Genomic DNA, 72,089 nt, shown 5'->3' on the forward strand with positions numbered 1-72,089 from the left:
CATTATACGAAATAAATATATAAAAAATAAATGTATATATATATATATAAAAAAAAAAAAATAATAATAATAATAAATAAATAAATAAATAAATAAATAAATAAATAAATAAATAAATAAATTAATTAATTAATTAATTAATTAATTAATTAATTGTTTCTATCGAATGTCCGGTTGTTTTACGGGCGGAGTTTTGTCTCATGTACTTACCTTTATTGACCACTAGATGGAGACAGATCTATATATATTTTTTTAACCTACTCTACTGTGAATTACACGGAGGAACGAAGGAATTAAGGATATTTGAAATAATTGGAACAAAAGAAAAAGATCGATAGCAATAAGCAAAGGAAGAACGATGTATGTAAAACTGAGGTAAAACTGGTAAAATGGAAAAATAGAAAAAAAAAGGAGTAATGACGGAATGTTGTGTAAAAGAAAGTAACTGAATGTCCTGGTTGTTGAGCAAAGAAGAAATAATCCACAGAATTAACTCCTCTCATTCTCATCAGTTGGAATCCATTCGCTGCACCTGAAGATGTTCCCACATGGACAACCTGAACATACATGAGATTAGTGTGGATGGTAATCACCTGGTAACCATGACGATGGTCTAGAACCGTAACTGCCACGGCGCTTTGCACTCAGGTTTTCAGCAATGATGTAATTATAATCAATAAAAATTCAGGTTTCTACATGAATATGGGTTTCCTTTGGAGACTTTGCAGTCAGGTTTCTTTCTCATATCAGTTTAGTGAGTTTCACCACCATAAAATATTTTCTACTGAAGTGATTGTAGCCCTGAACCTTGAGATTGAAAGTAAGATCAGTATTAATCAGACGTCCCTCAGGTTTTGGTTTGTTGTGTTCCGGGAGCAAATCAAACATGACCGGCATTAAGACCCAGGAGATCAGCAGCTGGGAATTAAAGAGGTGAAAATTATTTTTTTAAATCATCAATCAGCAGGGAAAGAAAACATACTGAGAGATTTCTGTCTTTAATCCATCAGCATCGATAAGAAAGAAAGAAAGAGAGAAAGAGAGAAAGAAAGAAAGAAAATAAGAAAGAAAGAAAGAAAGAAAGAAAGAAAGAAAGAAAGAAAGAAATGAATGGATGGCTTGTTTCATTTCTTCTCCTCCTACACACTCATCAATGAATCTGTTTTTCCTCTTTATCACCGCCCCATGGAGCCTGATTACCTTCTGCACGTATTTGAGAAAAGTCTTGTATTGATTGGTGAGGTTTAATTATGAGTCGTGTTCTGTGGGGCTGTGCTCGGTCTCGGTCTCGGTCTCGATCTGTCTGTGTTTAACCAAATAATACCCTAAAACCTTCAGAACCACAGAGGAGAAACCTTCAGCAGCCGGAATGCTGGAGTTACTGATCCAGTGTTTCTTCACTTCATTTCAGCTCATAACAGAGGAAAAGTCCCAAATCATCACTCGTCCCTCTGTTCTCGTTAACAAGGATGTAACGAGCTGTTCAATTTCCTGTCTCTAATGAGGACAGAACAGGAGAACGTGTGTAAAAGGACACACGGGACACACACATTATTTCGGAAGCAGTATGTTAAAAATCATTGCTAAATAACCTCTGACTTTTTTATGGGCCGCGAACGACAGCTGCATGGATCATTGTGTCATTTTATCGGTGAGCAGCGAAGTGAAGTCATTCCGAAAGAGAGAGAGAGAGAGAGAGAGAGAGAGAGAGAGAGAGAGAGAGAATGAAGAATGGAAAACTGGAAATCAGTGCTTATCCAGGCACTCGCATGGTGTTTTTATAATGAAGCTGAGGGATATCAATATATATGAAATGTCTCTGCATTAAATATTTTAAAGAATTTAGCAAGAAAAAAGAAACAAGGTGAAATAGTGCCGATGTTATTTTAGTTGAACAATCTGGAATCAGTAATGAAACCATTCCAGGCTTCAAATCTGCATTCAGGGTTTATTATTACGCCTTTAAAAGCTCCACTGTAACCCGAATTGCTCTGAAGCAATCCTTGCTATAGGCTGCTGGTGAGGTTTTAGACGATAGTGTTGGGGTGCTCTGGGAATTGAAGGGATTGTCATCATATGTGTGCATGGATTTAGAGAATAGATTGTTATAATTTATGAATATAATTGGCCTGGGTGTTGAAGTGAAGGTTTTTTATAAACAGCTAAAATCAATCAACAGTTTCTGATTGGAGAATTTGACCCTCCTGTGGTATAATCTTCAATAAAGCCTATGTTGGTTTTCTTAGTTTTCTTTGGGCAGGACTGAATGTCTTTTCTAAAAATGCCACCATCTAACAAGTTGGCGTCACAAACAGGATACTAGCGAGCTGAGCCACCTGTTCTTCTTCTCTCCCACTGTGGAGTCTTTCACAACTCTCATGCCAATATACTGTATACACTAACCTGTGAAAACCTGTAGGAAAGATTACAAATAAAGCTGCAAGCAAATATTAAGAAAGACAATCATTATAGACAAACGTTTGTAGACACCTGGGCATAAGATTTGATGCCACTCTTCTAAGTACCACTGGATTTATTAGAGATTTGTAGAGATTCATTCAGCCACAAGGGTGAAGGTAAGGTCAGGTACTGATGGAGGTGAGGAGGCTTTAAAGCAGTCGTTCATGTAACCCGAATGCTGTGTGTAGCTCGTTATCCAACATGGTGCTCAGTGGTTTACATCTCGTTTGTGGTCAGCAGGTGACTAATAGCTTTTCACATCTGCTGCTTTGGAAAGAATTTTTTATTTTTTTCCCCAAAAGCTGATGCATGACATCCCTGTGAATAAATTGGAATAAATTGGGTACCTGGGTTAGATTTCCTGCACTTTTAAAATGTATGTACAAACACATGGAAAAAAAATTGAAAAAAGAAAAAATTCAAATGAAGCTTTTAATGCTTTTAGGAGGAGAAACTGGTGAGGAAATGATCCTGTAGCTCTCACCTTGCTCTGCAATACTGGGTACATTTATGAGTTTTACCTTTCGCACACAAAGACAATATATACAGATAGTCTCGTTTCATACTTTATTGTTTCCTGATCAATGATTGGTTGTTGAAACAATAAAAAAAAAACTTCTATGTTGCCATTTTAGGCTCAGACCAATATAAAGTATGTACATTTAATCCATTTGCGCTTGTTGAATAAATCATTTTGTAGCTGTGAGGTCTGTAAAATGGATATTTTTTTCTGTTTTCTAAAATCCTGATTTCAAGCTTTAAAATATATAATCCAATGGAATCCTATGGGTTTTTTTGCAGATTAAATTGCAGGGATTTTTAGAGGAAAGTAAAAAGGCTGCAAGTCATGTTCATGTAAATTTTACTTTTTTTTTTAAACATCTGGAGAACAAAATGGTTTAATGCCTCCGACCACTCTTTAGTCTTGTCTTTTTATTCCATGTATTTTGATTAATAAACCCTTGGTGTTTTTAGGGTTCCATATTCCTAGTTCAAGAGAAGGAATAATTTCATGCTACAGCACCCAAAGACATCGGATACAATCGTGTGCCTCTGACTTTGTGGTAACAGTTTGGGAAGAACCGCGTATGGCTGGAAAAGTCCCAATTCTTTTGGCCATATAGTATGTTCATATATATATATATATATATACAGTACAGACCAAAAGTTTGGACACACCTTCTCATTCAAAGAGTTTTCTTTATTTTCATGACTATGTAAATTGTAGAGTCACACTGAAGGCATCAAGGGCTATTTGACCAAGAAGGAGAGTGATGGGGTGCTGCGCCAGATGACCTGGCCTCCACAGTCACCGGACCTGAACCCAATCGAGATGGTTTAGGGGTGAGCTGGACCGCAGAGTGAAGGCAAACGGGCCAACAAGTGCCAAGCATCTCTTGGGGAACTCCTTCAAGACTGTTGGAAGACCATTTCAGGTGACTACCTCTTGAAGCTTATCAAGAGAATGCCAAGAGTGTGCAAAGCAGTAATCAAAGCAAAAGGTGGCTACTTTGAAGAACCTAGAATATGACATTTTTCAGTTGTTTCACACTTTTTTGTTATGTATATAATTCCATATATAATTCCACATGTGTTAATTCATAGTTTTGATGCCTTCAGTGTGAATCTACAATTTTCATAGTCATAAAAATAAAGAAAACTCTTTGAATGAGAAGGTGTGTCCAAACTTTTGGTCTGTACTGTGTATATATATATATATATGAACATACTTTATGGCCAAAAGAATTGGGACTTTTCCACATATTTATATATATATTTATACAGTAAATAATAAAAAAATAAAGACATATGAAGAAAACTTTACTCAAAATTAACGAAAAAGCTTTTTTAATGTTAATTGTTTCCAAGAAACATGTTTTTAATAACATAAATTTCTTTCTTTCTTTCTTTTCTTTTTTTTTTTTTTACCTGTAAATGATCAGTAAATGGAAGCAACAGTTGACAGAATTCACATTGTTTTATAATGAAAACACTTTTGGACTGAACTCTATCCTGAACACACTCATGCATTTTGAAGTAAAAAAAAAAAAAAAAAAAAAAAAATTCATGGTCTTACAATATATGTATGATGCAATAACAAATATTACAATATCCATTTTTTTTAATTGGACTACTAAAAAAGGCATTTCATCAGATTTACAGACAATTTGTACTTGATGACTCAAAATCTTTCAGTTGTATTATTATTATTATTATTATTATTATTATTATTATTATTATTATTATTATGTTTATTTTGCACTAGTTGAAGTGCAGAGCCCATAAACAGAGATCTCTGGTAAACAGAAAACAATGTGTACTCGACCATGCTTCTGAACGCTGGTTTAAAAAATACACCACATCAGACATGTGCATTTTGTTTCTCCCTGATTGGTGGCCTACGACACTCGGGCTACTACGATCTCAGGAAAAGAAAAATACATCAAAATACCCCTTTTATATTTTCATATCACAATATTTCATAGAAAACAACCATACATTATGTGACCACTCAACATGCAGCTGAAACAATCATGTGTTCCCATGCAAAGAAGGGCTTCCAGTAGCAGACGCTGTTTCTGAGTCTCTTTCCCAGAAGAAGAAACACGTATCTGAGGCTCGGCAGCTCTGTTGTCCTTCTTCTCTGGTGTTCTCGGGACGGAGCCGGTGGGCCGCTCGTGTTCCAGGATCGAAGCAGAAACATCTCTATGGGGATGGAGGAGTTTTGAGCGAGTTACATGATCCCGTCTGACTTCCTCCTCCAGAGCCCTGGTACTGAAGAGAGAGCAAAGCAATAAACTATTAATCGGTTGGCTGGTTAATATTCACGTATTTAATTGGGTAGATTATTGATTCGTTAATTGATTAATTTTTTATAAATTATTTGGATAATCAGTTGTTCAATTAATGTCAGACTGAGTCATTAATTAATTAATTTACTTATTTGATTAATTGTATAATTAAATAATTGGTTAAAAATATTATCTTTTAATTTGATTAATTGACAGATTGGTTTGTGAATCATTTCTAAGATTGATAGGTTTCAGATTAATTACATGACTGAGTGGTTTATTAATTAACTGTTGGTTTGGTTATTTATTTTATTCATTGTTTTTCTTTTATGAATGCTTTAAATGATTTAATTGGAAGATTGAGTGGTTTGTTCATTATTTTCAGAATGTTTTGTTATACATACAGGAAATTCTTACAATGTGACTGCAACAGCCTTTAATAAAAATTATAATGTTGAAAGGAAAAACACAAAAAAATGTGGAAAATGACTAAATGACAGTGGTGAGAGGAGTACACAGAGACGTCTGCTCCAGCGGGAGCCATCTTGGTAAGCACTTGATAATTATTTGGTCTGATTGGTTGGTATGAAGTCCACACAGGCGGATTTCTGTGATATGATAAATGCCTGGTAACTTTAACCATATCACTACCATAACCATGAATCAGAACCAGAATCATGACTATTCATTTAAGTTTAAGAAATCAATATTTTGAAATGAGTGTGTGACCTTTTTTGTCTCCTGCCATCCTGAAGCAAGATGATGTACAGTTATAACAGGTATTAGAGTTGTACCACAGATCACACTCATGCCCTTGTGCTCTCTCACAATCTGTTAACCATGAATTAATACGAATACAAATGCAGTGACACAGAGCTGTGTATTGGGAAAATAATATTAGGAAAAAGAATTTAGGAGACCATATCTGAAACACTGGTATATGAATTTACAGTTAGACATGTGCATGATAAGCTTGTTAAAAGAGAATTCGGAGCTTTGAAGTGGGTTAAACATGGGGTTAAATGTTTCAAGGTTTTTGAGCCGAGAGGAAAATCTGTGCATGAATAGCACAATGCACTCGCACCATCCAGCCTCCAGGACCGCAATAACCATCTGTGGTGCGAGAGAAATGATTTGTTCGACTTTCCCTGCAGGGATTCATTAACATGTAATACTTCAGTGTTTCTATCTCTCTCTCTCTCTCTCTATATATATATATGACCATGAGTTTAAGACAGAGCCATTTCAGTGGAAGAAAACTAGAGATGATGTTTTTGAATATCTCCTTCAGCAGGAGATGAATGAATCTTATAACTCAGACTCGAACAGCAGGGGATGAAAACTAAAAAAATAATAAATGAGCTCGCTTTAGCCTTCAATTCACAATCGTAATCCTCAAGAGTGGAAAATAAAGAACCCAGACATGAGCGTTAGTTATCTCATTATTTCTCTTTCTCAGGCTTTACATCTCTATAATTAAGGGATTGTTGATTGTCTCTCTGGTGAAACCCTTAAGGAAGCTATCCAGCTCTAGGGGTTTTGAGTCTGTTTGCTTAAACCCCTGGTGGGTTCTCCTTGTGATGCTATGTTTCTTTGAAACAAATACCATCAACCTCACGTCTGAGCTTCTATTAGTCCTTTCAACCACAGTGAAGAGCCACTCATTCAGGAATGTTTAGGATTTGAGGTCAGAGCTCGGTAAGATGAGATCGTCCACTCCAGTTTGTGCACAGTGGAATTGTCATGCTGGAACAGGTTCGGGTCTTCTTGCTCAAGTGAAGGGAAAATTGAATGCTACTGCATCAAAAAGACGTCATACACAATTGTCTGCCTTCAACAGTTTGATGAAGAACCACCTATGGCTGAGAAAGTCAGGTGTCCCAATACTTTTGTCCTTAAGTGTTCCAGAAAAAAAAACATTACCTCCATTAGAGGGTGCCAGCGAGCGATAGGTTTACGAGGATACGTCAACATCTCGTTCCAGTGATCCCTTCCCAGGCTCTCGCCATCGTTACCCACACGACACACACCTATGATCTCGTTGTGACCTACACTGTGAAGGGAGAAACACTCTTTACTATAGGTTTCCTGTAAGAACCAAAGATTGGCATTAAAATCTTAATTTAAATGATCATAGAAAATAGATCGAATCTATTTTAATTCTACAATGTAAAACAAAGTGTCAAATGAGGTACAGTTTTTTTTTTTTTTCACAAATCTGCAAAACAATACAATTTCTGAGCATATTACTGAACATGACAAAAAATATTTCAAATGTCAAAACACAGTAACGGATTATTATAATTAAGTGAGTTGAATTCTGGATTCTGATTGGTCAGAAGATGGTGCTGTATTTATTATATTAGTATTCATGTGCTTGTTCTAATATGTAATTATAAGGAAGGAGTCTTCAGGTTATAGCTTTAGGTTTTTGGGACAGACGAGTTTTGTGCTTTAGCTTTAAGACAAGCTGCTATTTTTGGCTTCAAGACCAAAAATAAGAAAGTTTGGTAAGAAAACTGATGTTATTTAGCTGCTATAATGTGAGTAATAACTGTGTCTTATTTTGTGAGATAGATATTGACAAGTTTGAGATCGAAATCGCATCATCTAGAACAATATGTGTGGTGTCTCACCGGTCATAATCCATCACAGCTATCAAAAGACTGATCTGATCGATGTTTTCTGGCGGGACGTCAAACACGATGGCCTCGTTATAAACAGGGTTCAGGGTGTTCCGCTTTGTGGAGGTCTTCCTCTTCTTTAATCTTCGCCCTTCACACATCAGGGAGACTTTCACGTAGGGGTCTGAGGAAAGAAAGGCAAGAAATTAGAGTCTGAGAAAGAAAAAAAAAGAAAGAAATACGTCATCATTACGAAATCAGTGATTAAGGTGCCGGATGTCAGATTGAAAGGTTGTGAGTTCAAATCCCGAATGCGCCTATACATTATTGTTTCCATAGCGACAGCTCATTTACAGAAGAGATGCTTCAAAGTGTAATTGTTGATATAGTGATGTTTTCTGTAAGGACACGTATTTATGGAAGGAGTCTCCAGTTTTATAGGTAAAAGGTTTTCCATCACTTCCAGGGCAGAGGAGTTAATGCTTTAATCCCTCGTCTGCTCCAATGTACACCTGTACGTCGCTCTGGATAAGGGCATCATCCAAATGTTTGGTTTAGAATTTGGTTTATATTACACATGTTGTATTATCCGTCTCCATACCCCTCTGTCCTCTACATCTGCCTCTTTCAAACCAACTACCTGCATGTCCTCCTTCACCACATCCATAAACCTCCTCCTGGCTTGTGTAACCCTAATGGCTAAGATATTTAATACATTTTCTTTGTGATTTAAAAAAAAAAAAAAAACGAATGAACGGAGCATTTGAACTTGTAGAGAAGGTTTTGAATAGGATGCGACCCCTCCTTTGTGCATGCATTCAAACCTGAAGCTCCGGTGATGTCCATGGCTTTCAGGTTGCGTGCTTTGATAACTGTGATGGTCAGACGGCCAGCAGTGGGCAGGTAGCAGAGCGAGAACATTAGATCCCCCAAATCCACATTGTCCTTGAAAAAAAATAAAGAAAAAATAATGATAGAAATATGGTTGCATTGTAGGGTCATTTAGGGTCAGCGGTAACCAGGTAATTAAAATTCAGTGCTAATGCGCTTATAGATGCAAACTCAGAGCAAGACCTTTAACCTGAAATCAATCACCGTCTGAAAATTATTCATTACATTACATAGCTCTTTGTGTGTGTGTGTGTGTGGGGGGGGGGGGGGGATAGTGGGGGTTTGGTTGTGCACAAAACTCACCAATTACTACTAAATTCATTCAACACAATGCCAAAAAACATCTTAGCTAAGCAAATATAATTACATATAATTAATATTAAACATAAGATTATCTAAAATATAAATTATAATTATTTAACATATTCCGATGTTTCTTTTTTTATTTTTTTTTGTTCTTATACACCTATTAACACACAATTAATGCAGCACACATTTCTAATGGACCATTTTCAATAAAAATATAAATAAAGAAATATAAAAGCGGACAAATTAAAACCTTAAACGCGACACAAATCTTTTCACAACATCCTTTCTTTACTCGGATATAAATAAATAAAGATAAACTCCAACAAAAAGTCATGTTTAATCACTAAACCTTTGTTTTTACTGATCTCAAATCAGCACCAAATCCTCCATGATGCACAAATCCGGCAATTAAAACCGTCCGTGTGGAAACATAGCAAATGTTCTGTTCGGTGTTCTGATGATTTACGTAAATAAAAACACCATAATTACTTTACAACATTTAGAAGAATATTTTGTCTTAATGCTCTATGTTGAGTTTGGTTTCACTAATAATAAACATTCATTTGCATAAAGCATCAATATTTGTCTATGAGCATGTTGATTAGAATATTAAAAACTTGAAAAGTTCACTCATGACAATCATGCGATTAATTGCGATTAAATATTTTAACCGATTAATCGCCCTTATATATACATACAGTGATGTAAAGTCTGAATATACAGAGTATTTTATTGTTTTTGAGGGACACGTGTTCCTTTTTTCGAATAAAGTCTTTGATCAAACAAATCTATAAATGTCCAGATGTTCCTCTGTATTTCACTGAAAAATCCTTCCTAAGGCTGAAGAACATCTTTACACACTCTCAGCAATCGGAAATTTTCCTAAAAGACTCTTGTAAAACTTGCCAAAGATGTTCTTCACCAGATGGAGATTTTTTTCTGACCTTGTGATCCAGTTCATCCCAGAGAACCCCAGAGAAGATTTAGGTGCAGTGACTGGGCAGATCATTCCATGGTAGATATCACTCCAGATGACTGTTTGCTCTCTAAATAACACTTACAGAACTTAGATTTATGTATTTTTACTACTACTACTAATATTAATAATAGCAACTAAATCAAAGATAATAAATAGCTCCTATCTCCTAAACTGTACCTCTGATTACCACACTGCACTGGCACTGGAGACTCCTTCATCAAAAGCCTTCCTGACCGATCAAAATTTAGAATTCATTACACCTTTAGATGGTCTGATGGTCTGCTGATCACGTGATATCATCCTGACTGGCAGTTAATAAAATAAAGCATTTAACTTCCTTCCCCCTGAACAAGAACAGAGGTCACACAGATGTGCTCCAGCTTTTCTAATGTGTGAGTTAATTTCTGTCTGTCTTTTCATCCCACAAAGATTTCCCCTGAGAAAGACGATCTCCAACTCAGCAGTATGAACCCGTTCATTCAAGCTATATTAATAAAATAAACCTCTACGGAATAATATGGTCACTGCAAATACGTATGTGTTAATTAAATGCTCTATAATACACCTAATACAGCTTCAGAGGCAATTCTTTTTATACTATATATATATATATATATATATATATATATATATATATATATATATATATACAAAAAGCCACAAAGAACAAAAATATCATCTTTAGAATGTTATCTACACTGTGAAGCATGGTGATGGTAGCATCATATTGTTTTTATAGGCAGGGTCTGGGAAATTTGTGTAAAAGTGTAAAAGGAGACTTTTGATAATTCTACCACACAGAATCAATGGTCAGGAAATATTCAGTATTGTGCGATATGGACAAATGCTTGTGGGTGTCAGCATAATATTGGTATTTGCTTCTTTTTGAACATTCCATTCAACATAGAATCCACATTTTCTGCTATAATAACCTCCACCCTTCGGGGAAGATGTTCCACTAGATTTTGTGGAGATTTGTGGAGATTTATTCAGTCCCTTTGTAAAGTCAGGTATTGATGTAGGTAAGGAGAGGAGGGCTTGGGTGCAGTCAGTGTTCACAATCATCCCAAAGGTGTGCAGTAAGATCTGGTCTTCAGGAGATCTTTCACTCCATCACATTTAAAGCAGATCTTTATGGAAAATTGTATGCCACTGCATTCATATACAACTGAATGCCTCCAACTTTATGCTAAACGTTTAGAGAAGAACCACCTAATTGTTCTTTAAATTGTTATTTTGTTTAACCCAAAGTTTAGTCCATGTTGCTCCAGTCAATGAAGATGAGCTTTGATAGTTGGATCATTAGTTTGTGTTAGTATCCATCCATCCATCCATCCATCCATCCATCCATCCATCCATCTATCCATCTATCTATCTATCTATCTATCTATCTATCTATCCATCCATCCATCCATCCATCCATCCATCCATCCATCCATCTATCTATCTATTATATTTAATAAGAAGTCAGATCTAAATAAAAATCCAAGTGACAGCTGAATGTGTTGTGGATATATTAAGGCTGAGTATCATTGCCATAAACTGTAGTCGTGATCATCACAATATTTTCGCCCACGTTAATTGGCTGCCAGCCTGTACAATACCACTTTAGGACTATGATAATGCTAATAAAATGGCAGAAACAGAGGTCAAAATAAAAATAAAGAAGATCCTTAAAATAAACAGAAAAACAAAAATATCAAATTAATTAATTGAGAAAGAAAACAACTGAGTTTTTGGATATTGTCTCTGCAAAATGTGTGTGTATGTTCTTCCCATGTCAGCATAAGTGGGTTTTCTGAATGCAATTCATTGCAGGTAACAGACAAGAAGAACATGTGAATAAAAAATGGAGAAAACTATTTCTTTCTTTCTTTCTTTCTTTCTTTCTTTCTTTCTTTCTTTCTTTCTTTCTTTCTTTCTTTCTTTCTTTCTTTCTTTCTTTCTTTCTTTCTTTCTTTCTTTCAAGCTAGCTATCTACCGTTGCACCATTAGTACACTCAGTTTAATATTATACACTTCACATACAGAATGATAAGGACGAATGAAAAATTTAACCCCCTCTCGCTTTTTATTTTTGAACCTAACAGCCCCATTAACGCTCGCTCTCGAAATACCTCGCCTGAAAACTCACACCAGTTTCTTACACTTATTCATGTTACTTTTCATAATGAAAGTGTTTTTCTTTCACCATTCAGGGAAGGTGATATGTTGAGTTTAAGAAACAATCGATTGTTAATGATGAAATGTGAGTGTTGATAAGGATAAGGACAGATATTACAGGGACATCCTGGTGTTTTATTTCTTATTATAGTTACATTATTACAGTAATGACTAGAGTCTCATTACACATCAGTGCTATCATCTATAACTACGCACACATTTAGAGTAATGGAAAAAACATACAGAATACTGGAGAATATGTCACTTTCTCAATTCTATATGCAGTGGACATAAAAAGTCTACACAACCTTGTGTATTTGCAGATTTTTTTAAATATAACAACTGAAATAACAAAATAGATGTCAGACTTGATATATCTTTAATGCAATCTTCCATCAAACAAAATTTCAGAGAAAAAAATATAATAATTTAAAACCTTAAAACGTTGATTGCATAATCTGCACACTTTTTCATAATGGGGGTCCTCAGGGTTTACCAGCCACATTCAATATTTGGCCTGTAGGTAAATGGTATACACCTGCCATCAATTACAGTGGTTATGAAGCAAACCAGATAGAAGTCAACTGATTCTATAGGAATTGTTTAAATGTAGCTGCCAAAAGAAACTGTGACACCTAATTGTTGAAAAGTGAGGGATAGAAAATACAGGTAGTCTCTGAGTTACGATAGAAATGCGTTTCAACGACCCCAATGGGATAACCTGTAAAATTAAAAGGCACAGAATGTATCATGGAACATTTTTAAAACCATCCTCAACATGTGGAGAAAATGTGGTACACAGAGACATTATAAAGATCATGTTACCTAATTCCCTGGAGCACAGAGGGTTGAAGAGCTTCCTAAAGAGCCCAAGAGTGGCAGCTTGGCAATACTGGGGCTTGAACCTCCACCTTCTGATCAGTAACTTAACCACTGAGCCTCCAATTCCATTAGAAGGGAAGTTCAGACTTATTCATTTAGGGCATTTGGCAGACGCCCTTATCCAGAGCAACTTACAATTATCTTATTTATACAACTGATACAAGTGTGGGTCCAAACCCTTAATCACTGATCTACCCCTACCCCCAGCAATAACGTAATCAATCTATAGTTGTTTTTTCTATTTAAAATATTTCTTAAGAATTATTATTTTTTTTACTTTTCTCTGGATTTCTGTCTGTTTGTTATCTCAGACAATCTAATACAAACTAAATAAATGCAAAAAAACACAAGGAATATTTATCTAATGTCCATTTTTTTTTACATATTTTACTTACTTTGTTCCTTCCACTGGCTTCCTGCGCCCACCCACATCCAATTTAAAACACTGATTCTCACCTACAAAACCAAAAAAACAGACCCTTGTGCATATGAAAGCACTTACACACCACTCTGTAATACACACCACTCTGCAACACACACCACTCTTTAAAACACACCACTCTACAACACACACCACTCTGTAACACACACCACTCTGCAACACACACCACTCTTTAAAACACACCACTCTACAACACACACCACTCTTTAAAACACACCACTCTACAACACACACCACTCTGTAACACACACCACTCTGTAAAACACACCACTTTGTAACACACACCACTCTGTAATACACACCACTCTGCAACACACACCACTCTTTAAAACACACCACTCTACAACACACACCACTCTGTAAAACACACCACTCTGTAACACACACCACTCTGTAAAACACACCACTTTGTAACACACACCACTCTGTAACACACACCACTCTGTAAAACACACCACTCTGGAACACACACCACTCTGTAAAACACACCACTCTGTAACACACACCACTCTGTAACACACACACCACTGTAAAACACACCACTCTGTAAAACACACCACTCTGGAACACACACCACTCTGTAAAACACACCACTCTGTAACACACACCACTCTGTAACACACACACCACTGTAACACACACCACTCTGTAAAACACACCACTCTGGAACACACACCACTCTGTAACACTCACCACTCTGTAAAACACACCACTCGGTAACACACACCACTCTGTAACACACACACCACTGTAACACACACCACTCTGTAAAACACACCACTCTGGAACACACACCACTCTGTAAAACACACCACTCGGTAACACACACCACTCTGTAACACACACACCACTCTGTAACACACACACCACTGTAAAACACACCACTCTGTAAAACACACCACTCTGGAACACACACCACTCTGTAAAACACACCACTCTGTAACACACACCACTCTGTAACACACACACCACTGTAAAACACACCACTCTGTAAAACACACCACTCTGGAACACACACCACTCTGTAAAACACACCACTCGGTAACACACACCACTCTGTAACACACACACCACTGTAACACACACCACTCTGGAATACACACCACTCTGGAACACACACCACTCTGTAACACTCACCACTCTGGAACACACACCATTCTTTCACATTACTTATTTTAAAAGGCAGGAAGGAAGAAGAGTGTGTATGAGGGGTGTTTACGGCCACCCACAATGATTTGCAGCTGCAACATGTGGTCTAACATCTAATAAAAAAAAATAAAAAACATTGCTGTTCTTAGCTTCATGCTAACTCAGCTAACAGGAATTTAGCTGGATGGAATTTTCAGATGCTGAAAATCCTAAAAATGTGTTTTTGGTCCATAGTAAAGAAACATATTTATTTCACTCTGGTTAATATACTATATGGACAAAAAGTATTGGGACACCTGACTTTTCCAGCCATATCTGATTCTTCCCCTAACTGATACCACAGAGGCACACAATTGTACAGGTTGTTTTTGTTCACTGTAGCATTCTATTTTCCCTTCACTTTAATTACGAGACCCAAACCTGTTTCAGCATGATGATGCTTATGTGCACTATGCCAGCTCCATGAAGATCTGCTATACATGGGTTGGAGTGATCTTAAATGGTCTTTAACACCATGTATCATTTTCCTTTCACTTTACAATTATGTGATACTTTGTGTTGGTCCATCACATAAAATCCCAATAAAATACATTTAAGTTTGTGGTTATAACGTGAACAAATGTGGAAATATGTAAGTGGTATGAATACTTTTACAATGCACTGTATCAAAATGTGTGTGCATAGCTGATAGAGAGATATATTCCAGATAACTTGCAGCTGTAACTGCAGATAAAAATATTTCCCGCACAAGTTTTGCCCCAAGGGATAAATACTTATGAGACCAACCAAACCTCTGTCTAGAGTGCAGTTATATCATTTAAGTTTCAGGGAACGGCAACAGTATTCGTCTTTAATTCTCTGGTTGCACATCAAAACCAGACAGCTAATCTCCTTCTGACATGTACCAATCATATCTCAATGCTCCCTCAAGACAATTCCACAGCAGGGCGCTACAGAGTGAGGGGACGCTTGAGATTAGACACCACTTCCCTGCTGTTTATCTCAGGTCATTCTCAGCATGAAGTGACACTTCTTCCACCGTTTGTCAAAGGAAAAGGTCAGCATGATGCCATGCTAAAATCAGTGTTGGACTGAAAGACAAAACACACTAAACAACCGCAAAAGGGCAAGTGCCAGCAACGGGCCGGGTGGGAGGCTGAAAAGGAATTACGCTGCCTCTCAGTAACTATTATGAAACCATAAACGTTAAGATTTATAGCTCAATGTGTTAATGTTAACATGAAAGTCTTGTGCATACTGTACACACAGAAATACACACAGTGAAAGATGGATTTACAATACCACACATGATCTGTAATTTCTTATATCAGTCCTAATGCCATGTCTCTAGATCAGGGGTCCCCACACCAAGGCGATCACATTTGAAACGGCCCTGTGAACAACGGCAGAGATATATTTTAAAAATGTAAATTTAAATATAGGTTTTACTCATATTATATCTAATTCGATAATAAAAGTAGGCTTTCAAACTAAAATTTCCATTAGTTATTAATCAAGGACCGGCTATCAGCAAAAAATCCATACAGATAGTTTTTCCGGCTTCTGGTTGCTGTCGTTACAAGAGCGACCACTAAAGGCAAATCACTGACACCTTTATTGTGTATAAATTATTAATTATATAATTATTTTTATTAATAAATATATTACATATTTACATATTTATTTCCTTTAACAAATTTTATGATTCAATACTGTTTTATTTGTAATAAATTTCAGCCATATTTTGCATGTGTTTGTGTTTGTTTTTGATTCATTTTACAAACTCAGTGGATAGTTCAATATGAAAAACTGAATATGAATATAAGAAAATGTCATTATGATAGTAATAATTCTCTTATAATAGGTGATATGTCTCTTGAACGCTCATTTGTGGGTACGGTGCAGAACAAAATAATAAACTAATCCAACATTAGACGGAGTAATAAATACGTTAAATCACATTAAAGAATTATGAGGCCCTCACAGAATAAAAGTTTTGGGACCTCTGCTCTAGATGAAGAGAAGATAAAACTAGATGAATTTTTCAGTCAACAACACAAGACTACACTGTAAAAAAATGCTTAAACACTTTGATATCACATTGCAAGTGGTATCTGCGAGACTGTTTTAGCCCACGCCCACTCTATATAAAATTACACTATATAGACCATAAGATTGCGTTTATAAAGAGTTTAAGAAAGCGTTTACATTCATTGTTTAATCGTGTTAAAGCTCCAGAGCAGGAGATCTTCTACTACAACCCACTACAAGCAGATCTTCATGGAGTTGACTTTGTGCACAGGGGCATTGTCCTGCCGGAACAGGTTTGGATCTCCAAGTTCATCTATCACATTTATCAAAATTCTATATACTTATGTGCCACAGTTGTGTCCTCTAAAATAGTTTGGCTCCAACTTTATAGTAACAGATTGGGAAAGAATCACATATGGCTGAATATTCAGGTCTCCTAATACTTTTCTCCTTAGAGAGTATTTTATAATAAAGCATTGCTATTACCATATGAAGACGATCTGTCTACACCTTCACAGCGGTCGATCATTCCATATTCAAGTGTCAAATTAGCATTTTATAAAAATAGAAAAGGAGAAACTATATTTTTGAGTGATATTAATCATAGTAGCATTAACTCTAATGCATGTCTGCATGTGCATCCGTCTTCTGTATCCTGTTACCTTATATCTATTTTACATTAAATAATCTTGAATCAAGGCCTTAATGGAAGCAGTCCCTGACTTCAAGCTGCATTCTCTCTCATGCAGCCTCATGAGGATATTGAGAACAATGAGCTCCAGAATATATGGCTCGTGGCTGTGAACAAGCTCGTCAGCTGAATTTTATTCCTACGTTCTTGATTTAGTTTGAAATGCTTGAAATGAGGAGGACGAGATGGAGAATTCGATGTAATGGGCAGGCTGTGTGAAATAAAATGCTTTTATATATATACACACACACACACACACACACACACACACACACACACACACACACACACACACACACACTTAAATGTAATACCCAGGGCTGCTTGCAATACGTAGCCATTATGGGTCTGGAATTGAGGTTAACATTACTTCTGACATTTGGTGTCAGATGTAGTTTTAAGCACAATTACGGTGAATTCTGCTAAAATAAATAAATGTAAAACTGGCATGAGTCTAAAACCAGTCTAAATGTGATTCACAGCGTTCACGGCAGGATGAAACACACTTTTGAGGTACTAAAGGATGGAAAGAAAACAATAGAAAAAGTCAGCATGAAGAGGTTGAGAAATAATTGGCATGTGGGTAAATACTGAAGGTTGGTGCTGACATAATATGCAAAACATACTGTATATGTGTTTTCATCATGTCATAGAAATCGTAGTTTATTTATTTTTTAATCTGAGCCACTTTGGAACTTCTGCTTTTTTTCAATAAAAAGTTGTAAAGCATTGTGCTTAGATAACAGTGATTTTATAGTCATGTCCTCTCACTCATTTACACTCCTGTGGTTTAGATTTCTGTGCATTTGTGTGAATGGTTAGGTCTATTTTGTGGCATTTGACAATGTGGTCAAAGTAATTTTAGACATAGCCAGTACAAACTAGCCTAGCTAGCAGCCTACATTCGATTTATTATTATCAGTACAGCAGACATACAGTAAGTGTGAACTTCGGTTTTACTTTAGTGCACACTCTCAGTGCAGTGGGTTTCAGTCAGGGCTGGAGTAATGACCCACACAGCAGACCCCTCAGTTTCATATAAATATTCTCTTACTCCAGTGTATGGAGGTGGGACCTCCTCAAATTCCACAATGCAGTCAGGAGGATTAACCAACCCAAGCCATTAGGGTTGCACAAGCCAGTGCACTCTTAGTGCCAGTCCCAAGCCCGGGTAAATGGGGAGGGTTGTGTTAGGAAGGGCATCCAGATTACAAACTGGTGCCAAATCAAACATTCGGATCATGAATACGGATGATTCGCTGTGGCGACCCCTAATGGGAGAAGCCGAAAGAAAGTTTAGTCAGGAGGATTATCCATACTGAAACAAAAACACACACACAGCTACAGTGCTAACTGTGTAGCATGACAGCATTACATCAGAAAACATTCAAATTATTATTATTGAAGATTTTTTTTTGGTTACACTGATGAAATGATTGGATGTTAAAATTGGCCCTTTAGACTGATATACAGCACAGTCATTGGGTGGATTGGAAAAGAAGTTGAACAAGAAGGAGATGTAGTAGAAGAAGAACAAAATCCTGCGTTCAAAAGAAAGATGTAAAATGTGTTTATTTTTATGTAATTATTATTGCAATTAACAAATGCCTGGGACAAACTAATCCTCAATCGGCCATCAGGGGAATGACAGGTGTTTTTTTTTTTTTTTGCTTTATATATTCACAGTTCTAGCTCTTCCAGTTTCTTTGTTTGAATACAGACTACTGCCACCTGCTGTATGGAAGAGAACATGCACACTAGTTGGGCGTCGGCTGTAGTCTGTCCAGTGGGTTCTAGTGCAAGTTTATTTAGCAAGATGCAGGCGATACGAGGTGACGCCACAGTCGGCTTTCCTCAGAGCTAGTTCTTTGGCATCGCTTTGGTGTGGCCTTATCTTAATATTCAAGTCAAGTCTAAATTGATCATAATAATACGTAAGTACAGACAGACAGACAGACAGACAGACAGACAGACAGACAGACAGACAGACAGACAGATAGATAGATAGATAGATAGATAGATTTTACCTTTTCTCTCTTTGTTAAACCTTCTATAATATCAAATGATGTCTGAAAATTGAGTTATTAAACTGCCATTAGGTCATCTGGAAACTGCCACCGTGTAATTGAGTCACTTAATGAATAATGCATGTCAAGTGCTAATTAGATAAAGGTCATCATCTGGAGATAAATCAGAAATGTTAACAGCTCACTACTTCTCCATCCTCCTCCTTTCCTCTTTATACCTCCTCTGGTTTATTATAGCCGGTTGAACTTGAGAGTGACTGCAGGTTCTAGTCAGCGTTTTTTTTTTGTTTGTTTCATTAGACGACTTAAACTCAAACGTCCCACGCCATAAACTAAGGATGGGGCTAAACAGAGCGAGGTTATTTATTTCCTTTCTTCAAGAGGTCGAGACAGGAGCTGTATCACCACCCACATGGTGCTTTGTGGATGAGATGCATGCGCTATGACGTGCAACCCGATGCTAAAGAGCATGCTATGTACGAATCCCATGTTTGCTCGATCTCAGCCGTCTGAGCAGTAAGAGCGGTAATTTGTACACATCATGGAGAATATAAACACTAAGCAAAAGATTTGTACCATCATCAGAAGATAATCTGTTTGTGTATGTGTGCGTTTGAAACTGCTTTGCAAACTGCCTTAGGAGTTTGATCAATTTCACCTATTCCCATCACACCTTGAGACTTTTTGCTTTTGTAAATAATATTCATCTCAGTACATTCTTTCTTTCAGACGTCTCATTGCAGTGTAACCATCTATAATTTGATTCATGAACCCTGTAAAAATTCACCTCATTGAATGCACTTTTGGTAAAAAACTCCATGGAGCTCTCAAGAGATGAGCGATAATCAGTCTTATTCCATGATAGCAGCATCCCATCTCCCCACTCCCACTCTTATGTACCTCACAGAAGTGCTTATATCTTAGCAAGAAACTAAGCCATTCAACCATAAAGATGGAGAACACCTACGAGTATGAAGAGCAAAACGAAAGCGAGAAAGCCATAATGGATGGATGAAAGACTGATGAAGCGAAGCACATAAAAGCTCCAAGAATGAGAAAATGGGATTTAAAAAAAAAATAGAGATTTGTTCTATGGATGAGGGAGGGAGATGGAGGAGGAGGAGGATGGAGTAGGAGGAGGAGGTGGAAGAGATGAGAACAAAAGAGAAAGAGTGAGCAAGAGACATGTTTATAGGTCAGAATCTGAATGAATAGTGTGTTATAGGCCAACAGAAACCATATTAATGCAAATGAAGCCAGACTGTCAACATCTGGCTTTAACCCTTTCATTATCACACATCATAAACATCTATAACTCATGACTACAGGTTTATAATGAATTTTCATTAAACAGAGATGTTAAAGAACACCAACAAACCCATGTCCATATTCTGCTTGGGCTGAAAGTGAGAGTATTGGCGAAAAATATTATTCCAGTCGAGATGAAGATCAAAATATTTGGCGTAATGAAAATAGCCATTTTGAACTAATGAGTTTCATGAGAGAGAGCAGATATACAGTGTCTGGCCAATAAAAATGTATTAGTTCTGGATGGGAAAGAGGGAAAAAATTAAGCAATAAAACCCATTTGGGATAATTTTTATCTCAGGTCTGAAGCACAGGTCACCATTTTATAACCATGCAATGAATTGCCTTTGTAGGGATGAGCTGAGTTTTAAAGGAATTTGTGCTCATTAAAGCAAACGAAGAAATCGATAAGAATGATCTTTTTTTGTTTAAAGTGAAACCCTTCAAGTGTTTTGCATATGAAGCTTACGTGAGGAATAAAACAATAGGCAATGCATGTAACAATGAAATAAAAATAAATATAAAAATGAAAATAAATGAAGAGAAAAAAAACCTTTATAACGATAATTAATCAATAAAAATAAAAACATGTGCAATACCACAATTTACTTCTGTAACCTTCTGTGCAATATTACTTTTGATTGATTTTGATTTATAAAATGTGCAACATTACTTTTTTATTATTATTTTTATTTTTATTTTATTTTAGTACATGTGTGTGAATGAGAGGGAGGGCAGTGGAGGGGTGTGGTTGCAGGGAGAAGAGGTGGAGAAGGTGGAGGAGTTTAGGTACCTGGGGTCAACAGTGCAAAGTAATGGAGAGTGTGTTAGAGAAGTGAAGAAAAGAGTGCAGGCAGGGGTGAGTTGTGATAGAAGAGTATCTGTGAGAGTGAAAGGGAAAGTTTATAGGACTGTGGTGAGACCTGAGATGTTGTATGGATTAGAGACAGTGGCATTGAGTAAAAGACAGGAGGTGGAGCTGGAGGTAGCGGAGCTGAAGATGTTGAGATGTTCGTTGGGAGTGACGACGATGGACAGGATTAAAAATGAGTTTATTAGAGGGACAGCGCATGTAGGATGTTTTGGAGACAAGGTGAGGGAGGTGAGATTGAGATGGTTCGGACATGTGCAGAGGAGGGACATGGGGTATATCAGTAGGAGAATGCTGAGGATGGAGCCACCAGGAAGGAGGAAAAGAGGAAAACCAATAGATAGATAGATCGATCGATCGATCGATCGATCTATCTATCTATCTATCTATCTATCTATCTATCTATCTATCTATCTATCTATCTATCTATCTATCTATCTATCTATCTATCTATCTATCTATCTATCGATCTAATTTGCTAAGTTGAAGTAGCAAATCAACACTTCTGCTGAACTTGAGAACCATAGTAGATTTGAGGTTTGTAGACAACTACTTACCGAGGAGACAAACTGAATTTCCCTGCACAACTTGGTTTCCCGCGGAAAGTCCACCAAATCCAAGAAGTTGTCCACTACCACCTGTCCGATGATGTCGTGCCGTGAAAAGCGGTCAAAATCGTAAACCGTGAAGTGGAGCTTTCGCGTGGGAAGTTCAGCATACGCCACGGGGAAGAGGAAGACCTCGTCAAAAATGGGGTTCAGAGTCTTTCGATGCACCTTCGTCTGGTGCTTTGTTTTGCGGTCGGGAAGAAGGTAGATCTTTACGTAGGGATCTGAGGTCCCAGAAAAGTCTTTTGCAGGAAGATCTTGGGCACGGTGGATCTTGACTATGAGCTGCTCCAGATCGCAGTCGTATTTCAAGATGAAATGGAGGCGACCGCAGGTCCCCCCTCGACTACTGCGGTTCTCCTCGCTGTCTAACGAGCGCTGCTTGTACAGCTCCGGTTTGAGTCGGCCAAGACTCATCCCTGTCAAAGAGTCCTGCCTCTGGAACTGGGCTACCATGAAGTCAGGGTTGGACTGGTTCATGTGGCGCCGAATGGAGCTTTGTCTAGAATCATAGAAGAAACATCAAGAACTTCAGGACTAAAAAATGGTTTTGTTGAAAAATTGTGAATTGTTGGACTGTGTTTGAAGGAAGGCTATGAAATGTAACTAACAGGGTCCCAAACTCTAGCCTTCTAGAACCCATTTGAGATCCTCTGCCTTGTGTAATCAATTGCACATCCCTTTTTAGATAATGTATTTTATTTTAGTTTCTCAGAGGGCTTAAATTGAAGACCTTTTTCTAGGGAGGTTTACAGAGTTATTATATTTTACTAGGAATGTAGTAAAATACTTTCATATACTTATCATTCTATAGGGTTCCTTACATTGTCCTTTAGAGAAACCGTTATTTAATGTACAATTGAACAAATATGGTTTCTAGTGGAACCACTTTAAAAAGCTTGGACTATCAAAAAACTGCCTTTTCTATCATTTTTATTATACATTTATGGCATATGCTCTTATCCATAACAACATACAGCTGAGCAGTTAAGGGCCTTGCTTAAGAGCCCAGCATTGGCAGCGCAGGGATTTAAACTGTGATACCTTACAGTTGGTTTTGTTTTTCATCAAGACTTTCAAGCAGGACATTTTTGAGCCTCTAATCATGGAACGATCCCACTTTTCCCCATTCTGTAATAACAGTAAGATATTATAAATTTATGCTCTAATAAACTGACCGGACACAAGTCGAGGACGGATCTGTGATCTGCCTCTGCATGCGACCGCTGCCATAGATGCCATTCTCCCCAGCCTTGCACTCTGCCTCCATAGCAATATCCGGTGACGTGTGGCTGATTTTCAGAGCCGTCTCAGGCACTGGGACAGGGGGAGGAGACCCAGGTGCTGGTGGCGAAACAGGAGTCGGAGGCACCGTCATCTCCTTAACCACCGAGCCTCGTGGTTGGTTCCGGCGGTCGAGCGTGGCGTCCACTTCTGTGTAAATGGACTGCGGTTGAAGCGGCGGAGGAGGTGGAAGATGGTGCTCTGTTTGGCCTTCTTTGATTCCAGGAGAGGGTCCTCGTTCGCGCCATGGGATCCAGCATAGCTTCCAGGAGACGAAAAGCGAGACGCCGAACAAGGCCAGTCCACAGGCCGTCACCACCAATGACAGCAGGCTTACGGAGACATCTAAAGCGTCAGAGAGAAAGCGTTTTGGGAATTGGTGATCAGAAATAAAACCTCTCAATGGAGAAGAGCTTGACTGTTTATCATTATTCAAGTACAGAGCAAGGTGTGAAGGGAACTAAATATAATGCTGGTGCAATGTTGCAGAGAAAGTTTTCATTTATTTTTATTTCCATCCCATTTCAGAGTAATATCTCATTTAGTTTAGAATAAATCCTCAAGCCAGGCAGAAATGAAAGCACTTATGTTTGTAGATTTTAGTGAACTGAGCACACTGAATTGTCTTGTCTGGAATGCAGAGGAAGTATGGAATGGAGCCGTTAAGGGTTTAAAATCATAAATAAAGATACCAATTTGTTGAAGTGTGTGTGAGAGAGAGAGAGAGAGATAGAGAGAGAGAGAGAGAGAGAGAGAGAGAGAGAGAGAGAGAGAGAGAGAGAGAGAGAGAGATAGTGTCTCCTATGGCATTCTTATGCTAATGAAACCGCTCAAGTCTAATAGCTGTTGATAGAGATACGTTTTAGCTAAACATCTTAACATCACCACGCATCCATCCATTCATCCATTCATCCATCCATCCATCCATTCAACACTTTTAATCATTATATCATGATTAGTCACATTCAGAGAAGATTTATTTTCAACTATTAAAGAACACTAAGCTTTTTAGCCACTGCATAGGTTTAGTCTTAAAAAAAAGCAGAACTTTTAGAGAACCCTTATAGAACATGTGTGGTGCCCTACAACATTGGGTTTTCTTTCACCAAGACTTCTGAACAGAACATGATTGAGCTTTTAAGCATTGAAAGCACCCTTGAAGAACCCATTCTGTTAAGGAGGTAATAATGCTTCATAATGCTCTAATAAAGTAATTAATTGCCCAGACACAAGTCAAGGATGGATCCATGATCTGATCAATTGCTCAGGTCTAATAGCTTCATTGTTGAACTATTGATGGATATAAGATTGTTTCCGAACCATCTAAGCATCATCATCCATCAATGTACATCATTATATCATAATTTGTCAAATTAAAAGAAAATCTATTTAGAGCCATCGAATACCATTTTTTACTGTATAGGTTTAGTCTTAAATAAACCAAACTCTTCAGGGAACCCTTGTAGGACTTATTTGCTTCCCTACAACAGTGAAAATCTCTTTCACCAAGACCTCCAAGCAGAACATTCTTTAGCTTCTAAGTACTGAAAGAACCCTGGAAGAACCTATTCTGTTAAATTGTACTACTGCTTCATCATGCTCTAATTAAGTGATCTGATCGTGATTGAGTTGTTGATGGATTTAAGCTTGTAGCCGAAACATCTAATCAGCATCCATTACTGTGTGTCATTATTACTGTAGTTACACTTAAAGAAGGTTTATTTAAAGCTGTCGAATACCATATATTAATATCTGTCCTTTTCCCCTGCAGCTGTCTTTTAATATTATATGCATGTAAGTAGAGCATCACTGTGTGTGTGTGTGTGTGTGTGTGTGTGTGTGTGTGTGTGTGTGTGTGTGTGTGTGTGTGTGTGTGTGTGAGTGTCAGTGTACTGATGAGTCTTAACTAGCTCTGACTTTAATTGAATTCAGGACATTAATTAGGTCCTCTCCATGTCTCTCTTCATTAACTTAAAATAAATGGTGGCATGTTTAATTAAAAATTGAACAAAACCGCTTTAATTATGTGCCCCATGCCTTATCTCGCTCCTGCATCCTGTGGTTAGCGCTATCACTCTTTTTGCAGCTCCAAATAATTGAAGTCAAGAAAATGAGGGCAAAAAAAATAAAGCCTCTTTCCACCATCACTGTTTAAACCGACCACTTTTTTCGATGTCCGTCTGCATTTAGGTGCGAGGAGGGAACATGCACTGTTCATGAGACTCCACCAAGTGCAAGCTTGAGCAGAGTGTACATTAAAGCGTGAGCACGAATCCTGCCATTTCTCGCAGAGGGAGCACTGAGGAGAAGTGAGAAGTCACGACAAAGTCTGTGAAAAATCTGCCTGAAAAAGTCGGAGAAACTCTACTGTAAATACACTCATCTCTGGGTGGCTTTTAAAAATATCCAGAGCTTTAATTCGTTTTAAAATCAGAACAGGACAAACAGGAACATGACATTAGTCAGCGGTATAAAAAAGTTTAAACACGATACATGTGCTTTGTTTTAGGATTAACGACCAAATGATATGAAGAAACATTAAGTATGAATATGAAGGACAGGAGGGATAATGTAAGAAAATGAAGAATAAAAATGGAGGGATGGATTGAAAAACTTAGAAAAAGGGAAAGACAAAATTTTGACATTTTGAACAAAAAAAAAATATCAAGCACAATCACTGCATTATTTGTTCTTATTTCAGAACAAAGAAATGAAGGAACACAACGTACACGGACCCTGAAAACAGAAAATGAATAAAAGGAAGAAATGCAAATGAAGCAAACGTGTGAAAAATGGAACAAATAAAAAAGTTTATGGACGGAATGTCCAGTGTCAGTGCTTCAAAACAACGGAGGGAAAACTGCAGGATTGAGCCTCAGGGACGAGAAAAATACAGCTGTGTGTAAATAAAATAAAATAAAATCAAGCAACTAATGTAAATAACAGTTGCTTTACTTTCGCTAATGTGTTTTAAGTTAAATAAAAATACTATTAATAATTCTATGGTGGTTTTTTTTTTCAAACCTGTGGATCTGTATCCTAACATTAGACATCATCAATATATCATGAAATATTTTTATAAAAATATGTCGGATTTCATGCAATAAAACGTCACGGCGCAGCGACGGAGATTAAACCAGCACGTATTCCCAGAGTTCAGCTGGTGGGAATTTAATGTTTTGCTTTTTGCTTAGACTTAATATTGTGATTATTTATTGACCGGGTAGCATGAATAGTGAAATCTCCAGCAGAGTCACTCCTCCCTCAGGACCAGCTGCAGAAGAAAACCCTCGGGGCAACAAAAAACCAACAAATCAAATCTACTGTTAAACAAATCCCTTTATGTTAAATCTATTAACAATATAAAGTCATTGTGTTGCAACAAGGAGATGATTACAACTTTCGGCATTATTAAAAAAAAGACATGCAATCAAACTACATTTAAATAAATATATAATTTGAAATAAATTTGATTTTGTTTATTTGTGGGGGTTTTTTTCCTTAACATTGTAAAAAATGCTAATGCTAATTGCTGCGTTATCCACAGTAAAACCAGCTTCCAATTTGGTGTGTTTGGTGTGACCTTTTTGAGCTTCCTGTTCCATATTTATTCTCCATTTGCTATTCTAATAACCTTCATTATTTTGGGAATGTGTTCCACTAGATTTTGTGGAGCTTTATTGTCCAATAGGGTTGGAGAGAACCTTCATAAGAAACCTTTAAAACTTTTTCTAGAAATGAATGATCAGGATTAAATGATGATCATGGATAATATCATGGATGTAGCTAGCAAGTGTAAAGAACAGGCCTAGGTCTCCTGCACATTGCAAAAAAAATAAAGATTTAAATGAATCTGTATTGGTTTAGAACACACTATGTGTTTAATTCAAATTATGATTTATCGCATAATCAAAATGTACGTATTTGCACAAAATGTGGTCACATGCTTTGTGGACCAAATAAAAAGATACTGTGATGACAAATAGATGCTACTTTGTCACAAAAACCTTGTGACTATACAGTTCCTCAGACAGAACCTCTGGGAGACTCTAAAAGTCTGTAAATATGTCTGCATGATCCCAGAACAGTCCTTCCCCATGCTAATGGGTTGAGGTTTTGAAGGTGTCGATTGTGGTATTAAGTGTTGCATTGAATGTGACTCACCTGCTTTACCACCAAAGATGCGTAGATTCGTGAAGATGAGTAACAATTGTATTTATGCAAAGCAAAGAGGTGGAGATATGCAAATAGAGGGTTTCTCCGTTATGTTGTAGTGAAATTCTTTCCACAGAACTAAAACTCACAAACACTGTTCTAGTATGCCAATGCTCATGTGTAGAACAAAACAAAAAGACATGGTGCTGGTGTCCTCTACACATCACGAGCCTCCCTTTTTAATAAAAGACTAAAGAAATTCATCTAGCGTTACCTCAACAGTGTATAACTTCTACAGTATCTGGAGTCTTCTTCCATAAAAGTTACACAATCAGAAAGTTTCTTCATAAGTAGCAATGCTTGATTTTATGTAATTAAATAAATAATTATACTATATATATTTATTTATTTAATTCTGTTTTTTAGGAACACAATTTGATGCTGAATAAATGAATGATGCTTGATAAATAGAGCATATATACAGATTTCCCAGAGATTATTACATTTTATGAACTACTGATATTGTTTTTTTACCCCCAGACATCTAAAATCTGCCGGGGGAAAAAAGCAGATGCATGTTTGACATTGGTTCAAACATATAGGCCATTTTTTACTCATGTTTTGTGGTGCACATATTATATTCCCAGGTCTGATGTATTAAAGGTACAGTGGTACCAGGATGTAACCCCTGAGGGCTCCACCTTAGAATTAGGCAGTATGTAGGGCAGGTCGAGATGTACATGTACCCCGTGCACCAGGCTCAGTGCTGTGCGCTACAGGTGGTCCCCCCACCCGCTTCTCCCTCCATCTGCAGAACATCTGAAATTTAACAAGTCATTACGCAAACGATGATATTCAGGAGAACATCTCACCTGAGTCGGAGTACCTCGGTCTGGCCAGATCCCGGAAATAGTAAATGAAATCCAGGCAGTTCTCGTTCTGCACCTCCCCTTTAGAGCAGAGATCCGAGAGGAGCTCCAGCGCTTTCTGGCAAATCTCGGCCTCCCTGTCCACGGGCATTGCCCACCAGCATCCTCGTGAGTGAAAAGGCGCGATGGCACCGATCCACCCCTCTCTCTCTCTCTCTCTCTCTCTCTCTCTCTCTCTCTCTCTCTCTCTCTCTCTCTCTCTCTCTCTCTCTATCTCTCTCTCTCTCTCTCTCGCTACCTCTCTCTCCTGTATATCTCTATTTCTCAGCTGTACGCACCCTTTTTTCCCAATGATGCGTAAAAAGAAATAAAATGCTTTAGTTCATGAATTTTTGCATCAAATCCCAAATATGCATTCGCGTTTTCTCCTTCCTACGGTTTATACTCAAACTGTATGTTGTCTTTTCTTTCTTTGCTTGTTTCTTTCTTTTCTTTTCTTACGAGGTGTCACAGTGCCCGAGGTCCGAACAGGTGCCACCGGTTGAATCCGTGCGCGCAAGACGCCTCCTGTGTCGCTGTCCACGCGCACCGGGGTGCTGAGAGAGAGAGAGAGAGAGAGAGAGAGATAGAGAGAGAGAGAGAGAGAGAGAGAGAGAGAGAGAGATCGCGAAATAATGAAAGGAAGAGAAGAATGAATATGGGAGGCCGTTTGGGTCGAAACACGACGAAACGCATGCGCACGAGCTCTTTTCCGTACACTCCGCAATTAAACACTTTCTCGCGCGTTTGCACGCATGCATCTCGATCAACGCACTTTTGGCAAAGCGTACAAACGTTTGCATAAGCTATAAAAACAAACAAACAAAAAAACATTCCTGTGTCTGCACATTTACATTTTTTGTACATTTGTTTTAATCACCTGCAACCTCCAAATCGTTCCTGTTGCAGCTCGTTTGCATGCCAGGACGCCCATAAAAATGCAATAAAAGGTAATTGCAATACAATTTTGAGTCTTCATGCAGCTCAATAAATGAAGCCTAGAATGCATTAGTTGCATGCATGTGCAATTTTCAAATAAAAAAATAATAATTATAAGGTTGCACTGAAACTGAAAATTTTGATTCTTGGTTGACAATACATATAGTAAATAAAATGCTTCAAATTAAATATGAAAAGGAATCTCAAATATGATTTATTATTCATACCCAATGATCTACCAAAGCATAAAAGGCATTTATAATATAGATGAAGAGACCTTTTACATGCTGTGTTTGCACGAAGTGTTTGTTTATTTTTATTCTGAATGTTTCATCTACTATTTGCAAGTGAAATTTTGACTGCGTTTTGTCCAAATTGGCCTCCCATAACACGCGTTCTTCTCCTCCTCCACTTCCTTTTCCTCCCCTCCTTCTCCTCTTTGTACACGGATTTTTTCCAAGCTTCTCCCACCGGATGTCTGTTATGCACGTGCACACTGGGAGGCAATCCCTACCATTTCAGTTTCACTAAAGAGTCTGATGATGATCATGATGATAAAGATGATGAGGATGGTGGTGGTTAACATGATGATCATCATCAGCATCACCATCACTCTCTCTTCAGCTTTTTCTCCACTAGTGGCACAGGCATGCTGTTCCCACACACGACAGCTGAATAAAAAGCTCATCACGTGATCCAAGAAATGATGAATTTTGCATGTGCTGATGAAATATGCTGTGCTAGGCGGATGCTTCAGATGGAGGGTGTTCTCCATGACGCTGGAGGAGCATCCAGATTCCCTTAGCTTTTCTGGCACCAGTGAAGGGAACGGAAAAGGTTTCTACATGCAGGGCCTTCTGAGATGCTTTTGAGTTATAGTGAGTTTTCCTTCCAGGATGAAATCATCTGGCCTTTCTTCTTAACCTATTTCTTTTACCTGTAACACTACTGTGTGTGTGTGTGTGTGTGTGTGTGTGTGTGTGTGTGTGTGTGTGTGTGTGTGTGTGTGTGTGTGTGTGTCTTGTGTAAACTCAAGTATTAAAAGGTCCTGAAATTCTCACGTGTGTATTGATGTAACGATTGAAGTAGCTTTTTTGTATTATGATCTCATTAAGAAGTATGGCTGCTATGCGATTGGCTGATCACATAATTGCAATAATGAGCAATGACTAATATGTAACATCTGCATTTCATACTGCACTCTCAGAGGGATGTTCTCCTCATAGCTGGAGGTGAAACAATCACAAGAACATCTTTTGCATCTTCAGTACCTTATTTTAATATCCTTAAGGACCGCAGCTATCTAACGCTCCATCACATTCACACCTTTCCAGGTACAAGCTGGTGCTTAATGCTACTGAAAGCCAATGATTTATATATATATATATATATATATATATATATATATATATATATATATATATATATATATACATATATAGCTCATTATTTTCCCAAAGTGTGAGCTAATGCTAAAAAAAAAAAAGAAAAAATAACATATACTTATGACCAGGTGACCTAATACTTTTGGAAATAATAATACATTTTGGAAATGTTATAATATATCGTACATTTATATTTAGTAACCTACTGTATTATTAATTTAAATGTTCTGTTGCTCTACACATTTTATATGATTGAGTTCGAACCCCATACCCTACACTAGTCATTCAGTCCACTCGTATTCATTACTGTGATCACTCGTGATCTGCTCCTGTTATTCCTTCTCTGTCTCTGCGGTTTGGTCCTGACTGGTTGAGCTACGAGGACACAGTGTACGAGCCTCTTTCACACTACACTGACTTGTCAAATACAGCAGGTCAGGAACCTTCAAAGTGGAGGCTTTTTTCCGGCTATGCACACATCCCCGAGTGTGGAAACGAGAGTAAATTGTATTTGACAGACATTTGAGATACACTGTTGTGTCAAGTAATGGCTCATGTGAACGTGTGTATGTGTGTGGTGTGTGTTGGTGTGTCTTTGCATGTGTATCTTTTGCTTGTTTTCTTGTATATACACACACACTAATCAGGCAGTACATACAGTAACATTATGAGTGGTGGAGTGAAGAACACTGATGATCTTTATCATGGCACCTGTTAGTAGGTGGATTTATTCATTAGGCAGCAAGTAAACTTTTTGCACTCGAAGTTGATGTTGGAAGCAGGAAAAATGTGCGAACGTAAGGATTTAAGTGACAAATTGTGACATCTGGACGACTGGGCCAAAGCGTCTCCAAAACTGCAGCTCCTGTGAGATGTTCCTGATCTGCAGTGGTCAGAATCTATTAAAAGTGCTCCAAGGAAGGAACAGTGGTGACAGGGTCGTGGGGGACGAGGATCATTGATGCATGTGAGGAGTGAAGGCTGGTCTGTGTGGTACGATCCAACAGACGAGCTCCTGTAACTCAAACTGCTGAAGAAGTTCACGCTGTTGATGATCGATGGGTCACGACTGTTTTAGCAGCAGAAGGAGACCAACACAATATTAGGCAGGTGGTGATAATGTTATGACTGTTAGACACTATGCTCTAAAATGTTTTAAAAAATATCGACTTATTTAACCCTCATGTTCCTTTATAATAACCTCCAACATCTTCCCAGAAGAGTGGCAGATATTAATAACAGCAAACTGGGAATAATGTGGAATGAGATGTTTTTCTAAACAACACACAATCTTATAGGCAGGTGTCCACAAACATTGTCCATGTAGTGTTTGATTAATTAATTGTAGAGATTTTAATGTGCTTTATTGTGAACAGAAATGATTTTTACATATAAAATCTCAGATTTCTATAGTCTTACTCATTTTAAACAAGATCAGCGGCAGTGATGTGGCTATAAATATGGAAATGCAGTTCCAATAAGGACGTCCCTACGAAAGTACAGAAAAAAAAACATTACTATTAAACACGGGAGCCGTTCTTCACACGTGGATTATTTGATTATCTGGATTTATTGCTTTCGAGGTGACATGATCCAGGATTGATTGATTTTTCAGAGCTCATCCTATAGTTGATGTCATAGCAACAGATCTGTAATCTCAGACCTGCTCAAGAACAGGCTTATATCAAGCAAACTGTTTAGTCGACATGCAGGACGTTTGTTAAAGCCATGTCTCTATTTTCATGAGAAAGACCTGTTCAGGATGGAGTGACAATAAGATGGAGAATTTTCTGAATTCATCAGGTAACGTGGGATAGACTTGATCTATCAAAGCAGCACGATCCAGACGAAGAAACTGAAAATAAATGTAAATGTCAATACAACAGATAAGCAAATATCAACTGATGGCACAGGGTCAGCAGGAACCTGAACCTCAACAGCAGGAGATCTTCCACGCCAACCCATGTAAAGCAGATGTTAAAGAACCTGGCTTTGTACACAGAATCATTGTCATGCTTCTGAATGGAGAGTGCCTCCAACATTGAAAAGCTGTCCCAAAACTTTATACCTGAAACACTGTAGGATCCTACAGAAAATCTGGAACGGTTAATCTGACAGAACTTTATCTCTGGGAGAACCTTTTAATTGCTTTGAGTTATCAATTTGGGCGAAAGAACCAAGTATGACTAACTTTCCAGAAAAAACTGACCATGATTAGATGATGATCATGGATGTGTCATTTGATCTTGGACATAGTTAGCGCTGTTTGAAGACCAGGCTCATGGTCTTCTGCGCAATGCAAAAAATATTTATTTGTATCGGTTTAAAACGCACTAAACAAATGTGATCGATTGGAATTTTGATTTATTGCATGAATAAAATGTATGTTTAACACAAAAAGTGGTTACAAATAAAATGCTTCTGTGATGACAAATACTACTTGGTGCTACTTTGAATTTAAAGAGTCTTTATGATGCATATTCATGCAGCTCGGTTTGGTATTTAATGCTACACATGCGTCTGGGCTCCACCCTTAAAGGAAAGTCTCGTCTGACCCACGTTACTGATGGAAATAAACGACAGTCTAGTGTACAGGTTTTACTGCTGGGTGATGTAATGAAGTGAAAAAAAAAAAAAAGCCAGATAAATCTGCTCTGCTGATGAGGTCCATTGTGGGTATATTTAGTTTGTGTTTTCTGGCGTGACCATCTGTTAGACATCCGTATGTATTCCATATGTGAGGAAAATGAAGGCGAAGCGAGACCAGGCTCATAAGATTATTCCTTTTGCCTCCAGCCATGTTACACCGTGTCCATGGCAACTGTCAGGCAGAGGATCTGCAGCTCTCGTTCTCACATACCATTACACGAACATCTCCAGTAGCATCTATAGGCGGAAAATTTATGTCCCTTCTGACATCCTGATTCGGCAGATGGGAAACGTGTGGGTGGCAGAATTCTCTGCTCATTCCTTGGAAATCCTCATTATTTTTATTACCGAGTCATGATGTTTTGTCCACCCAGTGACTGAGATTATAAATCTTTCACATATCTTCATTAAGTAGGGCAGAGTGCAGAATAAGACTGGCTGAAGCCTGGTCATTGTTTCTTCTCATCTTTGTGTAGTTTATTTCAATATATTTGTGTTTGTTGTAGACAAAGAAGTGATACATGACTTGACAGACATCCAGAGTATATTGACTAATGCTAAAACACACACACACACACACACACACACACACACACACACACACACACACACACACACACACACACACACACACACTTCAGATTGTGCAGCCATTTGATGGTTTGAAAAGCTGATAAAAAAAAAACACCAGACTCACCCCAGGCGCATCTGTGAAGTAAGAACTTGCAGAGACTGTGTGTATGTGTGAGTGTGTGTGAGTGTGTGTGAGTGTGTATGTTTGCCAAGTCTGGTACTGAGGCACAGGAACTAAAGCGTGAGGTCCAGTTTCAGATTAGACGTTGTAGAAAACAGAGAACGTTGTGAGACAACACAGTGTTACCAAACACACATTTTCAGCATTTTTCTTTGAGAACATTGAGATCTTCAACACCTCGGATTGTTACATGATCCAGGTCCAAAAGTATCCAAAATACTTTTCCAGCCATATGTGGTTCTTCTTCAAACTCTTAGCACAAAGATGGAGCTATACATCGTCTAGGATGCGTTAGCAAAGGTGTACATTTTCCCTTCACTTGAACTAGAAGAGTCAAACCTGTTCCAGCATGATGGTGCACACAGCCAGCTCCATGAATTTATGCATAGGATGCATTGAAGTAGACAATCTCCTGCTATTAAGCTTTAAAACCTTTTGAACACATTTGAGATGAATGTGAACACTACTGCAACCCAGGACTCCTTACCTTCTCACCCACATCAGCACCAGACTTTACTAACACACTTGTGGCTGAATGAGCACGAATCTCCACAACATCCAGAAGATTAGAGGTTATCAGAACAGCAAACGGAGACTGAATGTGGAATGGGAAGGTTAAAAAACAATCAATCTAATGGTCAGGTGTCCATAAACTTTCAGCCTTACAGAGAAGTATAGTGCTGTAATATCCTGTTTAAAAGGAAGTGTCAGGTATGAACAGGACTGATGTGATGATCTCTCCTACAGTCTTTATTTCACATTCTTTTAAAGAATATGTAACATTATTCCCTGTCTGTAAATCAGACCTGATTTGTCTTCCAAGAAATCCTAACAATGTAACAGAAAGATTATCAGATTTCCAGAAGTCCAGAATTGCAGCACTGGATAAGGAGATCTTCAACATCCAGTCTCGCAGTAGTACCCCAGGAGAGATCAACACTTCTGTAGAAAAATGGATCTTGCCTTGCTCTTTTGATGCATCAAAGAATCTGCCTGAACATCTCTGGGGCCATCAAAAGTTTTCTTTTTCCAAGGTTTTTGGAGTCATCACATGCACAAGTGTTTGCTTCTGCAACTGCCTTTGATACAGCAATTCTGGAACCTAATTAGCAGTAGAAGAATAGGCTAGAACTACAAAAAATGAAGAGAAGCTGAAACTAGAAGAAGCTAAAAAATAGTAGAAGCTAAAACTATTAGAAAGAACTAGAAAAAGCTAGAACTAGTAGAAGCTTGATCTACTAGATATTAACTAGAAGCAAAAACTACTAGAAAAGAACTAAAAGAAGCTTAAACTAGAAGAAGCTAGAACTGTTAGAGTAACTAGTAGAAGCTGGAACTACTAGAATTGGACTAGAAGAAGCTTATTGAACTACTAGTGATAACTAAAAAAAAAGGCTAGAACTAGATAGGAACTAGATAAAACTAGAAAAAGTAGAATCTGTTAGACATCCATATGTATTTTATACGTGATGAAAATTAAGGTGAATTGAGACCCAGTTCATAAAAACTACTAGAAGGAACTTGCAGAAGCAAGAAAAAAAAAAATGCATTTACTAGAAATCAACTAAAAGCAAAAACAACTAGAAAGAATTAGAAGCTAAAACTGTGAGAACTGTATGATCTGGTACTAAAAGCAAAATACTATTAGAAGGGAACTAGAAGACCTAATGATAGGTTGAACCTTCAACCCAAATTCCAATTATGAGTGAGTGTAACACAGATTGGAAGAAAAAAAAGATTTATAAACAAGTGGTAATTAAGACCAGAAGGTTGTGAGTTTAAATCCCAGCATTAGCATTGCCAGTGCTGGGCCCCAGAGAAAGGCCCTTAATCCCTTAGCTGCTGGATTTGTATGAATAATACAAACATATATAACTCTGGAAAACTGGCAAATGCCATAAATGTAAACGCAAACAAATCAAAAAAACATTTTTATAATATAAGCAAAACTTCCAACGTTCCAATGTCACGTTACTGCAGAACAGAAGAAGAATCCGTTCTGAATGAAACGTCGATGCTGTTTCTCCCCCACTTCATCATGTAATTGTCGTGAATCATGCTAAAGCTGAATCATGCCATGCAGAATAAAAGAAATTGTTTGGTGATGATTTTATTGTGAGTAGAGAATAAAAGGAGGAGAATCATTTTGAGAATGAATGGATTTAGCATCAGGACGAAGCTGATCCAGATCATTCCTGAGCATTTATTCAGGGACGATTTTTAACCCTATTGAGACGGTTTGCAGAAAAAACATTGTGCATTAAATATATTTCGATTCATGTCACACCCTGGAGGAAATCCACCATGTCCTGTCCTAAATCTCTCTTCTCGGAGTAAGAACTCGTTGTGAAGAACTCGCCTGAGGCAAGCAGTCCGGCTCCAGAGAGGTTTAAATGTGTTTGCTCCAAGTGTGCACATGTGGAAAAGCCGGATTAATGGGCTTTGTGTATCGCCTTATCCGTTAGACGTTGTTGAACCACCTGCAGGCTGTAAGTATTGACATTTAGAGCAGCAGCAGCAGCAGGATGAGGAATCTATATCGTGTTAGAGAGAAGGAGAGCATTAAATATGAGAAAGGGACGATCAGGTCTGCTTATGTGATATCACCTCTCAAACTGTGTTAACATGCTGGATCAACAGTTTGGATTTATTCTAGAAAGCTCACCATTTAAAGGTTCTCAGAACATCTGGTGGAGAGTAGAAGTGTCCAATCTGAAGCTCTAAAGACAAACAGACACTATGTTCATTAACATTCATTAATTCATTTATCCTTAGTACCTGCCTGGTCAGGGGTTTATACATTATTCCTTGTTTAGCTTTCATGTAAGGTCACACCTAGACCACAAATATTCTTTTCAGAAAAAAACAAAAAAAATGTCCATCTAAATTCTGACTCACGTTCAGCGAATCATCACATCAGGTAAAAAAATGGCCGCTCGGAGCAAAAACGAAATGCAGCAGCAATTCTTCCCTGTGAATGAGTTATACTGTATACTGTATACTAAATCAACATTTACTACAGACTGTTCGATCTATAACACTCATTTTACAGTTTATTGTTTGAGGAGCAAATAACCAAAGTATTGGGACACCCGACTTTTCCAGCCGTATGTGGTTCCGCTCCAAATTCTTATTAAAGCGTTGGAGGCATTCAATTGTATAAAATGCTTTTGGATGTTGTAGCGTGAAATTCCTCTTTCACTTAAACTACAAGACCTGAACACTGTTCCTGCATGATGATGCTCTTGTGCACAGAGCCAGATCCATAAAGATATGTTTTTCATGGATTGGAGTGGAAGATCTCCTGCTAAAGAGCTCCAAATCTATTGAACATTAGATTAGATTAGATTTGGATTCGATTCGATTCGATTCGATTCGATTAGATTCAACTTTATTGTCATTACACACGAAATGCAGTTTTGCACTTCTGAGATGAATGTGAATGCAGATTTTACCAAAGATCTGCTCACCTCAGATTAGCCCCTGACTTTACTAACACTCATGAGGCTGAATGAATCTTCACAAAAACAGCGAATGTTAATAATATGTTCAATTAGACGTTCAAAAGGAGGGACATAGCAATCTTATGGTAAGTTGTCCACAAACTTTTGCCCATATATATTTATATATATTCTTATTCTACTTATAGTGACACAGCAACCTCAGGTTTTCTGCTTTATTTCTGAATTCTGTTTGGACACACACACACACACACACACACACACACACACACACACACACACACACACACACACACACACACACACACACACACACACACACCTGATGCTATTAATATCTCCCAGGAAGACAGCCACTGACATTTTCTCTATACGCTCTATATCTCCATTCCTCATGAACCATTTCCACAGGGAGCATCGCTAGCACTGCGGAGCAGCACGACATCACTTCCTGTCAGGAACACTGCATGACGTCCTGCTACCTCACGACAGCTTCTGTAGGTGAAAAATATTCATAACGATATTAAAATTGGCCGATGTTAGGAAAATCTGCAACATCCAGAAAGCACCTGGACCTTTTCTCTGCAGTACGGAAGCAGGCGTAGTTTCTTTACTATGTGACCAAAAAGTATGTGGGCACCAGACTGCTTTTTGAACATCCCATTTCACATTTAGTTCTCATTTGCCGTTATAATAACATCCACTCTTCTGGGAAGATGTTCCTCTAGATTATGCTTGTGATGACGTTTCAGCCACAGTAGTGTTAATAAAGTCAGCTACTAACTCCAACCCATGTAAGGCAGATCTTCATGGAGCTGGCTTTGTGCACAATGGTATCGTCATGATGGAAAAAGTTTGGTTCTCCAAGCATCCAATGAAACCTATACACTTTGTTTTTTAGGAAGAACCACATATGGCTGGAAAGCTCAGGTGTCCAAATACTTCTGGCCACACAATGGACATATGAACTTTATTCCCAACCCAAAGTGTAAATAAGCCATAAATCCACTGCATCTTTCTTTATTACACAGAAATTCCCATCTAGGTTTAAGATCACGTTCACACACGTGATTACGCTAATGGTTCTGTTCCGTCCGGGTTCATTTACAAAAACGCTTTTAATCAGCACTGATTAACAACGCTGAACTCGTAAAGGATTTTCCGATTGTATTGCTAGTGATGGAGACATTCGTGTGTTTGCCCTTGGACTGGCGTGAAAAATCCGTACAAAAAAAATAAGTTAACAGCAAAATTATTGGCACCCTTTGTAAATAATTAACAAATAGATATTTAACAGATGTAATAGATGTTTTTGTATTTACATAAGAGCTTTTATTTTTGTCCGTTTTGCATGTAATGACATGTCCATTTAAATTTATGTTATTATTGTTAATAAAAATTTTAAAAGAGTACATTCTTGAGAGATGAGGTTCTTCATCATTTTTTGGCATTGGTCCAGCAGTGCTCATGTACTGTAGATAGACGTGTTCTCAATCCTCTGGAGAACTCACCTGTCATGGATGGTGCTGTTCTTGAACTATGGAAGTGATGTTCTCCTGGCAGGGTGCTTTCAGTGGGGCAGGAAGAAAAAAGAATGTAAATAACTGAAAGATCATTTTCTTGCAAAAAAAAAATATATTAAAAAAACAATAAAATTATATTATTATTATTGATTTTTTTATCTAATACTAATTATTTATCCCTTTCTCTCTCTCTCTCTCTCTCTCTCTCTCTCTCTCTCTCTCTCTCTCTCACTCACTCTCTCTGTTTTTTTTACAGGCTGATATCTGAAATATTTTCTCTGAAACGTTTTCGTCTGCTATCAGCCACAGTGCCACCTTTACCTACAACCTCTATTATACACGCATTTTCTTAACGTTGTGTATGAATATGACATTATATCCTGCTATGAATGTAGTCATAAGTCCGAAATATGCAGAAGTATTTTTTTCCCTTCATCTTCTGTTTTAAATCTCAATACACAAAACCTCAACGTTTATATTTTGTTCATGGGAACGTTGAGAGAAGCACACCGGCTCCCTGCAGCCATTTTGCAGCTGATCAGATGGTTTTGCTTGTCGCTGTCGTCTCTTCACTCTCAGGTTCACAGCAGGAGATTGACAACAACCTCCAGGTGTTTCCTCTGGAGAACGGCTTTATAGAAAACGTGTGATGTGATGTGATGTGATAAACATGTTACGTGCTTCTGTATTTTCCTTATTAGTTCTCCTATTGATGATGATGATGATGATGATGATGATGATGATAATGATGATGATGATTAGAATCCTTATTTGGAACACAGTTTTTAGACAAAAGTTTGTGGACACCTTATTTAGTGCCCATTTGCTGTTTCAGGTGAGGTAGTGATGTAGGTGAGAAGGTGAGGAGGCCTGGGGTGCAGTCAGCGTTCACATGCATCTTAAAGGTGCTCAACAGGGTTTAGAGCTCCATAGCAGGAGATGTTCCACTCCAACCCATGTAACGATCCTTCCTTATTTTTATATAAATGTGAAAAATAAAGATACATTTGAATACACTGAAGATATTTTCACTAGATGTCATTGTTGTTGTTTTTTTTTTAACCTCCTCCTCATTTCCTTCTCCACATTCACATACAAATACCAGCGTGATTTCATTATTAAAGCTCTGTCCTTGATGGATTCACAGAGTGGGTTTACAATCTCTGTGCTAATCTTTAACCCCGAGCTCCAAATCAGCATCATTATACACTGAGTTCCAGACTTTCATCCGCACTCAGCTCAGTAATTAACGCTGAAACGAGTTCTCTGTGAACTTCTAGTGTAACCTGAACTGCTGCTTTATTTCATAATCATCATGAAGAAATGAACAACAGCTCTCAACTCAGCTATTAAAATGACCCTCCTGTGTGTGTGTGTGTGTGTGTGTGTGTGTGTGTGTGTGTGTGTGTGTGTGTGTGTGTGTGTGTGTGTGTGTGTGTGTGTGTGTGTGTGTTTGTCTGTGTGTCTGTGTGTGTATATGTTTCTCATTAGACATGTTTGGTTTCATATTTGCAAAATTCATTACAACAAATTGCAGGATCCCATTCACACAAACAGAAACAGAGGATCAGGGTTCATAAGCAAGATTCTATCTATCTATCTATCTATCTATCTATCTATCTATCTATCTATCTATCTATCTGTCTGTCTGTCTGTCTGTCTGTCTGTCTGTCTGTCTGTCTGTCTGTCTGTCTGTCTGTCTGTCTGTCTGTCCGTCCGTCCGTCCGTCCGTCCGTCCGTCCGTCCGTCCGTCCGTCCGTCCGTCCGTCCGTCCGTCCGTCCGTCCGTCTGTCTGTCTATCTATTACACATTTCCTGTTCTGGCAATTGCTAAAAATTCTTCTATAATAATAATAATAATAATAATAATAATAATAATAATAATAATAATAATAATAACAATAATAATAATAATAATAATTATTATTATTATTATTATTATTATTGTTATTATTATTATTATTATTATTATTATTATTATTATTATTATTATTATTATTATGCTCCTATTAGGGTTCGCCACAGCTGATCATCCTCTTTACTATTACTAATAATAATCATTTTAATTCAGAATACCTTCAGAAAGGAAAAAAGTGCAAATAAAATCCCGACACTATTTTCTGATTAATGAATTAATTGATTGATGCTTGTTGTGATTGAGTGTTTGTGTAACACATGTAAATACACGACTCGCTCTAAAACTTTATATTCTTATTCACAGAGAAATAAAATGAAACCCTTTAAAAAACTGATAAAAGCTCATCAGAAATAAATTTTAAATGAAATTCTTCACCTCAGCTTTCAGTCCATGTGATTGTATCAATGGGAACAGTGGGAACACTGTTAATGAAGAGTTCTGGGGAAAACGTAGGGGTGTTTAGGACCCATTCGTCTCAAGGTTGGATGTTGAAAATGATGAATTATGTGCTGCGTCGTTTTCAAGGTCTCTGAGCTTTGATTCCGCTTCCCATCGAGCAACAGCCACTTCTGTCCTAATTAGCACAGCTCAGAGGAACTTCACAGCAGGAGATGAATTAGTTCTCAAAGTAGAGTCGAAGAGCATGGGAGGATCCTCACAAAGCACCTGAACATCACTCTGAGAGTGTGTGTTATACAGGTTGTGTTCTTATTGTGTGTATTTTTGTGTGTTTCAACTCAGAGCAATTATGAGGAGTAATTCCATCTGAAATATTTTGTGACTACTCATTACTGCTACATTTTCTCTTTGGTCTACATTATTGATATGGGGGCTGTCAAAAGTGGGACCAGCTTCAAATTCCTATGTGTCTTCATCCCTGAGAATCCATCCTGGACCAGAACACTTCAATTCTTATCAGAAAACACATCCATAAACTATGGCTTTATTTTCTGAAGAGAACCATCACCACACCATTAAGAACATCGAGATCAACTCTATCAGAGAGTGGAACAGTAGCGTAATTGTGTCTGAAGAAAAAAAACCTGGAGAACTTGGTAAAATACACTGACCAGATGTTTCGTTCCCAACAACAAGTCCTTTGATATATTCAACACAGTCAGTTTTTTATAAAGAGCACACACCATCATCAGGAGCTCCTCTCATCCCAGTCACAATCTCTTCAAACTCTTTCCAGGTGGAGATACAGGACTATTCATATAAGAAGTAGCAGATTCAGGGGTCCTCAGTTTCTCACTATATTTCCAGCCATATGTGGTTTTTCTCCAAACTGTTACCACAAAGTTGAAGGCAAACAATTGAATAGAACGTCTAAACTTTCTCAGCAGGACACTGACCCTGTGCACAAACCCAGCTCTAAGAAGATCTTCTTTACATGGGTTGGAGTGGAAAACCTCCTGCTATAGAGCTCTAAATCTATAGAAAACCTTTGAGATGAATGTGAACACTGACTGCACCCCAGGCCTCCTGACCTTCTCACCTACATCAGTATCAGACTTTTCTAACATCATTGGAGTGCCATAAAATCTCCACAAAATTTTGTATAACATCTTCATAGTAGATAATTATAGCATTTTTGGAGATTATCATAACAGAGAATGGAAACTAAAGGTGACATAGGATCTTCAAAAAGCCCAGACCAGTCTAGTAGTTTGTTGCTGTTGATCTTGGTTTCAACTGAAACAATTCTTTTTGGTGGTATGGGGTTTATAAGTTGTATGAATTTCATATTAATATACTTTTTGATACACAAACTTATTGTCAATACTGTATGCCTTTGTTCATCTCAGAAACATCTAGATCTTCACCAGATCGTCATTTTGATTTATCATGTAGGAGTTTCTCATGTGAGATCTTGTGCATGTCAGTGTGAACTCACCAGCAAGTAAGTAGAAGCCAGACGTTAGTGACTTTCTGGTCATTTAACAGCCTGGAAAAGTGTGAGAAACAGCCACATGGCTCAGGACAGACTGACCGGAACATCTCGACTTGAACAGTGTGTGTGTGTGTGTGTGTGTGTGTGTGTGTGTGTGTGTGTGTGTGTGTGTGTGTGTGTGTGTGTGTGTGTGTGTGAGAGTGTGCAATTGGCAGCAATTTACAAACATTTACAGATAAGTAGGTCTCTCTGTGAATAAAGCTAATAGTTTAATAAATAAATATATAAATAAATAAATAAATATACAAACACAAATTAACATAATTAAGAAATGACACCTTTTTTTAAATACACAATAGAATTTTTTTTAAAATAAATAAAAGTAAAATATAAATAAAAAATATATAATAAAACAATTGTAATATATAATAAACTAATATAAGATAAAAATATATAATAAAAATATTTAATAATAGATGATAAAATGAATTAATATAATATTATATAAATAAATATATAATAAATACAAAATAAAGTGGTATAATTTCACTTTTTGAACACGACAATAATATAAAATATTTAAGAAAATAATATATATAATGTTAATTATATGTTAATGTTAATTAATGTTGCTAAAATATACAGAATAAGAATTATAATAATTTGATGTTATAAAAAATATTGTTCTAGATATTAGTCTAAAAACTGTGCTAATATACTGAGGCACTACATTACCCAACAGCCACTGCACTTCCTCATTGGTCACGTGTCACTGATTACCCACACCTGTATCTTGTCACCTTGAGTAGAACTTGTGTAGGTCGCTTTCTGCTCATTGTGTCACGTTTGTCTTCCAGGGTTGCTGTGGTTCACGGTTTCTGGCTCTGTAGGAGGGAATGGTTTTTTAATTACTATAGAATAGTTTCAATAGCTTCAGTAATTATTCTCCTCATCTGCATCTAATTATCTTTGTAAAATTAATTTCTAATTAGTTTTAAATTTAAGTTTGTTCGACTTTTATTTGTTTTATTTGACTGATGTATTAACAAACAAACAAACAAGCAAACAAACATTTAAATTTGATAAAGATTCATACATTTTAGAGCGCTGTTTATGAAAAAAACTAAAATCTTCAAACCATCCACAAGTACATAACATTCAAAGAGATCACAGAGATCACATTTTCCACCAATTTGACATTTAATCCATTTGGCAGATGCCCATACAACTGACCAACTATGAGGTTAAGGGCCTTGCTCAGGGGCCCATGAGTGACACCTTGTGGCTGGGATTTGAACTCATGATCTGTAAATCCAAAGTCCAATGCCGTAACCACTGTTCTTGTCCCTTTCTTCTCTTCAAATCTACCTGATTCATTAATATGCTTTACCTCTGGATGGAGTTCTCATTCATTGGAGAGACACTGTGCAGCTGGAGATGTTCCACATCAACAGCCTAAAGCTCCATGAAGTTACTGAGCAACTCATGAACTTTGAGGATGGATTTGGACTGGAATTAATATCAACAGTCTGCTGCAATCTGCTCTGGACCACCGTTTCCATTTAATCGACTTTCACTCCACACCTTAACAATAATGGAACTGTAATGAATGGACTTCAGTGTTCAGGATAAGGATGGGTTCCCTCTTTGACTCTGGTTCCTCTCAAGGTTTCTCTGTATCTCTGAAAAAGCTGCTTTGAGATAATGAGATTATGTTCTGCATATGCGGTGTATATATATACAGTATTCATCTGCTTTGCATTAAATCCACTACAGTGTGCACTTTATCTGGGAGAAGCTTCCAAACTGAAAGTCCCAAAAATCAGCAGAACCCAGAAAGATGTTTGGGAAAAAAACAAAAACCCGTTCAGGTTCTCCTCCACGAGTGATCACAGGCCTGTTTTATTTTTTTCTGCTGTGTGGGATTTCAGCTTCGCCCATAAACGCGCAATCGCTCGTCGTGGTCTGAGGGAGGCTGTTGCCACGGAAACCGCCACACCGTCGATACACAGGCGAGAGAACACTCCATTCTGCAGCCCGAGAAACGTCTCCTACATCAATCTCCCTCAATAGGTCTGGTGTCAAGCTATCTGACCCACAATGCACTCCTGACCTCACGTCCTACTGCGCCTTTTTTTAGACTCATTTTTAGTTTTGTTTTTCCAAAACCGACGCTTGGATGAAGAATTTTCAGATCGGAATCGACATTTACACGCACAATAATCTGACAAACGAGGTTTAGTATGATTTTAGAAGGAACGAGTGAAGCTCTAGATCGCATTTTCTTTTTACTCCAGTCTAAAACACAGAACTGATTTATTCTAATGAACATACCTGTACGATAATAAATCATTACTTTGATATGGCATCCATCTAATCCTCAATGTCAGCAGATTGGACTGGTCACTGAGAAACTGGGTTGGAATTCATTATGGGTGAGTCAACGTTCTCGGATTTAAAGGATGTACCACTTTTCCAGCGGCGTTCTGTAACGTAACGTTAACGAAGAATCTGGTGGGGAAATGGTGGTGGTGTTGGTGCAACTGTTGGAGGTGAAGTGTGAGAATTAGCTTAGTGTGTTAAAAATTGGCTTGAGCACTGAGGGTTAAGGGCCTTGCTTAAGGGCCCAAAGAATGGCAGCCTGGAAATACCGGGGCTGACACCCCCCCCCCCCCTCCCTGCTCTGAGCTCCTAATGATGCGTCACTCATAAACGATTCGTTGGTTTTGAACGAGTCTTTAAGGAACGAGTCATATCAAAGAATGATTCATTTATTTTGTCCTCCATGCGCTTTTTTTTTTTCTTTTGTCATGTGACCTAAATAGATGCCACGGAATGAGACAAATCATGTATTTTGGTCCAAATCTTGACATTCTTGTTATGTGTCACGTGACAAAAGATCGAAGAAGATATACGAGGTGAAGCTACTCATTCTGTTTATCTTTTGTCCTTATCTGCCTCGTCATATTTTCCATATTGGAACTGTAGTGAAAGTTGGTGTATGTGGACATATTGGGAATCTGATTATTTAAAATGTAACATTTTTATTTTATTTCGAATCAAAAGAACTACAAGAGCCGAATGACTCAAAAAAGATTAGTTCAATTGTGATGAACGAGATTCAAAGAATCGAGAGTCATTAAACTGATCTGATCTTCACATCACTATGAGCTTCCACCTTGAGATTTCCCTTCAACTTCAACCTGTAAGATCCTGTGGAAGAAAGTTCAGCAAATGCTGAAAGGTAAATTCTCACAAACTTTCAATAAGATGTTTTGCCGTCACGTGCTCTACATCCACGAGATGAGTGGAATCGTGCTGATAGCGTTATTAGTGGGAACGTTCAAGATTTGGAACCTGATCTGTTTGAGACTAAAGCGCCGCTGCATCGCTCCCTTCTGGTTTCACTGACACTCTCAGCACTGCATTGTGAGAATTGTGGGAACCTGTTCGATAAAAACTTGAAACTTTGAACCTATTACCAAAATAACTCTGGGATGAAGATCGCAGGATAATAACGGAGATGATTCAGAATAACGAGCGGAATTTTATTGTATGAAACGAAAGCCAGGCTGTGAATTCGCTTCACATTACCGTCTTCTAGAAAATGAATGATCAGAAAATAAATTCTCAGCGATGAACATCACGTTCTAATAAATAAATCATGTTTAATATCTGAAAATTTGACGTTTAATCACACGTTAGCCCTAATAGCTTTCACTAAATCCACATATTCATTAATGAAACGTGACTAATGCGTCGAAAGCCGATGATTCATTTGACATTAGTGCTAATATCTGAGATGTGTTCTGATGAATAAAAGCATGTCTGAAGTCCCGGAATCGGATTTAAATCCTCAGAAAAGGCACCGACATCATTCAAAAAAAATAAAGAAAATACAGATTGTAATAAATAATATATATATATATATTTTTTGCTACATCACGAAGTACACGAGCAGTTTCTCCGTTCATGGCTGTATGATCCACGTGTGCTGGATCTAATAGTGTTGTCATGGAAACGCCTGGATGCTGGGCCGCTCAGGGGCTTTAATTGTTTTATTGTGAGAAGCTCTTGTGTTCTGAATTCCTTAAGCGAGAGCGAGCGCTCAAATGAAAAGAACGCCCGGTTAGCGATGTGAAGGAATTTCATCAGTGCAAATGAGTGCAGGATGTACACACTCACAAACACACACACACACACACACACACACACACACTCACAAACACACACCTCAGCAACTAACGCATGCGTACCTCTGATTTCCCTGATATCATCTAAGCTTAATTAGTCACCTAATTGGTTATTATACACACTAAAAGGCCAAACGTTTGTAGACACCTGACCATAAGATTGGTATGTGCTTCTTGTTTTTTGAAAGTCCCATTCCTCATTTAGTCCCCGTTTGCTTTTAGAATAATCTCCTCTCTTCTGGGAAGATGTTCCACTAGAATTTTTGGAGATTAATTCAGTTAGATGGATGTTGGTAAAGTCAGGTACTGATTGATGTAGGTGAGGTGAGAAGGCCTGTGGTGCGGTCAGTGAGAAAGTTCATTTAAAAAGTGTTCAATAGGGTTTAGAGCTCTATAGCAGAAGATCTTTCACATACAATTAAGATGTATTGTCGCTCTGGAACAGGTTTGGATCTCCTAGTTCAGTTAACGGCAAAATATTTGGGAACAGTTTGGGACCAGGATGGGAAAACCGGGTGTCCCTAAACTTTTGAGCATACAGAGTATGTATTTGTAAAAAAAAAAAAAAAAAAAAAAAAAAAAAGGAATATTTTCAGAAGCCCTCTGACGGAAAGAATCATATGTGTATTGAAACTATAGATCATAACTATTGAAATTTTAATGGCTGGATCAGAAGAACGTCAAGAGGTAGGAAACACAAGAGCATCTCACACACACACACACACACCACGTCAAGCATGGAGTTGAAGTCAGGATAAACAACTCAATATGTGTGTATGTGTTTTGCCTCCTACTGTAATTTCTCTGTAAATACAGTTACATTTTCTTAATTGTTCTTCTGAAGCAGAACCGCAGAAGAAACTCAGTCCTGTACTGATTCCTGGATTCGGCTGATTTAGTAATCCATGTCAGAAAGCTTGAGGCGATCGTTCAGAGTCCCTGATTATATATGAACCCTTGATCAGACGTGAAAAGATTACAGGCCACCTGCTAGCACTAATTACCATGATTATGTGATTCTTGGACTAGTGTGTGTGTGTGTGTGTGTGTGTAAGAATCTGAGCAAAAGGCTAATATGTAAATGATTAATTGCTGGAATGCCAGCCACATTTCCCTCATCGTTTAAACGACACACTCGTCTAATCAAGCCGCGTTAATCACCAGTGCGAGACTACGCTCGAGCTCGATGAAGCTGATATGGAAATGTGGACTTGAGAAGCAGCATGTTTCCATGAAGCTGTAGATGATTAATATGTCATTAATGCTACGATATTAAAAGGTAGCTATATTTGAGCACAGAATGAATAAACGATATCACCGTATAAAAACGATAATAAATCATTCACTTTATTATTTATTTTTTAGAAATAATTACACTTATTTATTTATTGTTATTCAGACAAATGATAAAACAGGAAGTCATGCGCATTTAAAAATAATAATATTAATAATCTAAAATCAGCTATTAATTCATATTTTGATTTATGTTTGAGTAATTTTGTAATTACTGTGGAAGGTAAACCTGAAAAACCGTGCAGCTGGATTTAGACTGTATTTAATATACACCCGTTGCTACAAGTGCAACAGTTTTACACTCAAGCATCCATCAGTGAACACCTGACAGATGTTTGTAGAAAACTGATTTTGCGAGGGGGTGGGGGGGGGTTCTCCTGACGTACGTAAAACCAAGAATAAAACACTTAAAAGTAAAAGTCACATTAAAAGACCTTAAAATACGTTTTAAAAGCTCAAACGGTGACTGTAATCTGGAGCAGTGAATAAAAGCATGTGAACAGAATGGACAGTCTGAAAAACATCAGGGTTTAAAATACAAATAAAAGAGTTCACAGAGACGATACAGTGTAAAATCCTCCCCTGGAGATCGGCAGCTTTTTTGGTGGTTTGCACTGTACAGTGTCTTCACTCTGGTTTATTATCATCATTAAAACCAAGAACATTTCTTCACTGGGGGTCCACCCTCACACTCAGTTTCTTCTTGTTTAAAACCAGAGGTGGGAAGTATGAAGTACTTAAGTAGATTTTTCTGGTATCAGTATTTTACGTTTAACTTTTACTCATTGAATTTCTACACAACACCAGCACTGGTGTTGGATCTGTGATGATCGCAGATGTTGAGCTATGTTCTGAGTTGCTCAGTAGCTCCTGGTTCCATAATCTTAAATGACTGCATAAGACTGCAAGGACATTCCTCATAATCACCCACTCCAGTGCTCATGTTAGTTCCCTTTCAGGAACTTGAGCTGCGTCAAAAACGCATTCCCAAAGCGTTCCCAAACCTAGAGGCGTTCCACATGCTTCCTGTCGAGAGTGTCTTCTCTCCACTGCACTGGTGGGAGCGTACACACAGATCAAAGATTGAACCTCAATCTCATAAAAAACTTTCACTTTTAAAAGCCTCCCGCTTAAACTTTCTTCCGCTGTGTAAGTACACACACACACACACACACACACACACACACACACACACACACACGTGTGCACAGGTACACTAGAACACACACACCTACTAACACATGCACAAAACACCGAAATTATTCCGAGATATTTCAATAAAACAGCAAAAAGAATTGGCAACATGGCAACCGCTTTCACGCTCTACACACCGCACTCTCAGAGAGAGAGAGAGAGAGAGAGAGAGAGAAGGAGGAAACCAGTATCCTATTAAAGTGATCCTGTGATTATTAGCCACTCGAACCCCCTTTGATCATCTGCTAATGGCACATCAACAAGACAATTAGAGGCTGTGCTCTGACACACCCGCGTTCCTGCTCGCTGAGTGGAAACACGGATTCTGGTTACCATAGACACAGACGTGCGCATGTGACTCGCATGTGACTCGCCTCGTTGCTGCTCCATACTATTAAAATATACATTATATTCTTATCTTCCTCCTGGTTATCCTCATTATCATTGTTAGGAATCAGAAGGCATGTTGGAATGGAATCATCATCCGCGTCGTCTTCAGGTTCCACATGCAGGAGAGAATGTTCTGAGATGTGTCTCACTGTGCATGTGGCGTTAAAGTGACTCAGATCTTTACGAGACTCGTTTTCCATTCCTTCACATGTAAAACCTGGCCGAGGAGTTTCACTGTTTCATTTCAAGTCGTTTGACAGAAATATTTAAAGCTCATAACATGAGAATTGGGATTCTGTGTAAAATATTTACACGACTGAACAAAGAGAAAGCCATCGACCACTTAAATTACAGGTCTGTGTGTCAATACACACTCCAACTGACAATACAGCTGATGTGGGGACCTGAGATTATCTTCTGCCCTTGTAGCTCATCTTCCTGATTAATGTATTTTATCAATGTTTGATGTTTTATGATGCTTTTCTGCTTGCCACGTTTGTACAGAGTGATTACTCGAAGTAGCACATTCTTCTATGTCAGTTTGATATGGTCTGGCCCTTCTCCTCTGAACTTATTAATCATCAAAGGTGCAGAAATGTTTTGTAAATTTTAGATCTCTTGATCTAGGAGACCCAAACCATTGTTCTTGAGCACAAAGCCAGCTCCATGATGATGTGCTTTACATGGGATAAAAGTGAGTGAAAGATCTCCTGCTATGGAACTTAATCAACATTGAACACCTTTGGGATGAATGTGAACGCTGACTGCACTCCAGGCCTCCTCACCTTCTCATCTACACCAGTACCTGACTTTACTAACACACTTGTAGCTGAATAAATCTCCACAAAATCTCAAGGAACATCTTCCCAAAGGAATTGGGTTAATTACAACAGCAAATGGGGAACTAAATGTTTAATGGGATGTTTAAAAAGGAGCACATACCAATCTGATGACTAAGCAGGAACTACTGTATAATTGTTCCCAGAACCTTAATGAGTTCCCCAACCTGAGGAGCTGTAGGTTTATATGTTCTTCATGCATAAACCTACCTTCATGTATCTTGAAAATCCATTTCAACGTCTTGAGGCAGAGAATGAGAAAACACCACTGCGAGACAATTTCCCAGTGAAACGGACATCTGGTTGCCAGATAAAATTATTTTACCCACTTGTACAGCAAATTCCTCTTCTGATTATTTGTCATTCATTTATTTTATTTAATTTTTTTACACCAGGCTGAATGTGTTCGTGTGTGTGTTTGCATCTAGTAGGTTTTTATTGTAATTTTACCCATTTACAGTGCAGTCCACAGTTACAACGTTTCCCCAGAAACATGGTGCTCCAGCAAACAAGTTAAAAAAAAGCAACACAGAAGTAGAAAATAACTCGAAAATAACAACACAAAGTGCACATGGGAAATATTTAGTGCAAAAAAATGGGAGGGGGAAAAAAGTAAAGAAAGAAAACAAAGACAACAAGAGACAAAGATAAACAGTAAGAAAGTATCGCCGACCAGTACAGTAGCAAGTAGGATTGTCCATATACAGTATAAAAGTTGTGTGTAAAAAGGTTGTGCAAAAACACAGTACAGACATTTGTGCAAAAGGTTATTGTCTCTGTTGATTGTGTGTGTGTGTGTATCAGTGCAGTTCCTTCATGTCGAGGAGTCTGATGGCTTGTGGGAAAAAACTGTTACACAGTCTGGATGTGAGGCTTGAATGCTTCTGTACCTCTTTCCAGATGGCAGGAGAGAGTAGAGTGTGTGTGTGTGTGTGTGTGTGTGTGTGTGTGTGTGTGTGTGTGTGTGTGTGTGTGTGTGTGTGCGTGCACGTGTGGGTGTGGGTGGTTGTGTTCATGTGTAAGCTGTAGAGAAGCAATAGAAAGAAAGAACACATGAGGAAGCCAAAGTGCTCCAGAGGGACCGAAGCTTGAAGGTTTTAGTGCCACAGTACGTGTAGAGCGGGTTACCATGGCAACACCGCATCCAAAGCATGTTGTGTTGTTTTTCTTTCTTCTCTAATCAGTAGTGATTAGAGTTCAGTTATCAGGGTTGTGTTGAATGATTGACCTTTGGTAAGTCTTCATCAGGTTTTATCTCACAGCGTTTGATGTTCACATCATGAGTGAAGCAGATCAGTGGGAATTTTACTGGTCATCAGACGCCACTGTGTGGTCAGAGACTCGTCCAGTAGACCAATAGCAAGATGGTATAATGAATACAAAATGCAATTATAAATACAACTGTATATATATATATATAATGGGAGAAAGAAAGCTTTCTGATCCCCTGCTGATTCTGTAGGTTTACCCCCTTACAAAGAAATGAACAGTCTAGAAAATTAACAATAAATTGATCCAATATAAATACATTTATGTTCATAATTCATTTCTTTGTAAGAGGCAAACTTACAAAATCAGCAGGGGATCAAATAATTGTTTCCCCCATTATATTATCGTTATTATTTATTCATTTTTTATTACATATTTTTTATTTAAATAATTAAATAAGAATATGTATAAGTGAATTCAAGAATTATAATAATTAAATAAGAATAAAATATTAATAATAACAACAATTATAATTATTATTCATTCATTTCCTCCCGCTTATCCGTAATTCGGGTCGCGGGGGCAGCAGTCTAAGCAGACCCCCGCCTTCGACTGCTGCCTAATCCTCACAGCACCGTCCTTTATGGTCCCTCCTGCAGGTGGTGAGCCCACGGGAAGGCGGCCCCACGTCACTCCGACGTCACAGACCTTGATATTTCCCTCGTAAGGGACCCCCGGAGCATAGAGGGTTAAGGGCCTTGCTCAAGGGCCCAAGAGTGGCAGCTTGGCGATACCGGGGCTTGAACCCCAGACCTTCCGATCGGCAACTCAGCGCCTTAACCGCTGGAGCCACCACTCCCCATATAAATATAATAATAATAATTATTATTATTGTTATTATTATTATTAATTCACATCATGTAAAAACAACACAAAAATATGCTAGAATAAAAAAAAGCAAAACACAATAAAACGTTTATAATATTATTCATATATCAATATAAAATGTATAACATAAAAATATCTAATTATTTAAATAAATGATGATAAAGGCGATAGTTGGTTTAAAAGAGGCAGATGTTGAGGAGATGATCCGCTGTGGCGACACCTAACGGGAGCAGCCGAAATAATAATAATAAAATCGATTTTTGCAATAATTTATGTTTATTTGTTTGAATTTTTTTATACTTATTCTTTCATTATTTTATTCTTCAATTATTAATTAATCTATTGATTAATTCATTTATTTATTAATTTCGAGGTTAAGTTTTGTTAAAATGAAAATTATTTCCAAACCGATGGCGCCATCTGGTGGAAAGATTAGTTACACGTTTATAAATACATTTGGATTTTTATCAATTAGACAAAAAAATATATATCCACAAAAAAAAAATTCTAAATAAAACATTGATAGTTTACTTCCTGAAATAATGACTAACAGTATCTTGTTATTTATCTTATTCATCCACTGATCATCAGTAAGTGCTTCATCCTGGTCCTGATGTTGGTAGATTTACTCATTTACACCTTAAGGCAGTTTAGCATCAACCTCAATCAAGACTTTAATCGTCCCACGACACACTGTGGTTAGAGAGTGGGTGCTATTGCATACATTAGCTTAGCATTTTTTGTTAGCTTAGCTTATAGTAGTCAACAAGGTTTTGTAGTTGACCATAAATACAGTCTGAACTTTGTCACATGTACATTAAAGCACAGTGAAAATCTTTTATTGGAATCTCCCACATTTGGGTGAAGTTGTATCACGGTACAGCAGCCCTGAACACAGCATGTCAAGGAGTCAACAGTGGCAGCTGTAGGATGAGAACCCTGGACCTTCTGATGAATATTTCAGAGCTTTAACAAATAAACGACCATTTATATTTGTTAGATGCTCTTAGCCAGAGCAGCTTTCAATGATCTCATTTGTACAAGTGAGTAGTTGAAGGTTAAGAACCTTGCTCAAGGGCCCAGCAGTGGCAGCTTAGTGGGGTTGGGATTTGAGCTCAAAACCTACTGATCAAAGTCCATCATCTTAACCACTGAGCCATTGCCTTCCCACATCCTCCAACCTTGTTAGACCAATATCCCTACAGTGACCAGTGTCTTCTCTGCCTTTATTCGAGGTGGTATTAAAAGCTTAGGGACTAGTTTTGAAGCAGACCAACAGATGGCAGCACAAGGCTGCATGCACAGTCACAGGGAGCACCGACCTTCATAAATCAGTGTGTCAAAAAACATCATGCCGTGTACATCTGGAGCTGTTCAGCTGGTGCTACTTTGACCACGTGAGTCACCACGTCTGCTATTCTCACCACATACACACCCTGTCACCGAGATCCTCCTCACACACGAATTTCTCACCGGAAACCACACCTTACTCGCCAGATTTGGCTCCTGTGAACTTCTCCGTCTTTCAGAAGATGATGAAAAGAAGAGTTCAGGACATTTTCCAGCAGTGGCAGGAACACTGGAAGCTGTATTGTTGTGCAAGGGGACTTGTAGAAGCGAAAGTGTGGAAACATTAATAAATAAAATACTTTCTTGTAATTAAAATCTCAACATTTTTGACACCACCTTGTATCACTTGTATCATCTTTTTGTGTATTGGACATTACAGAGTAATAAACATACACCTAATTAACATTGTTTATTAAATTAACATTGTTTATTAAATTAACATTGTTTCTTGCCGCCTATGGGAACAACGTTCATGTGAACGTTTTAATCAGGAATGAACATTTTCAAGAATTATTGTCTCCATGATGTAACTTTTAGATTTTTTTTCAGATGTGTAATCCGAAATGTCATGTGACCCAGTTTTACACACGATTCAAAAACGACCAAGGCACGTGATCACAATCTCTTTTATTGTAAAGGTGGCATATTCCAAAATATTCCCAGTATTTCTTCTTGTTGTTCCACGTCAAGGAATAAATATGGCAACGAACGACTAGAAAAGATCGACACGACACTTTGGTAGGAATTCTGGACGCATTTATGAAAGCAGAAACAGTGATGTAAACGCATAAGATGCGAACGAAGCGAAGAACATGGTGTCTGATTGTAGAGCCGGCTTTAGAACGTCACAAGCGTGTTGAAAATGAACATTCCTAAAAACTGTTTTCGGTTTAGAAAATTCCTGTGCTTTTTTTTTTTTTTTTTATAGAGGAGACACATGAGAGAAAAATGCTACTGTTTAATCACTCGATTGGCCTTTACTGGTTTATAAGAACATCATCTGTTCATGGCCAGGAATAATACAACTAACTAAATATTAAACATGCTTCTCGGAGAAGGAAAAAAAAAAAGAGCTAATGAGCTTAAAAACCGGGAAGCTACAGATGTTTCAGATTTCTGATGTGGATAGAAACATGTAATCTTGACTTTATTAAGCTCCGACTGTATCACTTTACATTAAAATGTGGTGTATTATTAATAATTATGGTTAATTATTCCAGGTATTAAGGTGTACAGGGTAAGAACAATATTTCTGCCAATAAATCTTCCTGTTTTTGGTTGGTTTTGTGCCATTAGAAAACTGAACGCAACAATACATCCACTTTTTGGAAACATTTTCCCTAATTAGCCAGTAAACCAGAATTCAATCCATACGCCAGACATTGAATTGTAACCTCTGAACTTTTATACGTTAGTTAGCAATGAAGCTCCAAGACTGTAATTAAGTAGAACATTGTGCACAATGTTACGAAAGTCCGAAGAGGCCACTTGCATTATATGATTTTTCTTTTTCTCTGTTTTCTCGTGAACTCACTGTAAAAACCTGTTTGCTCACGATGTAAATGTCGCAATAAAATCTTGCTAGAACATGCTCTTACACAGAATACACAGAAAAATGTTGTGATCATGAGAAAACAAGAAAAATATTATAATGCATGGCCACTTAGGAGTTCTGTACCATGTGATATTTCAGTCTGGAACACGAAGCCCAGACTCTATAATATAGAATATAGTATAGATAATGAATTGGGTTAATAATGCATTTAACTACTGGAATAAATAAAATAAAAATTGCTTGATATTGTTGTCTGGCAATTTCGAGTGCAGAAGTTAAAAGTTGCCAATGAATTATTTTAGGAAAGGATTTTATTTTTTACATTTCAGAGCATCGATCAGAATGTTAAAGCTAATACAGTGAAAAGTGAAAGCGATGTGTCCTAATGGGTGTGCAAACGTTTGCACTAACTCGTCTGATGCTTTTATTTATTACGTTTATTAAAATAAAGACGGAATCATTGAGAAGGAAATGAAATTTTTCGCTGACTGGAAAAAAACACGTACCAAACTGAATGATTAAATGTGAACTTACGGTATTGTAATCAGCCACTTTCAGATAGAAATGTACTACAAATCGAATAGAACTTTAACATCAACTCTAAACATTTCTCTGCGTCTCTTTTATATGACAAATTACCACTAAACTACTTCCTAGTAAAAAAAACTAAACCAAAAAAAAAAAAAAAAAAGTAGTAAAAAAATTAGCAAACTGCTGCCATCCACAAACAGGTACAGCTGGACTTTAGAAACAGAGCCGTGACCGACACCTCATCCTCATTCGCCCTTCCCCCACCGCCGTCATCATCATCATCTTCGACTTCATCCTCATCTCATCGAGTCCCTTTCCCACAATTCCCTGCAGCACTTAGCAGGGATGGACGTTGCAGGCGCGGATCTCTTTTCTGTCCTTGCAGCTGGTTAACTGTGTGCTCTTGAATCTCTTCTTGGCTGTCATGAGCCGTTCTTGGATCCCCCCACCACAGAATTTGGTACAGTCGCTCCATCCAGACCATGACTTCATTTTGCATCCTGGAGAAAAACGGTTACATGGAGAAAAGCATTTACACTAAAACCATTTACATTTATGCCATTTGACAGATGCTTTTATTCAAAGTGACCTACAACTACCTTGTTACAAATAGTGTTGAGGGCCAAGCTTGGTGTTGGCTTTAAAGTCTAATGTCTTACCCCCATCTGAGAACAGGAACTAATGTTTTATTGACCATCCTCAACATTAAATGCATGAACTATAACAGATGATAAAAAAATAAGACAATTGGCCAATTCCTGTTGTATATGGAGGAATAAAGCACTTTTGGATCTCTGGATAGAAGATAGTTCTTCTTCTTCATGTTGCATTACATTAAACCTTCATTCCATTAATTACATTTATGGCATTTCTGGCAGATGCCCTTATCCAGGGCAACTTACATTTATTTAATGTACACAACACAAAAAGAGTAGAGGGTTAGGGGCCTTGTTTAAGAGCGCAGCAGTGGCAGCTTGCCAGTTTTTGGATTTCGAGATGTTTATTTCAACTCATCTCAGAAATCCTTCTGGCCAGCAGTTCGCAAGTAATCAGTGCACTCCTTCAGTCCGGCGATGCAAATAAAAAGTCGAAAGGCAACAGCCTCAGCAGAAAGAGACACACCAAGCAAAGGAGAGTGGAAGTGTCTCCGAAAGAAAGGACTGCTGGTCCACAAGGGAGCTCGGGGAGATCCGCGATAGGTGTTCAGAAGCCCGAGAGTGTGGGTGAGCCCCGGCGCTGTCCTTTTCAGCACTCACGCCGGGGCTCACCCACACTGCGAAAGTAAACTACCACTTCATAAATTAGTAATAATTGTTAAAGGTATTAAAGTTTGACCTTTCATAGAACTTCAAAAGAGAATTATGGGATTGCATGCTATGGTGATGCTGTATAAAGACCCTGAAATTAGACTCTGTACAGATGATAAGAAGTTTAGATTCACCTCATAATGCTGATCATTTAATTAACGGGTTAATAGTCATCAGTGTCCCTCACCTGCAAGCTCGTCAGTCCACTCCTCTCTTCCCTGGTTGTTCTTTCGTTTCTTTCTTTCCTCTTTGCGCTTCTTTCTCTCATCGCTATTGATGCTGCCTTGATTACACTTCCTGATCTTGCACTTCTTCCTCTGGACAATCTCAGGGCAGGATTCACCCCCAAACTGAGGCTCCAGCTTTATCATCCGTGTCCGGATCATGTGACCCTTCCCACATGACTTATTGCACTCAGACCACTCAGACCACTCGGACATCAAGCAGTCCGATGCTGCAGAGAAGAAAAAAGATGAAATGAGTACACGTTCTTTTTGGGGAGTATAAAGTTGGTGACAGTTATGAATAATAATCTGATAATTGCCCTCAGATGGTGGCTGGACATGTTAGGAAAACAACTCAATAATTTAGAGGTAAACAGAAAGAATCGCTTGTGGAATATGGCACCTGCCCAAGGGAAGGGACATTAGGGGCTGAAAAAGGCTCGGGTTAAACTCATTGCTGCAGCGCTTCCATGGCAAATAGTGGTTTAGAGGCTGTTCAAAAGAGGGATTACAGAGAGTTTAATGGCATGCAGTTTATAGGCCACTTTGAAGTGAATCCAAGTTTGAGGTGGTATAATGTGGAACCATGGATGTATATGACCTAGGGGTGCTGCATCCACCACACACGAAGCCCCTAAAAGCTATTCATTTATTCATCTTAGGTAACTGCTTTCTTCTGGTCAGAGTAGTGGGAAATCCAGAGCCTGATTTAGAAGCACTTGGTATGAGGTGGAAATGCACCCTGTATGAGATGTTAACATGCCACAGTTCACAATCTACACATAAAGTAAATAAAGAAACAAAGAAAGGAAATATTATGTGGCCCTCACAGAAAAAAGTTCGGGGACCCCTGTGCTAGTTTTTAAATCCCCCTCAGTACATTGCGGTGCCTGTGGAAAGTTCACTATATTGTGTTATAATTGTGTAGAGTGTGTGTGTGTGTGTGTGTGTGTGTGTGTGTGTGTGTGTGTGTGTGTGTGTGTGTCGCTCACGGCACTCCGGCAGCATGCATTTTTCCACTTGTTCCAGCTCTTCACTGCACTCTCCCAGTTCCACCGGGGATTTCAGTACGCGCTGCCGAGTGCGAATTCCTTTACCGCATGTCACACTGCAGTCACTCCAATCAGACCACGGAGACAACAAGCACGGGATGGTATCTGTCAAAACAACACATCTTCAGCGCAGGAACAGAACTAAAACACCCTGTCAAAACAAGACTTCCTGTCTCTCTCGGTTTATACTCTTCTGGACAGGAACTATGATCTATGACCGAGCAGAAAGGCAGTTTGTCACTTTTTATTCGGGTTTTTACAGTCAACTGTTTGAATGTCATTATATAGTATATTATTTGACATTTTAATAAAAATTGCTTGTTTTTAGGTCCATACTTATACCATTTTCATCGTCTTTAATGTATTACTGGAATTTTACTAAAAAAATTGCTTATTTTTCTCAGACCCATGAGAATATCGCTGAAAGTAGTTTAGCATTTTTTTATTTTACATTTTCTTTCATTCTTTATGTATTTTTCAATCCATACCTCAACTATTTTATTCTTGTTTTCTTACTATACTTATGGCATTGAGTTACGTGGCCATTATCATCATCATCATCATCATCATCATCATTATTAATTTCAATAAGAAATGAATTTTAAATCCTCTCTCTGTCCCACTCTAAAGTCAACAGTAAACCTCAGACTCTATATTAAATGCTATTAAGAATAATCTATAGATATTTTTGTATGAATGCAAGTTTTTACTTACGGCACTCAGGCATCATGCACTTCTCCACCTCCACCACCTCTGCCCCACAAATTGATCCATCAGAAGGAGGCATTTTGACCATCCGCTCTCTGCGCTTCATACCCAGTCCACATGTGGCACTGCAGGTGTCCCATTCACCCCATTCAGTTACCAGACAACTGCTGGGAGCTACACAACAAAACATGCATAAATATTTCATTTAAGGTCTACAGATCAGTATATTTTTACTTTGTCTTCCATCTGCTTGTTTTTTGTTTGCCTCGTTTCTGCCTCTCTCGAATCACTGGTTTGTTATCCTGATGTGTGCACCTGTTCTGTGTTTAGGCTTTTGTCGTGTAAGGTAACTGTAGGCATAATTAAAGATGTGTTGAACTCACAGCAGTCCTGGTTGACGGTGCACAGCTCGGTCTCCTCGGTGGGAAGAGTGCAGGAAAAACCGTCTTCTGGAAACTGCTTTACATAACGTTCCCTTGAGCGAATTCCTGCTCCACACGACACACTGCATGGAGACCAGGTGATCCACTCTGACATCATACACGTTGATGCATCTGTTACAGAGAGAAAAACGTATATATTTATATAAAACAATTAAATTAAACATATCAATATACAATGTACATACGATATAGATATAAAGAATTTAAACACAAATTTAAATATCCTAATAAATAAATAAAGTCATACGAATTGGCACAATAAAAATTTTAACTATTATATTTTATAATAATTTTTGTAAGTAACAGTAATTATAATAATTATTTATATTCTTATAATAATATTAATAATAATAATAATAATAATAATAATAATAATAATAATAATAATAATAATACAATATTTTATAATATTAAATGCAGACATACAATAAAAAAGTTTTTACTCAGCACAACACAACACTGGAACTAAAACTCTCACACACACACACACACACACACACACACACACACACACACACACACACACACACACACACACACACACACACACACACACACACACATATAGAATCACATATGGCAGGAAAAGTCGGATGTCTGAAAACCTTTGGTTCATGTTGTGTAAAAAAAAAAAAAGTTCCTGAAAATAAAGGTGTGTGTGTGTGTGTGTGTGTGTGTGTGTGTGTGTGTGTGTGTGTGTGTGTGTGTGTGTGTGTGTGTGTGTTATGCTACCCTCGTCACTGCAGCCAGGACCCATACACGGCTCGAAGTCCTGTGTGTGTGGACAGGGGACACTCAGGTCCAGCTGGGCCTTCAGCATCCTCTGTCTCATCCGCTTTCCTTTCTCACAGGTGGAGGAGCTGCAGGCTGACCACGGAGACCAGTTGGAGTAAATACACGTCTCTGGAGTGTCGTCTAGACAAGTGAAGAACAGACAGAATCACGTTCCTGGGTATTCCAAACACCAATATTAAAAAAAAACAGTCAACACAGTTACGTTCTGGAATGTGATTGGTGCATGAAAATAAATTTTTTAATACATTATCGTTTCTAAAGTAACAGCGCGTACAAAAATCTTTAGAATTTTTCGGTAAATGTTTTTTTTATATATATATATATATATATATATGAGAAAGAAGTCCCCGGTGTTGAAGATAATGGAAACATTCCTGGTGAAGAGAATGGAAACACAGACCTTCCTCTTTCTCCTCCTGAGCGATGTCTGCCACAATGTCGTCAACGTTATCGGGGACGATGTTGCACTGCTCACCCTAAACACAAATCCGAAAAAACAAATCAAGTAAATGAGAGCTGAACAAGAGAGAACACTTAAAGTACACTGCACTACTGAAGGTTTATGTGCTTATTGAACATCGCATTCCACAATTAGTCTCCATATGCTGTTATAATAACCTCCATTCTTCTGGGAAGATGTTCCACTACTTTTTGTAGAGATTTGTGAAGAATTATTCATTCACAATGTGTTAGTAGAGTTAGATACTGATGTAGGAGAGGTGAGGGGGTCTGGGGTACAGTCAACGTGTACATTAATCTCAAAGGTGTTCTATGCAGTGGGAGATCTATAGCAGGAGATCTTCCACTCCATCCCATGTAAAGCAGATCTTCATGGAGCTGGCTTTGTGCACAAGGGAAACTGTCAAGTTGGAACAAGTTTGGGTCTCCTTGTTCAAGTGAAGATAAACTTTCATGCTACTGAATTCAAAGATGTCGGATCGTTTGTGATATAAACAAACCTTTATAGTGTAGCACAGATTCGAATCTGAGAAATAACGGAAAACTATAACAAGACAGACCTTGCGTGCGATCCTCTCCACCACCACCCTGGCCACTGGAGTTATAGCGCCACCTTCTGGGTCGTAAAACGGGCTTTGGGGATGATCCAGACTGGTAAGAGGACGAATCTTCTCCTGAGGAAGCGTCAGTTTGTTGGGAGACTGAACAAGAAAAGGACAGTAGGAATGTTAATGTCAATAATTCAGTCATTAAAGCTGTAGATAAAAAAAATTAGTGTTTGTGTATGTTGCATCCATTCACTTTTTTTATTAACAATTAAAGAAGAAAATGTGGAGTGTGATCTGAATTACACATTTGCACATACAATATATTGTATTTTTATACATTTTAATTAGATTTATTTATATACAATGCTATTTGCACTTCTGGTTAGATGCTAACTGCATTTCACTGGCCCTGTACATAGTCTGCACAATGACAATCTAATCTAATCTATTCTAATCTAATCTACTGATGTCGTTGATATTTTTTTAAAACCTCACAATGTGTTGCATCAAAATCTTAATACTAAATATGATTAATTTCCTAATTAAAAAACAAAAATTTCCAATCTAACATCCAATTCTAATGTGCACATCAAAAGGAATGTCAATCAATGATCTTTTTTTTTTTTTTAGAAACACATGTCCACTCTGGAGCAACCGTACACACATGATAAATATTATGATACAAACTACAGCAACATATTCAGAGATCACAGACTATCTATTGGAGCACGTCTCTACATGTTATGCAAAAAAAAAAGTACTTTTTCATTAAGACAAAAAAAAAAAAAAAAAAAAGAATTAGCGCAGCAAACATAGACCTTTCTGCATGTTATTTATTTATTATTAGTTAATATTTCTAATCCAGAGCACCAGCAGGTGGCAGAATCATCCTAAAATCGTTCCTAAAGCTCTGGCTAAATCCCAAATCATCAAATTCTATATATACTAGTGAAGAGAAGCAAAAGAGAGAAAAAGAGAGAGAGAGAGAGAGAGAGAGAGAGAGAGAGAGAGAGAGAGAAAGAGGCCTATATTGAGATTTTGCTGTAGTTTACTGGACTTAAAGTACATGTTCTGGATGGTGTTGGATCAGAACCGACTTCCTGTGATAAATCCAGCTCTGATCCAGATTCTCAGCACAGACACTTTAGTGTAATTAAATCAGTTCAGGTGTCACACAGGAGTTTCTCTCAGTCTAAACTAAATAACACACATATCACAGTGTGAAGGAGGGAAGTCATGGACAGAGACGCCGACCTCGTACGTGACCCCGCTGTCAGTCCCGGCGTCCCACGGGATCATGTCCTGAATGAGCTTCTGAACCCATCCACACTCCTTTGTACAGAGATCTTCAGCTGAAAGACCCACGTTCCAGTCTGGACTCGGCCCAAGCATGGTTAGGAAGGACATGAGGTGACGAGTTCGGTCCACCGAGAACTCTGCAGAGGGAGCGGCTCGCCTGAGACACAAGCAAAATCAGAACCCACATCAGAACCAAACACAAAACAAACATAGAACCAAAATCAGAACCAAACATAGAACCAGAAAAAAAAAATCAGAACCAACATAACAACAAAACATAGAACCCAAAATCGGAACTAAAGATAGAAGCAAACACAAACCAAACATGAAACCAGAAATCAGAACTAAAATCAGAACCATACACAGAACCAAATATAAAAAAATCAGAAACAAACTTCAGAACCAAACATCAGAACCAAACTTAGACCTTAATTAATTTGACTGTAGCAAAGTTCCGTTTTTTCACAATTTAATATATACATTCTGCGTTTTACTGATTTTGTCCTGATGCTCTCAAAAATCACCAGATTTTAAAACTGAATTGATTTGGTTTGTTTGAATTCAAGGTTCTGAGCTCAGACACAGAAATAACTTCACTTTATCCACAGCAGTGAAGTTCTGGAGATGTTTTAACACAATAAATGGACAAAGGGCTGGTAAAGAACGAGAGATGGCCTAAAAAAAAGAGGTCAGGAAAAAAAGGAGAGAATATAACATTTAAATGTGTGAAAGGAAAAACAGCCAAAACAACAATCCAGAGGGAAACTAATGGTAGCTCAGTGATTAAGTCATTCGATGTTGTATCGGAAGGTCTCAATTTCACAAAGTTGAAGGCACACAATTATGGGTTGGCAGGTTTTTGGCAGTTGATAGTTGACTGCTGCAGCTTTCAGCAAAAATCCTCACCGGTAGTTTTTCCGGGTTGTGTTATACAGTATGAGAGTGGCCTCTAGAGGTGAATCACTGACACCACATGCTGTTTATTGAAAGTGTCTTTTATTTATTTATTTTGGATGTTTTTATTTATTTGTACATTTTGTTTCAGTTTGAATCTTAAATTGTTCTCATTATTTTATTAATATAAATAATATATTCATATTTATTTATTTCAGCACATTTTCATGATTCAGTACTTTTTAAATTTATTTTTTATTTTATTTTCCATCAGTCGACTTGTACACACAATTGTATCGGACGTATTTAAATGTTGTAGCTTGAAATATTTTCTTAATTGAACTGGGAGACCAAAACCTGTTCCAGCATGATGATGCTCCTGTACACAAATCCAGCTTCATGAAGATCTGCTTTCCAAGGGTTGAAGTGGAAGATCATCTTCAATAGAGCTCCAAATCTATTAAACACTTTTGGAATGAATGTGAACTGATTTTACCAACACCCTTGTGGTGAATGAATCTCCACAAATCTAAACAAAAAAATCCAGTGGGCTATCTTTCCAGAAGAGTGGAGGTTGTTATAACAGCAGATGAAAATGAAATCAGATGTTCAAACTTATTCACATAACATGTTCAGGTGGCTACAAACCTTTGGCCAGCGAGACTAATTCCCGTTGTGTTTATGTGTTAAAATCAGACCTGTTTCATCTAATCAGCTGATAATTTCCCCTCATGCAGTAATTACACACTGATCTCTCTTTCTCTTGCTCTGGACCTCCGAGCACGTTTGTTGTCATCTGCAGAAGCGAGTGATTGCTTACTGATTGAAGATATTCATTTGCCAATTTAAAGGACTGGAGCTGAGTGGGTTTTCCTGCAAATGAAATTATTAATTTGGCGAATCCAAAGCTGTGAGAGAAGAAGGCAAAAACCTGCATAAAAATTCAATCTAGAACCAAAACTGGATTTTTTACGATTTTTTTTTCTTCATCCATTAAAGTATAACATCAGCACACAGTCATGATCTACATCCAGAACTCACCTACAGTTTTTATTGTACAGATATTCCTCCTTTCTTTCCACTCTCGTCGTTTTCACATAATTTTTTTTTTGTGTGAATTATACACAAACTCAACTTAACTCCAGCCTTCTGAAGCTTCTGAAAAGTTCTGGTGCATATTTATTTTGATCTAAAAATACAATAAGCGCTGACAAATAAGAAAAAGAAGATGATGAGGGCGTGAGGAAGAGAGGAACCAACGTCTTCTCTTTTCTGTTTTCTTTTCAGAGGATCAGAACGAATAAATAGCTGAATAAAACGCCATCAGAAAAATGTCTGACCTTAATTTTACAGTGAATCATCTACGATTCTCACTGTGATCATTAATGTGCTCATTAATTGGTGATTAATTGGTGATTATTTTGTGGTTATTTTGTGATTAATTGGTGATTAATTGGTGATTAATTTCCTGTTACAGCAGCCCTGAAATGTTTTAACAAACATCTTCTGTCTTTCCTTCCTTCCTTCCTTCCTTCCTTCCTTCCTTCCTTCCTGCCTTCCTTCCTTCCTTCCTTCCTTCCTTCCTTCCTTCCTTCCTTCCTTCCTGCCTTCCTTCCTTCCTTCCTTCCTTCCTTCCTTCCTTCCTTCCTTCCTTCCTTCCTTCCTTCTCCTTCTCACCTTCTTTCTTTCTCTTTTTCCTACCATCTCTTTTTCCTACCTTCCATCCTGCGTTTCTTCCTTCCCTCTCACGTTCTTTCTTTAACTTTTTTTCTTCTATCCTTTTTTATTTCACACCTTCTTTCTTTCTTTGTTTTTCCTTCCCTCATTCCTAGGTAGATAGATAGATAGATAGATAGATAGATAGATAGATAGATAGATAGATAGATAGATAGATAGATAGATAGATAGATAGATAGATAGATAGATAGATAGATAGATAGATAGATAGATAGATAGATAGATTTAATTACGAATGCCTGCCTGAATAAGTCAGAAGTGTTTAATGTAGATCTATGTAAAGTGCTGTGTGTATTCTGGATCAGATTGGATCAGAACCGAGCCTCCACTCATCTCTACTCTTCACCTTTCCACTGACCGATTTATCTTTATCTATAGCCCCCCCTAGCATGTAGTTGTGAAACTGCAAAGAGCCCACTGGAGACCATCTAACACTTCTCCGAGAAGCTAATTTAACACTTCTGACTCAACCTGAAAAAACACTAATTTCTGGAAACTCCGAACCCCATCAGGTGAGTTTTACTTCATTGTAGTCATTGTTATTAATTAATGGCGTAACCCGGAGTCTCAGGAGAGAAACAGTGTCATGTGTCACACTTCTCTTATATATACTGATGGTGAGATGGAATGATGTTCTAACTTACAGACACACTCATGACGTACAGGAAGAAAAGTACTTACACATTGAGAGGCTGCCATGCGGGCCACTGCGCCTTCATCTTAATGACCGTCAGCACTTCATCACCCTGTATGGTTAAAAAAAAAGAGGGCATAAATAAATGTAAAGAAAAAGAAAAAATTCTGTGTGTGTGTAAAACCTTTCCTACGTCTGTCCTGTTAACCCGACACACTGAGAAAGGCGGAGTTTCATTCCCTCTGTGCTGGAGGTGATAAATGGAGCTGCCTTTAATTCTGAGCTGAACGGATGACGGCGTGAGAGGCTCATAAATTCCCTATAAATATTTAATCAATTGCTTAAAGCGTGCAGGTTTGCTGCTTCTGTGTGTGTGTGTGTGTGTGTGTGTGTGTGTGTGTGTGTGTGTGTGTGTGTGTGTGTGTGTGTGTGTGTGTGTGTGTGTGTGTGAGAAAGTGGAATGGGAACAAAACAAAAACAGGAGACCTCGAAAGCAGGATATTGCAAAACAACACTGTCACCTCTGACCGTTACAAATCGCTCACACCTGAATCTCAGCTACTATAGGAAGTAGACCCGTGCATATTCCTGTGCAACGGTCAAAGCTCCTGTTATGGAGAATCATTCCCCACCTTCTGACCAATCAGTATCCAGAACACATGTTAACGGTCTAATTCACACTCAACATGTATATGATGATATAAACAAATTAATAAAACAGAAAAAAGGCACAACGTTGTTAACAATAAGACGAGATCGTCCAGGAAAGATCTGAGGAAAATCACATATCTTTAATTTAATGTCCATATAATGTGTTTTTTTTTTTTTTTGCTTTTTTCCTTTCTGCATTCGTTTTAATAATTATAGCCATTTGTATCCATTGAGTCACAGGAAATTGCAGAACCAATCAGTGATGCTGATGTCACAAAAAAGGCTGGTCTTCAGGGTCCTAGTTCATGGTTTCTAGTTCTTCCAGTTGTGTTTTTCTGTATAAATACACTAGATTAGATGCGAGTGCCACCCGAGTGTATTTTTGCTTGGATTTGTACAGTGCTGTGAAAAGGTATTCATCAGACTTCATAAGGAAGAAACCTTGAGAGGATTCAGACTCAAAAGGCAACCCGTCCTCATACCTTCATTGTTGAGGTGCACTGTTCAGTGATAGGAGCTGTTCATTCAAACTGTGGTCCTGAACCTTTGTAGCAGACTGTTGATATTAATTACAGTCCAAATCCATCCTGAGTTTTTGAGTTGCTCAGCAGCTTCATGGATATTTAAGCTGTAGATGTAAAAATTATGGTGGTCTCCAATTGAAAAGAACTCCATCCGTTAATATAATTGAATGTAGCTTGTAATTGAATGTAATGCATTTCAGGTTTGAAGGTGTATTTTCATGACAGGAACAACATATCAGGTGCTTTCCAAAGGAATCAAAATTGTTATTTAGTTTTCTGAAAAAACAAAACAAAAAACCAAAACAGCACTCGTTGCCATAACGAGCTCCGTGGATCTGAATAGCTGTAAATGGCGAGAGTTAAGATTTTTCACCACACGCCTGCTGACCGCTCCACCACACAATGGGAAGTCAGCGAACAGGACGTCGGTGCCGAATGAATTATTCATGAGGTTCCGAATGCTTTTGACGCATCGGCTTTTTTTCCCCGCCAGCCATCGCCGGTGATTGAAACGTTGTAGGCGAATATGGATGAGTTTTTATTTGACATCACGGCCACTTGCCAAGCTTGAGGAAAAAAAAGAAAGTGTTATTGATAAAAAAGACAATGATACCGGTCATCTTATGTCTCAGGAGTGAAGGAGGGAGGGGGGGAGGGAAGGATGGAGGAAGTGAAGGGAGGGAGGGAGGGAGGGGAGGAGGGAGGGAGGGAGGGAAGGAGAAAGCTTTTCCACCTTGGTCCAACTTTAACGTCCGTCCTCCAACTGAGTTTTGGGGGGAAATCAAAACCAAATTTGCTTCCACTACCACTTCAATTGTCAGCACTCAGCTGGTTCCGCCTGACACGCAGATATAATGAGAGATTTCTGCAGAAGGCATCATGTGGCGAGCCGGAGAGCTTTCTCTCTTTCTCTTTCTCTCGCTTTCTCGTGTTATTATGCAATGCCATCTGTCAACATGCCATCTGTCAACAGCGATGCTTCACAAACCCAGAATTAACCACGCTCGCTGCCTCCCAGTCAGAATCGTTCCACTTCTACCGTCGCCGCATTTATCCATCAGAATGCAGAACTTCTATGGATTTCTCCTCATCTGTTATTAAACAAATGTGTTTAAGTGCATGTATGTATGTGTGTGTGTGTCTGTGTGTGTTTGTGTGTGTATATGTGTGTGTGTGTGGGGGGGAAATTATGTAGCGCACACACACACACACACACACACACACACACTCACACACTCACACTCACACACACACACACACACACACACACACACACACACACACACACACACACACACACACACACACACACATGCACTTAAATACCACTGGAGGACAGAATATATAAAAGAGAAATCGTGAACTAGCAGCCTGAAGAACAGCCTTTTTTTGGGACATGAGCATCACTGCAATTTCCTGTGACTCAGCTAATGGATGCAAGTGATTACTATAATTAGTAAAAAGAAGGCAAAAGGGAAAGAAAGCACAGGAGAAAAACAAAACAAAACAATGCACGGAGGAAGCTGTGGCACTTAAAACACATTATATGGACTGTTATATGGACTTTTGAACTCATGTGATTTCCCTGCGGCAGCATGCTGCTCAGATCTCTCCTGGAAGATCTTATCTTATGAATTAGAGCATAGATGCACTATGCGACCAAACGTATTGAGACACCTGTCGTTTTATTTTTAGAGCATTTTAAACAATAGACATTTTCTCAAATCAGCTTTACAACGTGTCACATTATGATCACCTGTGTCGGTTCCCCTTTTGTTGCTAAAACAGTCCCATCAGTCCCCACAGTGCATCAAGCATCAACAGCATCAACTTCTTTACCAGTTTGAGCTACAGGCGCTTATCTGTTGGATCAGACCACACATCCAGCCTTCCCATCTTAAGTGCATCAATGATCCTCGTCCTCCACGACCCTGTCGCCGGTTCACCACTGTTTCTTCCTTGGAGCACTTTTGATAGATTCTGACCACTGCAGACCAGGAACAGCCCACAAGAGCTGCAGTTTTGGAGATGCTCTGACCCAGTCGTCTAGACGTCACAATTTGTCGCTTAAATCCTTACGCTCGCCCATTTTTCCTGCTTCCAACATCAACTTTGAGGACAGAATTTTCACTTGTTGCCCAATTAATAAATCCACCTACTAACAGGTGCCATGATGAAGATCATCAGTGTTCTTCACTTCACCACTCATGATGTTAGAATGTCATAATGTGATGTCTGATCGGTGTAAGTTTATCCATATTGAGTGAGCCAGTGGTGACTGTGGCAAAGAAAAAAACTCCCTGAGATGGTATGAGGAAGAAACATTACTCAAAAAGGAAACCCATGGTCATCTGGGTGAAACCAAATGTGTGTTTTCCTCAAACTGTTCCCTCAAATTTGGAAACAAACATTTGTACAGGACCTTTTTGAATGCTGTAGCATGAAATATTCTCTTCACATGAACTTGAAAACCCCAAACCTGTTCCAGCATGACAATGCTCCTGTGCACAAATCCAGCTCCATGAAGATCTGCTTTACATGGTTTGGAGTGAAGGATCTCTTGCTATTGAGTTCTGATCTCGACTGTATTCTTAACCCAGGCCTCCTCACCTTCTCACATACATCATTACCTAACTTTACTAACACAATGTGGTGGAAGCTCTTACCAGAAGAGTAAAGTTCTTATAGCAGCAAATGGGAACTAGAAATATCTTCTAAAATAAATCCCTTTATGTGCAATTTTGGGTCAGAAATGAGTAAAAAATGACTAGAAGTAGGTTTAATAGTTGTGTACGCTCATAATATACATTATAAAAATGTATTATACCACATTGGTGATCTAGAAGATATTTTCACTTGAGATCATTCATGTTCCTTGCAGTGATATTTGAAAGACAATAAAGTCAATGAAGCAGGAATTAAATTAAAGTTAGACGGAAATAAATAAGGAAATAAACATCAGCTGTATGTTACAGACTATTCTCCAGTTCAGACGTGTCGTCTGGAAGATTATAAAGTTTACACAGAGTATAAAGCTGATGTTCTATATTACATATGTGCTATTAGATCAGAAAAAAAAAAGACTTAGAAACGCAGAGCCGTACTGAGCTGAACGTGACTGTGCGGCTGCTGTGATGCTCCAGATTAGTGTCTGGAGGATGAAATGGTGCTGTTACAGCAGCACCAGCAGCATTTATCATTTTTTGATATTTTATTCAAATGGAGGCCGAGGTTTGTCTGTGTGGAGAGCTGCTGCTGCTCGTCCTGCTGCACGACAATGCACCACGGACGGATCAGCGCATTTCAAAGCATCTGCAGCTCACGCCCCTGCCACTTTAAAATCCATTTCATTTAATTGAGGGACCAGGGATTTTTTTTTTTCTGAGAGAAACGGCAAGAAAAAAAAAAAAGAGAGAGAGAAAGAGTCCCATGGCCGCTATCATCCTGTTGGCAAAGAAAATGTATTAGAAATCTGTTCTCAATGGGAGGCAGAGAAATGCGAGCACTTTGATCTCGCCGAGGGAATGGATGTAGTTAGAGTGAAAATGATCATTCATTTTCCAGGGTGAGAATGGTGATAGAGGCAAAGATCATAATCTATTTATATAAAGATACAGAGAAAAAGGGAAGGACTTTTTCTTTTTTTTTTTTTTACTTTACACCAGAGAATCATTTCTTTTCAATAAAGAGGATAATAACTTATAGCTACAGCTTTTATAATGTTCAATGTTGAAAACCAATGCAAGTCCTCGCTCACACTGATTATCCGAATCATCATTCATTTCAGGATTTGTCTCATTAACAGAGATTAAAAAAAAAATCACTCGTGAGCCTCATGATGGTCTTTTATCTATCTATCTATCTATCTATCTATCTATCTATCTATCTATCTATCTATCTATCTATCTATCTATCTATCTATCTATCTATCTATCTATCTATCTATCTATCTATCTATCTATCTATCTATCTATCAAAAGATTGAAAGAAGGCAGAAAGGAAGGAGAGGTTGGAGCTCTACAGCAGGAGATCTTCCACTCCAACCCATGAAAAGCAGATCTTCATGGAGCTGGCTTTGTGCACAGGAGCATTATCATGCTCAGGTTTGGGTCTCCTAGTTCAAGTAAAAGGAAAATTCAAGTCTGCGCCTCCGATAATAGTGCATCAGCAACTTATCGTTTTCATAAAACATTTTAAAAATTAATTGGTCGAATTGGTTTAGGGGAAAATAAAAGACTTTACGATGTGCCGATTAATAGTGTTGAGCAAATTTACT

The 72,089-nt window shown here is 38.1% G+C and overlaps 2 protein-coding genes across 3 annotated transcripts in view; both read right to left on the reverse strand.

Annotated features, from left to right (window-relative positions):
* Positions 1 to 4,356: 4,356 nt before the first annotated feature.
* Positions 4,357 to 29,150, reverse strand: syt9a (synaptotagmin IXa). Of its 2 annotated transcripts, none has more exons than XM_083553018.1 (8): positions 28,834 to 29,150; positions 28,539 to 28,801; positions 23,406 to 23,856; positions 22,177 to 22,729; positions 8,701 to 8,821; positions 7,889 to 8,060; positions 7,176 to 7,305; positions 4,357 to 5,235 (listed from the first exon to the last, which is right to left on the reverse strand). In XM_083553018.1, exons 2-8 carry the CDS (start codon positions 28,684 to 28,686, stop codon positions 5,167 to 5,169), a joined length of 1,644 nt encoding a protein of 547 aa, XP_083409144.1. In that variant the 5' UTR covers positions 28,687 to 28,801; positions 28,834 to 29,150; the 3' UTR covers positions 4,357 to 5,166. The 2 variants fall into 2 exon arrangements, with proteins under 2 accessions (XP_083409144.1, XP_083409145.1); XM_083553019.1 differs by having other exon boundaries at positions 28,539 to 28,797; positions 28,834 to 28,888.
* A 25,914-nt stretch (positions 29,151 to 55,064) lies between these two features.
* spon1a (spondin 1a) overlaps positions 55,065 to 72,089 on the reverse strand; it is a 78,375-nt gene continuing 61,350 nt past the window's right edge. Inside the window, exons 7-17 of the mRNA XM_083552945.1 lie at positions 66,686 to 66,750; positions 63,329 to 63,530; positions 62,087 to 62,227; positions 61,468 to 61,543; positions 61,005 to 61,187; positions 60,213 to 60,383; positions 59,836 to 60,003; positions 59,062 to 59,226; positions 58,033 to 58,299; positions 56,131 to 57,038; positions 55,065 to 55,966 (exon numbers count right to left, since the gene is read on the reverse strand). Of these exons, the coding sequence (XP_083409071.1) occupies positions 56,875 to 57,038; positions 58,033 to 58,299; positions 59,062 to 59,226; positions 59,836 to 60,003; positions 60,213 to 60,383; positions 61,005 to 61,187; positions 61,468 to 61,543; positions 62,087 to 62,227; positions 63,329 to 63,530; positions 66,686 to 66,750 (1,602 nt within the window). The 3' untranslated portion in view covers positions 55,065 to 55,966; positions 56,131 to 56,874. The remainder of the gene's footprint in view (positions 55,967 to 56,130; positions 57,039 to 58,032; positions 58,300 to 59,061; positions 59,227 to 59,835; positions 60,004 to 60,212; positions 60,384 to 61,004; positions 61,188 to 61,467; positions 61,544 to 62,086; positions 62,228 to 63,328; positions 63,531 to 66,685; positions 66,751 to 72,089) is intronic.

This window comes from Silurus aristotelis (genome assembly GCF_946808225.1).
Source record: "Silurus aristotelis genome assembly, chromosome: 10".
Taxonomy (NCBI): domain Eukaryota; kingdom Metazoa; phylum Chordata; class Actinopteri; order Siluriformes; family Siluridae; genus Silurus; species Silurus aristotelis.

Coding starts and splice junctions, on each gene's coding strand:
- syt9a (XM_083553018.1), bottom strand. CDS start 28,686: ATGCCCGTGGACAGGGAGGCCGAGATTTGCCAGAAAGCGCTGGAGCTC. Junction 23,857..28,538: donor ACCGAGGTACTCCGACTCAG/GTGAGATGTTCT, acceptor CTGACGCTTTAG/ATGTCTCCGTAAGCCTGCTG. Junction 8,822..22,176: donor AAATTCAGTTTGTCTCCTCG/GTAAGTAGTTGT, acceptor TTTTTTTTCAAG/GACAATGTGGATTTGGGGGA.